The sequence below is a fragment of the Helianthus annuus genome, chromosome 5, assembly GCF_002127325.2.
Source record: "Helianthus annuus cultivar XRQ/B chromosome 5, HanXRQr2.0-SUNRISE, whole genome shotgun sequence".
Taxonomy (NCBI): domain Eukaryota; kingdom Viridiplantae; phylum Streptophyta; class Magnoliopsida; order Asterales; family Asteraceae; genus Helianthus; species Helianthus annuus.
In genome coordinates, this window is record NC_035437.2 from 158179088 (window position 1) to 158238128 (window position 59041).

Genomic DNA, 59041 nt, shown 5'->3' on the forward strand with positions numbered 1-59041 from the left:
CCTGAAACACATGTGAAAATAAAGTACGTTAGCATAAAAATGCCAGTGAGTAACATAGGTTTTGTGAAAATAGGATTCATGACTTAGGTTTTAGAAAAGGGTTGTTTAACAAAGTCAGTCATGATCCTTGTAACATGTTTTGTTTTATAAATCATTTGAAAAGCGATGATAAAGTAGATGATATGTGAAAAAGTAATGTAAGGTTAAATGAATAACTAAGTAAAATGAGTTTGTATATATATATATATATATATCGAACAGTGTTGTAAAACAATGTCTTATGAAAAATGTGTTATTTGTAAGAAAAATGATTAAGTCCAAGTTGAATGACTTAAATAAACTACCCAATGAAAGTTGCCCATGTCTAAACCATTTGCCCAATGTTATTGTGAGAACCATGTCAAAATGTATATATATCAATATCAACATTGTCTATGTCAAATATCAATCATGTAATGTGTAATCAAAATGTCAATGTATGGTTAGTGAAATATGTATCAACTAAACCATAGGAAAAATGCACAAAACAGTGTATTGAAGTAAAACATGGTTTAAATCAACGCTATGTTTTGTGGAAAATGCATGCTATAATGAATACAAACATTTATGCGGTATTGTGAAAATGCATACATTCAAGCCTTGCAACTGTGGTGATAAACCTTTAAACAAATTAAAGGTCTATCTGTCTAAATGTTTTAATCGAATTCGGTCATTCCTTCCAATCCAAACATACCCAGGATTTCAGGAATGGGAGTTGTCAATTCCTATGGTACCATTACCTACTAACGAGCGGCGTGATCAATGTTAATGAATGTATATTGTCCCATTTAACAAACCAAATGTCATACCCAAAATGTAAGCATGTGAAAACAATGTACTAAGTATGATGAACATACATAGCGTGAAAATGTCATGTAAAACAAATGCACTAAGTATGCGCTAAACGAACATACGTAACGTAAAATGTCATGTAAATCGATGTATTAATGAACATAGCAAGTATATGATATAAAAGCATGAAATCATGAAAGTAACAAGTAGGCACATGTGTTTCACCCCAAAATGTTTGGAAAACAGTAAAAGAGGGGACTATGTACTCACTTGAGATTGCTTAGAAGTCGTAGAACAACCACCAAGCAATGTTAGAAGATCACGGAATCAAACAGCACCTATAAAGGCACCTACATTAATAAACGGACCTATCGGAGGATCGGGTAGTACGAGGGTTCGCAAACCAAATAAGTGTGGGAACTTATGTAATATGGTTTGACAAAGCCTACATACTAAAACGAAACTTATCCTAAGTGCTTTTGACCCGTTACGACCCGCTTAGGTAGCTTATGCTACTTTAACGCGTCATTTGCGTAAAACGCGCTTGAAACGCCTAACTAGCCCTATGACAAGCAAGATATGCCTTAACACACTTAATATTGTTGCTAAATCAGTTTAGGTGTCAAAATTTATGTTACATAAGTTTAAAATGAATTTTAGTGTAAAAAGGGCATTTTGGTAATTTACCTAAGGCACATACATTACCTATCATACAACTACTTAAACGGCGTGACCATAAGGTATAACCTTGAAGGTTATTCCCTATACACTATGGTCACCTAATGTGTTTGGTCGGATCCTAATGATCGACCAAATGGGTCGGGTTCGTAAGCATAAGCGATTGTTTAGATCGCTTACCTTTACGACCCTAGACAAGCACAAGAACTAAAAGCGACGAGCTAAACATGCTAGAACATGTTTAGAAAACAGGTTTTGGTATTAAAACAAACGGTTTTAATACCCTAAAGTAGTTTGGTTACAAAATGCGCAAGAAAACGCATTTTGACCGAAACTACGGCTCGTCACTAAGCCTAGATAACGTGGTAATCAGTAGGTATAGTCGCTAGGGACTATAACCAACGTGATTACGCTCACGTTATGAAGTTCAAACGAACTTCGCATTGACCATAAACTGGTCAATGCAGAAAGTCAAACAAAGTTTGACTTTCGGACTCGAAAAGCAATAAAAGAACGAAAGAATACTTACAACGGGTCCCCGCAAGATTGAATTCCGAGTACTCTCAGGTATGAAGTGTCAAAGCACCCCAACTTAGAGAGCAACCTCTGAATTCAAGTGTGAGGGAAATGGGGCAAGACATGGAGGGGTATATATAGGATTTGATGAACCGTTAAGATCGTTCCTCGCAAAGCGTGCTTCGATCTTGGCCATCCATGTGTACCCATAGTTTTTAAAAACCATTTGAGCCCATTATTTCAGTCCCCTGATTCGAAAATACCATTTGCAATGGGTTTTTGAGTGCATAACAGCTGTTAGCAGCTGTTAAAACTGTTTTTGCAGTTCTGGGGACCTCACGCGGCCCGCGTGAGAATTACCAAAATGCTAGGCGGGCCGCCTAGCTATGTCAGATCAGCAAAAACTTTGCAAAATGACAGTTTTGGTCCCTGCATGCGTTTAAGGCCATTTTTGACACGTTTAAGGCCCGTTAACCTCACTTCAAGCCTCTAAAATGAAGTTAAAGTATAGGGAACTCAAACCATGCTCAAAAATATCTCGGATGTCGGTTCGTTTGGTCGTACGATCGCGATGTTTGCTTAATTACGACGGAATGCGCATAAGCGCGAAAAACGATCCAAATTGCGCGACGAATGGATTTTTCTTATGCCAAACATTAAAACATAATATTTTAATGCTTACATAAATTTTTGGATGTCCGGAAGTATTCAGAACGTAAGATATGCGCGAAAGTGCAAACTTATGCTCTTTTTGATGCTTTTAGTCCCTGAATGAGCATAAAGTTTATTTTAGCACACCAAACCTCTTAAAGCCTATTTCTAAGCTATGTAAAGGATATTTAAGGTGTGTTTAACTTATGATCATGTTCCGGAATGTTCGTTACAGTTCAGATTGGCATACTTTCGCAGTTTGTCAATTTTAGTCCCTGTAAGCGAATAAACTAGATTTTGCCATACCAAAGCCTTCGAAACTTATTTCTAAGTTATGTAAAGGTTATTTAAGGTATGTTAAGCATAAATTGATGTTCCGGAGTATTTGTTGCATATAACTGATTACGTTTTCGTACCAGTTTGCGTAAAATTCTCCAGAAAGCGATATAGAGTTTGAAATCGAATAAAGCCAAAACATGAAAAACATCAAACATGAATAAACAAACATTGGGATCAAATAACTTTATTTCATTGATAACCGAACTGTTTAAAATGATTACAAGCACAAATGTCACAGTCTCCCCTACTTGTGGGAATTTCGTCCCGAAATTCGTTTAGAGGAAACTCGTGGGAATAGATGTGGATACTTCGCCTTCATTTGATCTTCACGTTCCCAAGTAAACTCAGGTCCACGTTTAGATTCCCAGCGAACTTTAACCAATGGAATGCGCTTGCGTTTAAGCCATTTGACTTCACGATCCATGATTTCCACAGGTTTCTCAACAAAGTGTAGTGTTTTATCAACACGAATTTCGTCAAGTGGTATGTGGAGGTTCTCATCAGCTAAACACCTTTTGAGGTTGGATACGTGAAAGGTTGGATGAACATTTCCAAGTTCAGGAGGCAATTGAAGTCTGTAGGCTACCTTACCGATTCTTTCGACGATCTGGAATGGTCCAACGTATCTAGGTGCAAGTTTTCCTTTCTTTCCAAATCTGATCACACCTTTCCAAGGTGAGACCTTAAGTAATACTCGATCACCGACTTGAAAATCCAAGGGCTTGCGTTTTAGGTCCGCGTAACTCTTTTGACGGCTTCGAGCTGCCTGTAAGTTATCACGAACTTTCTTAACCTTGTCAGTTGTCTCCAGAATGAGGTCAGGTCCAGTAATCTGAGCCTCACCTATCTCATTCCAGCAGACTGGTGAACGACATTTTCGACCATAGAGAGCCTCGAAAGGAGCCATGTTGATGCTGGAGTGATAACTGTTGTTGTAGGAGAATTCAATCAATGGAAGATGTGAATCCCAACTACCACCGAAGTCGATCACACAAGCTCTAAGCATATCCTCCAAAGTCTGGATTGTTCTTTCAGTTTGGCCATCAGTTTGTGGATGATAGGCTGTGCTCAGATTGAGTTGGGTCCCCATAGCAGATTGCATGGTTCTCCAAAATCGAGAAGAGAAACGAGCATCCCTGTCCGAAATAATGTTCAAAGGAACACCATGTCGAGATACAATTTCATCCACGTAGATTTTAGCCAAATCATCAGCAGAAAAATCCTCACGGATTGGCAAGAAATGCGCTGATTTAGTAAGACGGTCCACAATTACCCAGATGGCATCGTGACCTTTATTAGTGCGCGGAAGTTTAGTAATGAGATCCATAGCGATGTTTTCCCATTTCCAAACTGGAATCTCTGGTTGCTCCAAAAGACCATAAGGATGCTGGTGTTCGGCCTTAACCTTAAGACAAGTAAGGCATTTTGAAACGTATAAGGCAATGTCTTTCTTCATACCAGGCCACCAATACTGAGTACGAAGATCCTTATACATTTTGTCTGAGCCAGGATGGATAGAATAACGAGATTTATGGGCCTCATCCATAAGCAAAGCACGAAGATCATCTTGGCTTGGGACCCACAAACGGTCCATGAAATAATACGACCCATCTTCCTTCAGAACAAGATCAGGCTTAATGTGATAGGGTAATTCCTTACCCATCAAGTCTTGTGAAACACAAACATGCTGAGCCTGAGAAATGCGGGCTTGAATATCGGATCGAGCTTGGATAGCAGTTTGATCACGAATACAATGAAGCATAGTACGTTCCTTACGACTTAATGCGTCAGCCACGACATTCGCTTTACCAGGATGGTAGCGAATTTCGCAATCATAGTCGTTTAGGAGTTCGACCCAACGTCTTTGCCTCATGTTGAGTTCTTTCTGGTGGAAGATGTGCTAGAGACTTTTGTGGTCAGTGAAAACCACGCATTTTGTACCGTACAAATAATGTCTCCAGATTTTGAGAGCGAAAACAACTGCACCTAACTCAAGATCATGAGTGGTGTAGTTTCTCTCATGTACCTTCAATTGTCTAGATGCGTAGGCTATGACTTTGTTCCTTTGCATCAGAACACAGCCAAGACCCAATTTCGATGCATCACAGAAGACGACAAAATCATCGTTGCCCTCAGGCAGAGTTAGAATAGGTGCATCGCAAAGCTTCTGCTTCAAGGTCTGAAACGCTTCTTCTTGCTTAGAACCCCATTCAAAGGGTTTATTTTTCTGAGTTAGAGCAGTTAGAGGAACTGCAATCTTCGAGAAGTTTTTAATGAAGCGGCGGTAATAACCCGCAAGACCAAGGAAAGAACGAACCTCAGTAGGAGTAGTTGGCGTATCCCAATCCTTAATCGCACTGATCTTGGAGGGATCTACATGAATACCTTGTTCGTTGACAATATGTCCCAAAAATTGAACTTCCTTAAGCCAAAACTCGCACTTGGAGAACTTGGCAAAAAGTTGCTCTTTCTTTAGGAGTTCCAGAGTAAGACGAAGATGGTGCTCGTGATCAGCTTGCGTCTTAGAGTAAATCAAGATGTCATCAATGAAAACGATGATGAACTTATCTAAATAAGGCTTGCAGACCCTATTCATCAAGTCCATGAAAACAGCAGGAGCATTGGTCAAACCAAATGGCATGACTGTGAACTCATAATGCCCATATCGAGTGCGGAATACTGTTTTGGGAATATCCTCTTCATGCACACGAAGTTGATGATACCCAGAACGAAGATCAATCTTCGAAAAGCAAGTAGCACCCTGTAATTGGTCAAAGAGATCATCAATGCGAGGTAGGGGATATCGATTCTTGATGGTAAGCTTATTCAGCTCACGATAATCGATACACATTCTGAAGGATCCATCCTTCTTCTTGACAAAGAGAACGGGAGCACCCCAAGGAGAAAAGCTAGGACGGATAAAACCTTTGTCAGAAAGCTCCTGAAGCTGCTTAGATAGCTCTTGCATCTCAGATGGTGCAAGGCGATACGGAGCTTTGGCAATAGGATTTGCACCAGGTACAAGATCGATATGGAACTCGACTTGGCGTGCTGGGGGTAGACCAGGTAATTCTTCAGGAAACAGCTCCGGATAATCCCGAACAACAGGGATATCTTGAATAGACTTACCTTGGTCTTTATCTGCCGTAACATGTGCCAAGAAGGCCACATAGTTCTTTCGCAGATACTTCCGAGCTTGAGAACAAGACATAAGCTTGAGGCTACTAACAGGTTTCTCACCACGAACCTATAGGATCTCACCTGACGGGAGCGGCACACGAACGATCTTCTCGAAACAAACTACCTCTGCGCGATGCTTGGCTAACCAATCCATACCCACAATAATGTCGAAACTTCCAAGACGCATAGGCGTGAGGTCAATAGGGAAAAGATGGTTGCTAAGGTTTAATTGGCAGTTGCGAAGAATGGAATTAAGAACAATGGGTTCACCATTCGCAACTTCAACAGTCAAAGGTTTACCTAGTTTTGTTCTAGACACGCGAAGCAATGGTTCGAAAGATAAAGACACAAAACTTTTATCGGCCCCTGAATCAAAAAGAACAGACGCAGGTTGATTATTAACTAAGAACGTACCGTTCACCACTTCGTTGTCTGCCTGCGCCTCAACAGCATTCATATTGAAAGCTCGTCCACGAGCCTGAGCCTGAACTGGATTTGCATTAACCAGCCTTGGACACTGGTTTCGATAATGAGTCAGGTCTCCGCAATTAAAGCATGAGCCGGGAGGGTAGTGAGGTCGTGCAGCTTGCTGTTGAACAGGTGGTTGAGCTACCTGATTTCGAGCAAAACGACAAACTTCTGCAAGATGACCCGACTTCCCACAGTTGGTACAGAAACGACACGGGAGTTGTTGCTGATGATGACTATTGCACCTATTGCACAAAGGTGCATTCCCTTCATACCGTTTCTTCGCGGGAGGCTGCGCTGGCTGATTGGGTGCTGCCTGGTTCTGTTGGGCAGTGATTGCAAAATTTTGGGAAGCCTTTCGCTTCCTAGAGCCCCTTGATGAGCCAGAATCCTTCCCTTTCTTACCTTTCTTGCTATCCCCTTTGTCAGAATCCTGCTTCTTACCCTTGTCACCCTTCCTATGCAATTTCCCCTTTCTGACCTGCGATTCTGTTAATGTCGCAGCTAACTCAATGGCCTAACGGACAGTGGTAGGTTTACTCCCGGTAACAATGTCTTGCACAGAATCAGGTAGACCATCGATGTATCTTTCGATAGCTTTGTCAAGTGGGGTGACCATTGTTGGGCATAGCAAACTCAACTCTTCATATCTATCAGTGTACGCCCGGTGCTCACCACTAACCTGTTTCAGATTGTCAAACTCCCTTTCCAACTTTCGTAGCTCATGACGAGGACAAAACTCACTCATCATGAGAGTCCTTAGCTCAGCCCATGATTGTGCTAAAGCGACTTCAGCACCTCGATCTCTCATAACCCCGTTCCACCATGTCAACGCCCTCTTCTGAAAGACACTTGAAGCAAACTCGACCTTGCGATTATCAGGACACTGAACATGACGAAAAGTATTCTCAATGCTCTCAAACCATTGAAGAAGCCCAGTTGCTCCTTCGGTACCACTGAACTTGAGTGGTTTAGCCGAATTGAAACTCTTAAAGTTACAAGGAGCGTTCTGATTGACGTTTGCTTGGTTAAACTGAGCAATAAGATTCGGGAACGCCGCAGCCATATGTTGTGCGATGATTTCCGCCAGTTCGGCATTGGGTAGCTGATTTTCGCGTCGAGGAGGCATGCTAAAGAAAAGAGGAAAACACGAGAGGAAACGAGTGAGATGATTAGATGAAAAGAATGAGATGAAACAAAATCAACAAAGCAAGGATGGTGGTCATTTGTCCGTATCACAAAGCAAACAAATGACGCACAGTGACTAATCAAAGTAAATGGATCCATAAACAATGCTTAACGAAGACATGCTCGCCTATAAGTGAACACTCACCCCAAGAGTTCCCAGGTAAGAGTGACTGGTCCGATTATGTGGATTTGTACGAACACTCTAGCCTTAGACAGAAAACTCAGGGTACAGGCATTCACCCTTCCAGTTTGCACGTGTTCACATCATTTAGACCCAAACTTTGACGAGATTTTGAAAACTCGAAAGGCACAAGGCCAAAAGAATCATTAAAGCAAATGATAAATTTCCAAAATCAATTTGAAAAGTCAGAAGGGTTCAAAACAATAAAATAGATCATTTGAAAAAAATAGAGGATTGTTTTTCAGAAATCGTTTTAGAAATCTGGGTTCTTGTTTTGATGATCACCTAAGGATAGGTGAAGTGCATGTTTTAAAATCTAAACACAAGACAACTTGTGTTGGGGTCCTAGAAAGGTTATAGTCTAGGTCAAAGCATTACTAATAACCTAATTCCCTATAACCATTGGCTCTGATACCAACTCTTCTGTCACACCCCGACCACGTAAAACATCAAATCGTGGCGGAAACATCGGGGAGTGTTGTAACAGAATTATTGTTCCACAACCAAGGTAATTAAAATATTATTTTATTCATCATCCGAGGGTGGAATTCTTGTTCTAACAAGAACCAACAAGCCATATTGTCTTAAAACTACAGAAATAAAGAGCACATGACGATATTAAACTATGTCTAGCTTCATTTTATAGTCACTAAGGCCCAAGTCCACCCTAGCGTATCACGATCAAGCTATGCATTAGCTCCTGAAACACATGTGAAAATAAAGTACGTTAGCATAAAAATGCCAGTGAGTAACATAGGTTTTGTGAAAATAGGATTCATGACTTAGGTTTTAGAAAAGGGTTGTTTAACAAAGTCAGTCATGATCCTTGTAACATGTTTTGTTTTATAAATCATTTGAAAAGCGATGATAAAGTAGATGATATGTGAAAAAGTAATGTAAGGTTAAATGAATAACTAAGTAAAATGAGTTTGTATATATATATATATATCGAACAGTGTTGTAAAACAATGTCTTATGAAAAATGTGTTATTTGTAAGAAAAATGATTAAGCCCAAGTTGAATGACTTAAATAAACTACCCAATGAAAGTTGCCCATGTCTAAACCATTTGCCCAATGTTATTGTGAGAACCATGTCAAAATGTATATATATCAATATCAACATTGTCTATGTCAAATATCAATCATGTAATGTGTAATCAAAATGTCAATGTATGGTTAGTGAAATATGTATCAACTAAACCATAGGAAAAATGCACAAAACAGTGTATTGAAGTAAAACATGGTTTAAATCAACGCTATGTTTTGTGGAAAATGCATGCTATAATGAATACAAACATTTATGCGGTATTGTGAAAATGCATACATTCAAGCCTTGCAACTGTGGTGATAAACCTTTAAACAAATTAAAGGTCTATCTGTCTAAATGTTTTAATCGAATTCGGTCATTCCTTCCAATCCAAACATACCCAGGATTTCAGGAATGGGAGTTGTCAATTCCTATGGTACCATTACCTACTAACGAGCGGCGTGATCAATGTTAATGAATGTATATTGTCCCATTTAACAAACCAAATGTCATACCCAAAATGTAAGCATGTGAAAACAATGTACTAAGTATGATGAACATACATAGCGTGAAAATGTCATGTAAAACAAATGCACTAAGTATGCGCTAAACGAACATACGTAACGTAAAATGTCATGTAAATCGATGTATTAATGAACATAGCAAGTATATGATATAAAAGCATGAAATCATGAAAGTAACAAGTAGGCACATGTGTTTCACCCCAAAATGTTTGGAAAACAGTAAAAGAGGGGACTATGTACTCACTTGAGATTGCTTAGAAGTCGTAGAACAACCACCAAGCAATGTTAGAAGATCACGGAATCAAACAGCACCTATAAAGGCACCTACATTAATAAACGGACCTATCGGAGGATCGGGTAGTACGAGGGTTCGCAAACCAAATAAGTGTGGGAACTTATGTAATATGGTTTGACAAAGCCTACATACTAAAACGAAACTTATCCTAAGTGCTTTTGACCCGTTACGACCCGCTTAGGTAGCTTATGCTACTTTAACGCGTCGTTTGCGTAAAACGCGCTTGAAACGCCTAACTAGCCCTATGACAAGCAAGATATGCCTTAACACACTTAATATTGTTGCTAAATCAGTTTAGGTGTCAAAATTTATGTTACATAAGTTTAAAATGAATTTTAGTGTAAAAAGGGCATTTTGGTAATTTACCTAAGGCACATACATTACCTATCATACAACTACTTAAACGGCGTGACCATAAGGTATAACCTTGAAGGTTATTCCCTATACACTATGGTCACCTAATGTGTTTGGTCGGATCCTAATGATCGACCAAATGGGTCGGGTTCGTAAGCATAAGCGATTGTTTAGATCGCTTACCTTTACGACCCTAGACAAGCATAAGAACTAAAAGCGACGAGCTAAACATGCTAGAACATGTTTAGAAAACAGGTTTTGGTATTAAAACAAACGGTTTTAATACCCTAAAGTAGGTTTGGTTACAAAATGCGCAAGAAAACGCATTTTGACCGAAACTACGGCTCGTCACTAAGCCTAGATAACGTGGTAATCAGTAGGTATAGTCGCTAGGGACTATAACCAACGTGATTACGCTCACGTTATGAAGTTCAAACGAACTTCGCATTGACCATAAACTGGTCAATGCAGAAAGTCAAACAAAGTTTGACTTTCGGACTCGAAAAGCAATAAAAGAACGAAAGAATACTTACAACGGGTCCCCGCAAGATTGAATTCCGAGTACTCTCAGGTATGAAGTGTCAAAGCACCCCAACTTAGAGAGCAACCTCTGAATTCAAGTGTGAGGGAAATGGGGCAAGACATGGAGGGGTATATATAGGATTTGATGAACCGTTAAGATCGTTCCTCGCAAAGCGTGCTTCGATCTTGGCCATCCATGTGTACCCATAGTTTTTAAAAACCATTTGAGCCCATTATTTCAGTCCCCTGATTCGAAAATACCATTTGCAATGGGTTTTTGAGTGCATAACAGCTGTTAGCAGCTGTTAAAACTGTTTTTGCAGTTCTGGGGACCTCACGCGGCCCGCGTGAGAATTACCAAAATGCTAGGCGGGCCGCCTAGCTATGTCAGATCAGCAAAAACTTTGCAAAATGACAGTTTTGGTCCCTGCATGCGTTTAAGGCCATTTTTGACACGTTTAAGGCCCGTTAACCTCACTTCAAGCCTCTAAAATGAAGTTAAAGTATAGGGAACTCAAACCATGCTCAAAAATATCTCGGATGTCGGTTCGTTTGGTCGTACGATCGCGATGTTTGCTTAATTACGACGGAATGCGCATAAGCGCGAAAAACGATCCAAATTGCGCGACGAATGGATTTTTCTTATGCCAAACATTAAAACATAATATTTTAATGCTTACATAAATTTTTGGATGTCCGGAAGTATTCAGAACGTAAGATATGCGCGAAAGTGCAAACTTATGCTCTTTTTGACGCTTTTAGTCCCTGAATGAGCATAAAGTTTATTTTAGCACACCAAACCTCTTAAAGCCTATTTCTAAGCTATGTAAAGGATATTTAAGGTGTGTTTAACTTATGATCATGTTCCGGAATGTTCGTTGCAGTTCAGATTGGCATACTTTCGCAGTTTGTCAATTTTAGTCCCTGTAAGCGAATAAACTAGATTTTGCCATACCAAAGCCTTCGAAACTTATTTCTAAGTTATGTAAAGGTTATTTAAGGTATGTTAAGCATAAATTGATGTTCCGGAGTATTTGTTGCATATAACTGATTACGTTTTCGTACCAGTTTGCGTAAAATTCTCCAGAAAGCGATATAGAGTTTGAAATCGAATAAAGCCAAAACATGAAAAACATCAAACATGAATAAACAAACATTGGGATCAAATAACTTTATTTCATTGATAACCGAACTGTTTAAAATGATTACAAGCACAAATGTCACACGATCGAACGGGCCAGCCGATCGGCTGGGCCAGCCGATCGGACAGGACAGCCAACCGGCTGGGCCACCCAATCGAACGGACCAGCCGATCGGTTGGGCCGCCCGATCGGACAGGCCAGCCGATCGGCTGGGTCGGCCGATCGAACAGGCCAACCGATCCGGCCCACCCTTCCTCATTTTCCCTCCTTCCTCGCCTATAAATACCCATCTTTCACCTCAAACACTTGTTGTTGCTGCTGCTACTCGACCAAGACGTTCCAGCCCCCTTAATCTCTCGATTTCTCGCGATTCTTGTAAGTTTTCAACTCAAATCTTGTACTTCCTTGATCTATATGCATTCTTTCATCTTTCTACCTTTCGATTTTCGACTTTTAACCGTGAAATCAACGGATTTGGAGTGTTCTAGGGTGATGTCACCATGGAGTTCTTCAAGAGTGATGTCATCCCATGAAGAACAACTCAGATCCGAATGGTTTCCATGCGATTTTACACAAATCTCGTCTAAATCTATGTTTTCCAATCAAGAAGTTATGGATTTGAGATGTTCTAGAGTGATGTCATCATGAAGTTCTTATGAACTTCAAGTGTTGGCCTCATTCCACCAAGAACAACTCAGATCTATACATAAAAACGGTAGAACCAAAGCTTAGACCGACCTTCTACTCATTCTTAGTGACGTATTGGTCAAAGATCTGATTCCTAGCAATGTAACCACCAAGTACGGGTTAAACAAAGGAAAACCGTCAAGAACGGCAAGTCCTGATGGAACGGGGTGATTCCCGGTCGTTAGAACAGGTCGGAATTGATGGGATTTTAGTTGTTCAACACGTCACAACAACGTCCCGACCAAACCACCGAAAACACGCGAAAATCGTCGAAAAACAGCTTGACAGGCTGGCCGCTAGCCGATCGAGCGGCCCAGTCGACCGAGCGGTCCAGCCGATCGGCCAGGCTAGCCGATCGGACGGGCTGGCCGATCGAGCAGCCCACTCGATCGAGCTGACCATCCGATCGAACAGCCTATCCGATCGGACGGCCCATCCGAATGGGCCAACTTGCGATCTAACTTTCGCCCAATTTCGTGTAATCCGATACCAATTAACGCGTAATTCGATACTCATATGATCAGTCTGAAATCAGGGCATTCTCAGGCAGTATCCCGTCAATCCAACCAAATACTCACTGTGAGTATACTTGACCCCTTTTTGTCGAATTTTGGGTGTAACATACGTTCCTTATAAATCGAACTCATCAAACGAATGATTCAATTGGTCAATTTATCACTTGCGAATAACTGTTTGCATAGATATACGTGATGCTAGTTGCATGTATGCTAGGACTTATACTCGTGACGTCCCACCACGACTAGTATAGTACTATTGCGCCCGACGGGGTCTAGTTATGCCATCGAAGAATCGAGCATCGAGGACTTAGCTAGTAGTATCAGTTTTGTGAGTATATATGTCGTGTTTCACGTTTATGCACATGGGAATTCGCAGCACTTTTAATCTATTATGCTATTACATATCAAACCTGTATACTTGCCAATACTTTTGTATTGACAATGTTTTAACGTATGTTGCAGGTTTAGTCGAAGTCTACATCAAATCAAGCTAGGAAGTCTAGAAACTCGCCTAAAAGCTAGGTTGTCGGATTGAGTTGTTCGAGAGGACAAGAAATCCGTGATAACTTATTTGACTGTATTGTTTGTTAGTATGGGATAACAAATGTAATAAATATTATCGCAATATAGTTGTTATGGATTCTCTTGAGCAACCTGATTCACCTAGTGCCACGCCCCGATGATTCCGCCATCGGTTGGGGTGTGACAATCGTAGTGGTTTTAAAAAATTAAAAGTAAATATAATAATAAATTATTATAATATATTAAATAAATATATAATAAAAAGTTATATATTATGAGTAGGGTTCCTACGGAAAGTGTGTTTTTCCTAGAAAGTCTAGGAAGCGATCTTGTCCATCCGATTGGTGTGTTTAAGGGTTGAGATTAAATCAATGGCAATCTTGTAATAATTAACTATATTTAATAGATTGTTTTAAATGAGTAGGGGCAATTTCGTCCTTATGTGTGTTTTAAACCAATAAAAAATAACCGTCCGAGATATCACATCTCCTTAATACACGCCAATTTCCCTCTCTCTCTAAACCCAAATTCGGAAACCCCCAAAATCATACCAAAAATACCTAAAATCATGGATGAAGATAAGAGATTTTCCTTGTTCCATATACGTAAGATCAAGCTTTCATTGTACTGCGTGTTTTACAAAGCGATTACGGGTGATTCTTATTTGTATTTGACGGTATTTTGCTGGTTGCAGTGAAGAGATTCAAAAAGCAGGAAACTTTGGAAAGGATAGATAGCAGCGGAACAGTTACCGGAAGCCGATCGAAAGCTGGGGCGAAATCTGCTGATGTAAAACACATTTGTATGAATCTGCTTGCTGTTAAAACACAGCTGTATGAATCTGAATTGCTGTTAAAACACAGCTGTATGAATCTGAATGATAAAACACATTTGTATGAATCTGCTTGCTGTTAAAACACAGCTGTATGAATCTGAATGATAAAACACATTTGTATGAATCTGCTTGCTGTTAAAACACAGTTGTATGAATCTGAATGCTAAAACACAACTGTATGAATCTGCTTGCTGTTAAAACACAACTGTATGAATCTGAATGCTAAAACACAACTGTATGCATCTGCTTGCTGTTAAAACACAACTGTTTGAATCTGAATGCTAAAACACAACTGTATGAATCTGCTTGCTGTTAAAACACAGCTGTATGAATCTGAATAATAAAACACAGCTGTATGAATCTGCTTGCTATTAAAACACATCACCAAGAACAAACTGTTAAAACACTGTACCAAGAACATGCTGATAGATTCCAGCAAGAAAACGAAGGAATGATTGATATTACGTGAGATCAGAAATCGAAAACAAAAAATTCCGAAATTTATGTATAGTTAGTTATTGAAGATAATTTCCTAAAATAAAAATAGATTGTGAAAGTACATAAATGCCCTTTTAGATAAAATCCTTCAATGCCACATGTCGCGTTCTTATTGCTTCCTAGACTTTCTAGGAAAAACACACTTTCCACCCAACTCCTACTCATATATTATTATAAAAATAAAGTTAGTATTCATCGTAGTTCGTTAACAATATATATATAATATATATATATAATTAGGTAATGAGTAATGGACTAATGGTAAATTCAAAGTGTGAAGCAGGAAAAGGGAATAAGGTTATACAATACAAAAGAGAGGGTAGAACTGTAATTAGTATCCAATATATTGTCACGACGTGGTTTTTTACCGTTAGTTTCGTGATTTATTTATTTTTATCTAGGTTTCGAACCCCGCAAAGCGCGGGTGATATCCCACTAGTATTGCTGAGGGGCAGAATTTGAAGATTGGAGTATAATACAAGGACTGTTTTTGCAACTCACACTTTCTTCAAGACTTCATAAACAAAAGCTGAGAGCCTGAAAACCCTAAACCCCCATTTTCTCAAGGGGTAAACACTTGAGCTCCAAACAATTATTCATCAATGGCGTTGTATCTTCTCTACGAATCTGCTTCTGGATACGGCCTGTTTCTGGCACACGGCATCGACGAAATCGGTCAAAACACGGAGGCTGTTCGTAACTCAGTAACCGATCTCAATCGCTTCGGAAAAGTTGTAAAACTTGCTGCGTTTAATCCGTTCGAGTCTGCTCTCGATGCTCTTAATCAGTGCAATGCTGTTTCCGAAGGTATATATACATGTTTGAATTGATTTTAGCTGGTTTATGTTGCATGATTGTGTGATATTTGCGGATTTTTTATGTAGGTTTTGGTTATTTGCGTGTTTGTTGATTAGGAGTTATGGATTGAAATGCATCAACTAATAGGAGTTATGTTATGTTATTGTTGATGCTAGTTTTATCACTGTAGTTTTTAGAAGATATTGATTTGAATTTTGTTATATTTGTGGAAGTATTTGATGTTTGCGTGGGTGTTGAGTTTATGAACTTTGTTTAGGACAAATGCTGGATCTGAAGGTAAGTAGATGTATGCTTGTTGTTTGAGTATGATTTTAGCTGGTTTCTACTGCATAATTGTGCGATTTTAGCGGATTTTTTACTTTTTACATAGGTTTTGGTTATCTGCTTGTTACGATTAGTGATTTTTGTTTTATGTTAGTTGATTAGGAGTTGAGGATTGAAATGCATCATTTGTTGATAGATTATTTGCCTAAAAGTTGAACTGATCAACCATTGTCGATGATAGTTGTAGCACAGTAGGTTTTAGAATATATGGATTTGGATTTAGTTAGCATTGTGCAAGCACTTGATGTTTGTGTAGATGTTGATTTCATGAACTTTGTTCAGGACAAATGCTGTGTCTGAAGGTATGTGGATGTATGCTTGTTGTTTGAAATTGATTTTAGCTGGTTTCTACTGCATGATTGTGCGATTTTTGTGTGTTTTTATGTAGGTTTTGATTATCTGCTTGTTAGGATCAATGTGTTTGTTTTGTGTTAGTTGATTACTTGGTTAGGAGTTAAGGATTGAAATGCATCAGTTTGCTGATTGATTATTTGCCGATACTTTGCACTTATGCACAAATGTTGACGATAGTTGTAGCACAGTAGGTTTTAGAAGAGGATTTGGATTCAGTTAGCTTTGTGGAAGTACATGATGTTTGTGTTGAAGTTGATTTTATGAACTGTGTTCAGGACAAATGACTGATGAATTGAGGAACTTTTTGGAGCTTAGCCTTCCTAAAGTCAAGGAAGGTAAGAAGCCTAAGTTCAGCTTAGGAGTAGCTGATCCGAAAATTGGATCTCACATCCATGAGGAAACAAAGATCCCATGCCAAAGCAATGAGTTTGTTCTGGAGCTCATTCGTGGTGTTCGTCTGCATTTCGATAGGTTCATTGAGAATCTCAAGGTATAGTATTATATTTATGTATTCTTATCTATTTATTTATACTGTTTTGCTGAATTGTTTTATCTCTGTATAGCCTGGTGATTTGGAGAAAGCACAACTTGGTCTGGGCCACAGTTACAGTAGGGCAAAGGTCAAGTTCAACGTCAACCGTGTTGATAATATGGTCATTCAAGCAATCTTTCTTCTTGATACTCTTGATAAGGATGTCAATTCTTTTTCCATGAGAGTCAGGTTTGTTTGCTCTATTATAGATTCGTCATTCTTTAGGTTCCATAGTTTACCCAATTCGTTTCTCTTATTAGTTAATGTGGAGTGTAATCGTATTTGTTTTGTGTTTATTTATGAGCAGGGAGTGGTACTCTTGGCATTTTCCAGAGCTTGTAAAGATTGTCAATGACAACTATCTGTACGCTAAACTTGCGAAATACATTGAGGACAAATCAGAGTTGTCTGAAGATAAACTATCTGGCTTAATAGATATACTCGGTGATGAAGATAAAGCAAAGGAAGTAATAGAAGCTGCCAAAGCATCCATGGGTATGTTTACGCTTACCAAGCTGGCCTGTTTCGACCATTACTAAAACATGACCCGTACCCATTACACATTCTGTTTTTTTAGGTCAAGATTTGTCACCAATTGACTTGATCAACGTCAAGATGTTTGCACAAAAGGTGATGGATCTTGCTGAATACAGGAAGAAGCTTTATGATTATCTTGTTTCGAAAATGAGTGACATAGCACCTAATTTGGCCGCATTAATCGGTGAAGTTGTTGGTGCTCGTTTGATATCTCATGCCGGTAGCCTTACAAATCTTGCCAAGTGCCCTTCTTCTACTCTTCAAATCCTTGGTGCTGAAAAGGCTCTTTTTAGGTCTCTTACTTTATCATTTTAGTTTATAATTCTTAGGTTAGAAGGCAGGTTATGTGATTTTTGTTACCTGTTGATTAATCTATTGTGTTTTTAGGGCTTTGAAAACCAAAGGAAACACGCCAAAATATGGTCTTATTTTCCATTCATCGTTTATTGGGCGTGCATCTGCTAAAAATAAAGGTCGGATGGCTCGTTATCTAGCAAACAAGTGCTCTATTGCATCCAGAATTGATTGCTTCTCAGGCAAGTCTATGGTTTTCTACAGATGTTTGTTTGCTTGGTACAGTTCGGTTCGGTTATTAGCCTTAACCGAAACCGTAACCGACGTCATCAGTTAATCTATTTTATTAGCCATTCGGTTTTCAGTTAATTGGTTCAGTTTATTCGGTTAGTTTGTTGGTTTCGGTTCAGTTCTGTTAATTTTGGTTAATAACCAAACCAAACTTGGGCTAGAATTTTTACATAGAAATTCATGGAATGGGGGGTATAAATACATGAAATGGTAGTATAAATACATAAAAATTGTGGTATAAATACATAAAATTGTGGTATAAATACATGAATTGGATGTATAAATGTATGAAATGGGGATAGAAAACATAAACTACATGAAAGGGAGGTATAAAAGCTAGAGATATATGAAAATATGAATGGTTCGGTTCGGTTCGGTTCATCTCGGTTAACCAAGGGTACAAACAAAAACCGATGACCGATCTTCAGTTCCCGGTTGATTTTGGTGCGTCGGTTTTCGGTTCGGTTTCGATTAACGGTTTGGTTATTGCTCACTCCAAGAGGTGGCAATATTAACCCATTTTCTTCAGATGTTTTTTATACCTCCCAACTGATTTTTTGAAAAATTCAGGTTTTGCATTATTATTGTAATAATTTTTTTTCCAAGTATAATTTACAGATTAGTTATAATCTTTTTTACAAATGGACAGAAAAGTGTTTGCGGCCTCACGGGCCAATTTAACATGACCTGGTCTGTTTTAACCGGTTCTAGAAATGGATGGTCTCAAATTGAACCTGATACCGTTACACAACCTTCTTGTGTCTTGACTCATTCGTCTTGCTACATCTATGGCTATATGCTTGGGTTTATGTTTGGCTCAAGGTTCTAACACGTTCCTTTAATGTAATATACTAATATGTATTTACTTTCATAATGACCACAGAGAAAAGTACAACTTCTTTTGGAGATAAACTTCGTGAACAAGTTGAGGAGCGTCTTGACTTTTATGACAAGGGCGTTGCGCCTCGTAAAAACATTGACGTGATGAAATCCGCTATGGAAGACGTTGCAAATCAAGGTTAGTTTGGGCAAAAAAATTTTTTACACTTTCTAATTTATTAGTTTGATATTTGCCCATTTACTTATTAATGGAATATGTTATGATTTATTTCAAACGTGCACATGGTTCAAACGGGTTGAAAGTTCCCCCTATTCCATTTTAATTGCATGCAACCTCTTAAAACGTTTTAGCTCATTTTTTTGTATGATTTGACCCGTATGAGATGAAACGCAACCCAAATCAACCCATTCATAAGTAACTGGACCTAAGTCACTGCTTCTAAATTAGGTTCTCTCGTATTGTTTAAACTTTAACGAATGATGAATCCCCAGATACAGAAATGGACGTGGACAAATCCTCCGAACCCGAGTCAAAGAAAAGCAAGAAAAAGAAATCAAAAAGCAAGTCTGCGGAAGATGAAGTCACTGTTGCAGATGGAGATGCTTCGGAAGTAAAGACCGAGAAAAAGAAGAAAAAGAAGCGGTCACATGAAGAAGAAGAAGAAGCAACACAAACCAACGGCAAAGGAAACGGCGATGATGACACAGAAAAGAAGAAAAAGAAGAAAAAGAGCAAAGATGTTGAAATGGAGGATGCTAGTGAAGGTAAGAAGAAGAAAAAGAAGAAGAAAGCTGCAGATTAAGTGTAAGTTATTATTTTGTATGTCTTGCCAAACCTCTAAACGGTGGTAAATGCGGGCATGTATTTTGGTATCTTGGTGTTGCCTTGGCTTATGAAAATGGTTGAAAACAAGTTTGGTGGTAACAATGTATCTATTATTTGTGTTGGGCAAAGCGGTTTTGGTTTCTTTCTTCTATTTAGACTGGAGCGTCATGCTGCTAGAGGTGACGGTTGAAACTTACTTAATATGGAAACTGGTCGATTTGGGCTGTATTTGAATGATAACGGGTCTAAGGATGTTTGAAAACAGTTTTGAATGATAACGTGTCTTAAGGATGTTTGAAAACAGTCGAAACCAACCGAACTGAGCTAAAGCAGCTGGTTCGGCTAGGTCAGGAGTAATGTTGTTTGGTTGATGGTATATATCTTTTGAAAAACCGGGAGCTACCTTTTTGCTATTTGGAACTGGCTGGGTAAACAGAACCGGCTTGGATATTATAAAATTACTAGTATGATGCCCGTGCGATGCGGCGAGAGCGACACATCGCATTGTGATACTCGTTTTTTGTAGTCTTTATTCATACAATATTTATTGTAGCATAATTGTGATAGATATACATCAAAACTGAAATAATTGGGGAATCCATTTCATTGTGTTGTGTATGGTTCGGATTGTGTTGTGTATGGTTCGGTTATTATCCTCAACTGAAGCTGAAACCAAAGTCATCCGTATCGATTTTCGGTTAATCAATTCGATTTATTCAGTTAGATTGACAGTTTTTCGTTTGGTTAATTTAATTTTAGTCGATAGCAAAAACCAAACTTTGAAATGGAAGCATAAATATATGAAATAAAAGTTTAAATATATGAAATGGAGATGTATAATATGAAATATATGAACCGAAGGTATAAAAGCTAGAAATATATGAAAATATGAATGATTCGGTTTCGCTTTAGCTAATTTTGCTTAAACGAGAGTACTAAAAAATTGATAACTGGTTTTTGGTTAATTTGATTTTTAGTTTTCAGTTAATTCAGTTTTTGGTTAATTTCGGTTTCGTTTCGCCGGTTTTCAGTTTGATTTAGGTTAATGATTTAGTTATTGCTCAACGATAACTAATTTTGGTTAATAACCGATAGGTGCGCGCGTGATGCGGCGAGAAACATAGGCATTGTCACAGTGTGCATTGTTCGGTTGGTTAGATTATTATCCTTAATCGAAATCGAGGTCATTGATTAGTCTATTTTATTAACCAATCCTTTTTCAGTTAATCGGTTTGGTTTATTCAGTTAGATTGACGGTTTTTATTTTTTGTTTGATTCATTTCATTTCAATTGATGGTCAAAACCAAACTTGGGGCTAAAACTTTTGATTAGAAATATATGAAATTTAGGTATAAATACATAAAATGGGGTATAAATATGAATACATGAACTGAAGGTATAAAAATTAGAAATATATGAAAATATGAATGATTCGTTTCAGGTAATTTCGGTTAATCAGTTTTCAGTTAATTCAGTTTTTAGTTGATTTCAGTTCGGTTTCGGTTAACGGTTCAGTTATTACTCACCCTTAGGCATTGTTAATCACGTAACATATCAATTTTTTTTGAATAAAAAACTATTGCAATAGTATACTCAAATTAAAGAGAATAAAATACTCATTTACGTGGTGTAATTTAAAAAAATATTAACGTACCAAAAATTTATAACCGTTTAAAAATCGTGGGGGAATTAGTTTTTTATAAGGGAATAAAATGTAACTACTAACTAATTATCTATAATTTTGTTAAAGATGAGGGATTAAAGTGCAATCTAGATGAGATGATTAAATTGAAGGTATATAATCACTTGACATTTTATAGTTATTAAACATTCTGGAATTATGATTAAGTACGTTGGGCTTTAATCACTTGTACATAAGGCATCATCTACTTGTATTTTTTAATCCAGAAGTCAATACAGACCAAGACAACAATCGAAACGTCTTAAAATGAGTAGGTCATCACAGTGCTTTTGGATTTTTTTTTAAAACATTATAGTTTATAAGATATGGAAAGATTACGTAAAAGAATTATAAGTTTGTTGTGGAGGGAGAAAAGTGTAACTAATTACCCATAATTATGTTAAAACTCAGAGATTTAAATGTAATAAAACGAGGGACTAAAATATAATTATTGTTTAAAAGACCAATTTACCCTTATTTTAGGGGTATATTTATAAATTAAGAGGGAAAAACTTCTTATATTTTGGGTATCTTAAAATGTTACTCTCTCATGCATTATAATATAGTATTAGATAAGAAAATAGTTTTTGGTTTCAGTCAGTAAAATCTAAAAGATAAAATAAAATGTAATTATGTCTATATGAATTTAAAAATTATAACATACAAGTATTTTTAATTATATAAATCTATCGGATTTTTTTGTTCTAAAGGTTATTTTATTATTATTATTTTTTTTTAAATCTCTTTGAAGCTTAGAAGATAAATGATTTGAGTGTATCTTTGACAACGAGTCCTCTTATATTATTAGAGAGAGAAAGAAAGTAAAGGTAAAGTTTTAGATGTGGATATGAAAGACATACGTGGCTTCAAAATAGTAATGTAGAAACAATACTCCTAAACATACAACATATAATAGCACAAAACATGTCATTCATATATTACAACCATCATATGCACAACTATGTTGTAAATTAGAGTTGTATATAATTGTTCAGTCTTAATTTTTCAAAGCCCACCATTTTGTTAGATATTTTAAAACAATGAAAATGGTACGATTTTGTGTAAACATCCAAAACGGGTCAAAAGGGAAATACTTGAACGAAGTAGGCGAGTAGCTAAAGATGATCCAAGTTAAGCTATGTCGAAATTGGCTTGGCTTGAATACATTTTAACATGTTGCACCGTTATGCCACATAAGTGTTGGCCTTTTGTTCTAGTGGCACCAGGTGTTTATCTTGATTTTTTTTATAAATAAGTATATAAGTACATTTTCACGTCTAACATTGAGGGCGTGTTGATTGTTAAATGATTGTGTTTGCAGGTTGGAAGGACAAACCTAAATTTAAAAATTATATCAGACACATATAACCACGAGTTTTAGTGGTTTTACAAGAATACAAGTTATTCATCCCAAATTTTGTTTCATATTACTTTTTTACATGTTAACAGTCTAAAATTACAAATACATACAAATAGTTACACTTAAACCATAACTAGTATTAAACACCCCCCGCGTTGCGGCGGGGGCAAGCACTGATGCCACACTACTATTAGCGACCACCGACACTAAAGTTGCGATGTTAATGCGAAGAAATTAAACCGAAACGCAAAATATAGAATAAAATAACTAAGTTGATTTAGGACTCGCGCGTTACGATGAACCCGCGTCTATTTTTCCCGTTTGACAGGTTCATCGTAATTTATATATAATATATATCATTACCACTGTACAAACCATAATGCATACATTACAACAACCATTGCATCAATATCTTGCAAATTATATTTTTACAAGATTTTGGCTAAATTAATTAGATTATTATAAATAATAGTAATTTACAAATAAAACAACACAAATTTGAATGGATCAAACTGATTGAATATGGTAAGATAATGAAACCATTATTTGATTAGGGTACAACCGCTTAAGCACAATTTACAACCATACATGCATACAAAACATATTGAATTTGGTAAGGTAATGAAACCATTATTATTTGATTAAGGTACAATCATTTAAGCACAACTTACAACCTATATTTGACTAAAGTACAACCACTTAAGCACATGTTACAACCAATGATGTTGTGATTAAGGTGTAAAACTATTAAAGTTTTTGGGTTAAAAGTAAAATAATAATTAATGACAAAATAAAAACTAAAGACAAAAAAAACCCACTTAAGCACATGTTACAACCAATGATGTTGTGATTAAGTTGTAAAATTATTAAAACTAGGATTGCGACCCGCCGCAATGCGGCGGGGATTCTTTAGTTATAACTAAGTCAATCTAGGACCCGCACGTTATGTTAAACCTGTCAAACGGGGAAAAAACAGACGATGTAAAAACGTTCACCCATACACGCACGTTGCGTCGTGTTAACTCGCAAAATTTAGAACGAAACATAAAAACGTTAAACCAAAGACGCACGTTGCGATGTGTTAAGTCACAAAATTTAGAACCAAGCATAAAGCGAAAAATTTGCGGAAAATGAAAAATACAAAGGATCAAAGTTGAAAGTACAAAAAGTTATGAGAATAGATTACAAAAGATAAAAAGTTTTGGGTTGAAAGTAAAAAAAAAACGAATAGTTTTGGGTTAAAAGTAATTTATGAAATACTTTTGGGTGAAAAGTAAAAAAAATCAATTTTTTTTGGAAAACCCCTAAAGCCAACGTTACTACAACCATATGCATAACCATTTTTTCTTTGAAAACCCCCTAAAGCACATCACGCGTTGCGGCGGAGCGTAAAACGGTGTGTCAAATAGTACTAATGTCACACAACCGTCATCGACGACCAACACTGACTCGACCTAGGATATGCGTGTTGCGACGAACCTGTCAACATGAAAAAATAGAGGTAAAAGCATTGAACCACACATGCACGTTGCATCACATTAACTCGAAAATTTTAGAACTATACGTAAAACGAAAATTTGCGAAAGATGAAAAGTATAAGTGACAAAAGTTGCGAAGTTAAATTGCAAATAATTAAAAGTTTTGGGTTAAAGTTAAAAAACAAATTATGTAGGGTTAAAATTGAAAAAGGTAAAAACCTTTTGGTTAAAAGTAAAAAATTCAATTTTTTTTTTGAAAAACTCATAAAGCACAATTTACAAGTTGTTATGCACAAAAAAGTTGCAAAGTTATATATGGAATAATATTTGGGTTAAAAGTAAAATAATAATTAAAGACAAAAAAAAAAAAACTAAAGACAAAAAAAAAAAAAATCAAGTGGGTACAACCACTTTTGCTAAAATTACAACTAATAATGCAACAAAATGTTATAAATTAATATATAGTTAATAATCACTTATTTTATGTGTCTGAAATATTAACATAAACCCCTGATTTATTTAAGTTATAACATAAAAATCATTTAAAAAGAAGTATAAAATTAATCACGTGCCCATTTAGCTAAATATGTTGGTGTGTTCAACCCGAAATTAACTAGTACTAAAATCAAAATACCGTCAATGGCCTTCCAAATTGAAGATCATAGGTTCGAGTCTCGTCTGAAGCAAAATGTGCTGACAATGGCCTTTCGAGCAGTGGATTTTACCACTGGCCACCAAACATTGTTAGTGGTCACGACTCACGAGTATCGTAGCCTTTTGTCATTAGATTTACCTAGGGGCGTGAATTTCTGACACGACCCGAAAACCCGACACAAACCTAACACGAAATTCGCGGGTTTAGGTTTAGTCTAAACGGATTCGGGTCAGTTTCAGGTTGAACCCGCGAACCTTGTACATTGTGTTTAAGTTGTTGTACATGAATCATTTACCCCATTTATATACTATTATTTTGTAACATTTGTATGCATGTATGCTTGTACATTGTGTTTAAGTTGTTGTACATGAATCAAATAATTGTTTATTCTCTAATTTATTTATATATTATTATTTTGTAATATTTTTGTAAATTGTGCTTAAGTTATTCTACCTTAATCAAATAATGGTTTCATTATCTAACCAAATTCAATCTATTTTGTATGCATGTATGGTTGTAAATTGTGCTTAAGTGGTTGTACCTTAATCAAATAATGGTTTCATTATCTTACCAAATTCAATCTGTTTGATCCATTCAAAGTTGTGTTTAGGGCTGTCTTTTTTAACCGAAACCCGAAACCCAAACCGAAACCGAAGTCACTCGAACCCGAAATAGACAAAACCCGAAGAACTAGTAACCGAATAACTGTAAACCCGGACCCGAATATAGTTCTATGGATTGGTTAACGAGTTGAATAAAGGGTAAACGGTTTAACCCGAAAAACCCGAAATAACTTTAAAACAATTAGCATATTTTCTACATATAGTCATATCTTTTAAAAGGAACTAATAATCCTTTCCTATTCCATGATGCAACCAATCATATCTTCTAAAAATTTTAAATTACTAATTCCATCCATATCTCCAATTTTTAAAAGTTTAAAATCATAACATATATCTTCAATTCATTCAATACATAATGTATGGAGTTAAACATGTTACAATTAATAATTTGTTTCTAATTAAAAGACAGGAACATTTTACAATTTATAATCTGTATTAAATTACTATAGAAGAGTTGTTTTATAAAATTGCTTTTGTAGTGTTCGCTAATAACTAATATTGATATTTTAAATTTTAGAAAGTTGTATTTATTTGTTAACCTACTTCATTTTCTAACCCAAAACCCGATCTAACCCAACCCGTTCTAACCCAAACCATTTAACCCGAACACCGAAGAAACCGAACCTAGAAAGGTTTGGTTATCGGGTTAAATATTTAGTTTTGAAAACCCGAAAAACCCGAACCGAAAAACCCGAAACCCGATTAAAAAACCCGAAGAACACCCCTAGTTGTGTTGTTTTATTAGTAAATTATTATTATTTATAATAATCTAATTAGTTTAGCCAAAATCTTTTATAAATATAATTTGCAACATATTGATGCAATGGTTGTTGTAATGTATGCATTATGGTTTGTATAGTGGTAATAATATATATTATATATAGATTACGATGAACCTATCAAACGGGAAAAAATAGACGCGGATTCATCGTAACGCGCGAGTCCTAGATCAACTTAGTTATTTTATTCTATGTTTTACGTTTCGGTTTAATTTTTTCGCATTAACATGCCACAACTTCAGTATCAGTGGTTGCTGGCAGTAGTGTGACATTAGTGTTCGCCCCCGCCGCAACGCGGGGTTGTTAATACTAGTTGGTCATTAAAAAGAACCTTAAACCACTAAATTTAATATTAGGTTTGGTAGGGATTATCAATTGTGGGATATGTCATGCTTGAAACATAAGCAAGCACATCTAAAAAGTCCCAAATCCAAAACCAACAAAATAATCTCCACATCAATCTTCCAAAACCCTAATGGCGACCTCAGCGGCGGCGAATTTGGAGGATGTTCCGTCGGTAGATCTTATGACGGAGCTTCTCCGTCGTATGAAATGCTCTTCAAAACCTGACAAACGCCTCATTCTCGTTGGTAACTTTCATCTTTGTCCCTCCTTCATACACTTTATATATATGAACAATTCAACATTTTTGCATGAATTTTGGTTCAGAAAGTCATCAATTTTGCTCAGATCCGATGTGATTTTGTCAATTAATTGGTTTATTTTGCTAGGGTTTTGTTTCTGTTGAATATATTGGAGATCTGATTTGATAATGCTGCACGTGTTTGAATTCATCAACTTTGAGTTGTTTAGGGCTTGTTTTTTGAATTCTGTTTAGTACTTTAATTGAATGGTGATGATGAGGAAAATATGATTGTCAGATGCATAATGTGTTGCTGACAACTTAACTCTGTTACACCTTTTGCATGTCAAGTTTTTTTTTTTTTTTTTTTTTTACTGCTAAAGTTCCATATAATTATAGAAGCAGGCTAGCAAGAAGCTAAAACACCCATAAAACAAGTGTTACACTCCTAATGTTAAAATCGTACCGTCTCTCTGAATTAAAGTATGAAATTTAGAAATATTCTTTTTCCAAAGGAAAGAAAGATAATAAGCGGTATTCTGTATTAGCTTGTTTCGTGATCTGGGTTGAAGTTTGTATTGATTTGATTTTGTATTGTTTGAGCTAAAACGGTGTTTCGGTTGGCTTGCTTTCTTTGGTAGTTATTTGAATGCAATCTATTTTTTTAACTTTATTTGAATGCAATCTATTTTTTTAACTTTATTTAACAAAATCATGATATGAAAAAGTGATTTAAACCCCACCAATAGCAAAGCTAAGGTAGGGTCTGAGGAGGGTAAGATGTAGACAACCTTACCTCTACCCCCGTAAGAATAGAGAGGCTGCTTTTAATGAGACCCCGGCTTGATAGTAGTTTTGCATAACACTCAACAATTGGGACAATGGCCGATTAGTGCATGTATCCTTTTGTCTTTCGACTATCAACGCTACCACATGATGCATGGTTAACCGTCCGCTGCTTTTCACTTCCCCCCCCCCCCCCCCCCTTCCTTCTGAGGGCCCACACATCATATGAGCACACCGCAAGCGAGGCGTCTATGAAGGGAAAATAAAGAATCACGGTACTTGGCTTTAACTTTTGTAAACAAACCAATATTGGTTTCATAATTGCGGCAACAATCTTCTCTTCTTCCTAGTATCATGTTTTTTCATTGGGATTATTTTAACTGTTTTGGGTTTTATACGAAATCTAAATCCGAGTGCTATAGTTACAGTTGTTATCATGATAATCACTCGTTCTCTAGAGGTAATCAGTGAACACATTTTGGATCTATGGCAAAAGAATTGTTATTGTGAGGCCTGGTAATTTTTTAAAGTTACAGACTCGAAATCTTTTGAATTATCATCTGACTTTTCTTTGGGCTCCTTGAAGCATTGGCGTGAAAATGTTTATGCATCATATTTTTTTGTGAAAACGTTAATGCGTTGTTTTTATGTATATACTTTATTTTGCAGGACCCCCTGGATCGGGAAAAGGCACCCAGTCACCGATTATCAAAGATGAGTACTGTTTGTGCCACTTGGCTACTGGTGATATGCTACGAGCCGCTGTTGCTGCTAAAACTCCTCTCGGAATCAAAGCAAAAGAAGCTATGGACAATGTAAACTTTTTCCGTATGCACTACGCATGCGTATTATATATTTAAAAACACTATTTTTACGTAGTTCCTATTCTGTTTGTGTCGTTCTCTAGGGACAACTTGTTTCTGATGACTTAGTTGTTGGAATAATTGATGAAGCACTGAAGAAGCCTTCATGTCAAAAAGGCTTCATTCTTGACGGATTTCCGAGAACAGTTGTCCAGGCAGAAAAGGTATTTTCTTTTTCGACATCAAGATGATCGTTTAATTTTCTGTATCAAATCTCTTTATGTTGATTTAATATATATATATATATATATATAGAGGAAGGTTAACGTACATTACGGCTTAACGTACATCACGTACGACAGGTAATTACGCACGTTCATTTTAAAATCACGCACGTTGTAACTCAAAAATCCAAAATCACGCATGTTGAAACACAATAATCACGCATATTGAAAACATTAATCACGCATGTTATAGAACAAATAACGCACATTGTTGTACGTGAAGTACGTTAAGCCGTAATGTACGATATACTTTTTCGATATATATATATATATATATATATATAGGGTGGGGTTCTAGAGTGAACACTAGTGTATTTGCGAACTGAGTGAACAAATCCTGGCCATTGATCTACTCGCGTGTATGGCCAGGATCTCATCATCAAATCGTAAAATACACTAGTGTATTGCAACATCAAATCTTGGCCATTGATCTACACACGTGTATGGCCAGGATTAGTTCACTCTTTTCACAAGCTACACTAGTGTTCACTCTTGAACCTAATCCTATATATATATATATATATATATATATATAGAGAAAGTATAATGTACTTCAGGGCTTAACCTACATTAACATACATGACAAAAAATATAACGTGCGTTATTATCATAGAACGTGCGTGATTATAGTCTCATGCGTGATTATGTGGTCCCATGCGTGATTATGTGGTCCCATACGTGATTATGTGGTCCCATGCGTGATTATACCCCTGATCCAACGGTTACCATTGTCTCCTACGTGATGTATGATAAGGCTTTTTGTATGTTAACCTTACTCTATATATATATATATATATATATATATATATATATATATATATATATATATATATATATAATTCTATGTTTATGCAGCTTGATGAGATGCTTGCAAGGAGAGGGGTAAAAGTTGACAAAGTGCTAAACTTTGCAATCGATGATGCGATCTTGGAGGAAAGGATTACTGGCCGTTGGATCCATCCTTCTAGTGGTCGAAGTTACCACTCTAAATTTGCGCCCCCTAAAGTTCCCGGCAAAGATGATGTAAGGACGCTTATCATATTTTTCTTTAATCTATTTACCTTGAAAACTTCTCGTTTTATAATCAAGTGACTGTAGTTGTTAAGTGAGGTCACTAAAGTTGATCTGTACGATCTAATGATTCTTAAAAAAATTGAAGGTTACTGGAGAACCGTTGATTCAACGTAAAGATGACACTGCAGCTGTTCTCAAGTCACGACTGGAAGCATTCCATAAACAAACTGAACCGGTTTGTCTTCTTTTCGAATTTCTAGATGTTTGTTGAAACAACAAATAACTCACAAGATGTTTGGGCTATATGATAGTGGGTCAATTTCGACCCATTTACTTATTAGTGGGTCAAATTGGGTTATGTTATTGAAAAGGGTCAAAATCACTGACTTTAGGTAAAAGGGAACAAATGAAGTGGGTTTAAATTAATCTGAACTCTCAAAATTTTTATTACTTAATTCGTATTTTCTTCTGATTAATGTTTTTTATTATTATTTAATTAGTATTATTTATAAATTTTAAGATGGAGCGGGTTAAAATTCATCGAACTCCAAAATTTATTATTACTAATACATCTGATTTTTTTTTTTTTTGATTTGAAGTTTTAGATTATTATTGTGTTAATATTATTATTTTTAAATAACACAGCTATACTACATTAAAAATGGACAAAAAAGCATATGAGCTCAATCCGGCATGGACTAAATTATAAAAATAACATGTTTCAACGTAGATTTGTTTTGACTTGTTACTTATTTATGTGCACTATGCAGGTTATTGATTACTACAGCAAGAAGAATATTGTTGCAAATCTTCATGCAGAAAAACCACCACAAGAAGTTACAACCGAGGTCCAAAAGGTGCTCGCTTGAGACCCCATTATCAGTTTAGTGTTGGCAGTCGGATCGAAAGTTTGCAGATTTGAGTCTTTTCCTGTTTTGCCCTTGGTTTTTGTTTAAAATTGAACTCATATATGTTGTATCAACGACATCTAGGATTTAGCGTCACCTTCAGTTTTACTCCTGTTTGATTGAGTCCACAAATAAAAGACAATAGATGCAAAATTGCTTGTTGCAGAAACTGCTCTTCTTGTTCATTTTTTCCAGTAATGGTTTAAGAATACATTTTGAGGATATGGTAAATTCCCATATATAATTTATATTTTATATGCAATATCCTAAAGGAACACTGTTTTACATATCATTATACTTGATCAAACTGATTCTTAAGCTGGAATAAAAACTTGAGAGTATCTTCCCTGTGCCTCTTAACTTAGCTGCTGTCGAAAAGATACAACTTCGAACTGAAAACATTGGTTGGAACACTTCAATATAAGAAGAGACTCTCCAAAATAAGCGTATGCCACTTTAAGCAACAAGCACATGGTATTCTTTAGTAAAAGGCGAAAGAATAGTACGCTTTGTGCTCACTACATGGCTGCGTTAGTTTAAACCACTGCACCTGCTTGCGTAAAGTAAGTGTTTCACCCCTTAAGCTTTCTCTAAACAACCGATGTGGGATGAACTCCAGATACTAGTTTTTCCCGCTTTTCAAGCCTCCACACCCCTTTACGTCCTAATTGCTAAATTTTTAAAAATTTTGGTCAGCTGATTTCTTTATATGCTGTCTCAGCAAATTTCCATTTTCATAAACATCATAATTTGGTTCATGCACTCAGTGGCAAAGCTTGCGAGACGGGGGGTCGAAAACGAATATACCCAAAAATTTCTATATGAAAGCTACATACATACACTGAGCGATTGATACATGTATTGCTCATGTAAAGAAATTGGTCATGTGTTTGGTAATACATGGCACCAAGTACCAATTATATAAACTTGTAGAAATTTACCTAGGACAAATCTTGTAGGGTGATGTAACTACAAACCTGATCACTACCATAACTGTTTGGCAACCTCTGAGCTATTAAGTGTTGAACCAGTAAGAGGTCTGATTGTATAAGAGGCTCTGAACCAGTAAGTGTTGTCAGGTTGGACCTTTGAATGAGTGTACAAAATGACTATTTTACCATTGCACATTCTATACAAAATATGAAGACTAGGTAAACAAGATGCAACTGAAAGAATAAAGCCAAAACAATCTTCACAAACAAAACTTGGAGGTCTACTTGTTTGTGCTCCTCCTCTTCTTCGCTTCGTTGTACATAACCAATCCCACCATCCTTGTTACCCATTGGACTCTCAATGCCAGACAAGACCAACAACATAACACAAATGAAAATTTAGATCTTAAAGCAACACATTAAAAAGTAGATAAATCACTGTGAAACTCCAAGCCACTTGGTGAAAACTTCCAACTCGGCATAGTCACTGTCTAAAATCATAGTCTTGTACCATGCCTTGCTAGCAGTCTTGATCTTTGCGGCAATACACAAAGTTACCAAACAGAAAAAAAATAATACTACAACTCACATGGTGCAAATCGGATGACTTGAAACAGAACAACACTTAAGATTCTACTTCAAGCTTAAAAACGACATTACTCAAGATTAGTGCCAGACTGCATGCACAATACTTGGTTTTAACATGGTAACTAAAATATAATATTTGATTTTAAAAATGAAGTCAGAACGATTCAACAAGAACTTCTCATCCAAGGGCAATACACAAAGTTACCAAACAGAAAAAAAAATATTACTATAACTCACAAGATGTCATTCTAGTAAACCATACGAACCTACCTCCAACCGAATCACCTCCTTGATTTTGAGGCTAAACAACACCTTACTCTTAAATCATTATTTGGATTCCAAACTAAAAGATTTTTATAAGCAAAACACTAAAGAGGAAAAACTTAGCCCTTAAAACATTGGTTGGAACCCTTCAATTGTTGAAGTGTCTCTCCAAAAATAAGCGTATGCCACTTTAGTGGCGCGAATACACAGTATTATTTAGTAAAAGGCGAAAGAATAGTTCGCTTTGTATGCACTACGTGGCTGCGTGCCTTTCAAACATCGCACCTGCTTGCCTTAAATAGTGCATTTCATATGTATAACTTCTCTATTGTGCCGATGTGGGACGAACTTTTGATACATATTTTTGCCAGTTTTCAAGCCTCCAGGCCCCTTTACTAGTTTCAGATGATTGCACTCTCCTAATTGTTGTTCCCAAAATCTTTTCTTCTCAATAATTGCCAGTTTTGTTGAAGTTTGGTGGCCTGGCAACTGAGTCCCGACTGCCAAAGTTTTTTCCATTGCTAGGGTATCAATTAAGGTTTGATAGAAACCAAAACATGATAATTGGACGATATGCTGAGATGCAGTCCGTTAGCTAGCAAAATATATGTTTAAGATCCCGAAAACACAAATCTAAAACAATATTGCTTTGTGTTCAATAATAAAGAGTCACCAAACAAAAAACATGTGTTTGATAATACATGGAACCAAGTACATCATCATCATCATCATCATACTCACTAAATCTAACTAATAGCAAAGCTAAGTTAGGGTCTAAGGAGGGTAAGATGTAGACAACCTTACCTCTACCCCCATAAGAAAAGAGAGGTTGCTTCTAGTGCGACCCCCGGCTCGATAGTAGCTTTGCATCAAGTCATGATGTCGGTGACTAAGAAATTAGTAGCATTGATGATATTATGATGCTTAAATATGATAGATCATAAAAAGAATGTGTAACTGGGGCATTTGAATATTTTTTGGGATGATAACTACACAGACGGAGACTGATGGATGTTCGCCTCATGTTTATGACGGCTGCTAATTCAATATACCATTTATCCAAGTAGCTCAATTTGTGCTACTTGTTCTGTGTAATTTTATAAAACAAGCTGCACTACGTACAGATGACGAAATTTGTAACTTTCTTGAAATTTGAGATTAAAGTGATGATGTTATGATAACTGGTTGAATTCCACACTGAACTCCCTAATTCACTTATACTAAAACACCCCAATCACAAACTACGAACTGAAACACATAGATTCTACATAGCTTTACAACTTAGAAGATTGAAGTTCTGATGAAGACCTCCCAAGAATAAGATCATGGCTGCTTCTCTGGTAGTTGGTCATTTTGTTCACCGTAACAAGAAGATTGTCGACCAAAAACCAATAAAATGTGTCCAGTAACAAATGTCGGGTGTTGACCAAAATGTCAAAATTTGGTTCTCATAAAACCCAAAACAATATTACATGTATACGCTCATTTTTCACCCTTGGCACCTATTGCTTTCTCAACACTGGTTAATTCAAGCTTTTATAGTATTTCATATGGTTTCAAAACTATTAAACAAAAGAACGTTAAACTATAAACATTGGTTGGAGCCCTTCAGTTGTTGAAGGGACTCTCCAAAAATAGGCGTATGCCACTTTGAGCAGCGAGCACACGGTATTCTTTAGTAAAAGGCGAAAGAATAGTTCGCTCTGTACTCACTGCATGGCTGCGTAGATTTCAGCATCCTACCTGCTTGTCTTAAATAGTAGGTTTCACTCCTATAACTTCTCTAGCCAACCGATGTGGGACAAGCACTAGATGCTTTTTTTTGCCACTTTTCAAGCCTCTACTGGTTTCACTCTCCTAATTCTCGTTCCCAAATTCTTTTCTACTCAACAACTACCAGTTGCAGAACTTTTGCGAATACCGGGTATCAGAGAAGAGATGCAGTTGGTTGAATTTCAGATAACTCACTCTAGTACTTGGTGTTTCGGTTTTGAAATGTTTGATTTCCAGCCACATGTCGAATTTTTAAAATTGTTGGTCAGTTGTTGATTCCTTTATTTGTGCAGACACAAGCTCATAAAAGATTCAGTTATTGACGAGTCCACATGCCCAGACCAACTGTTTTGTTAATAAAGAAAAGAAATCTTGTAATTACAAAAGTTGACTAATAACAAACTTTTGTATCCCACCTGTTGTTTGGATTCAAAACTATAAAATATACAGAATGATAAATACATAAATAACAAACCAACCTTTGTAATGGTTGTTGCCACAGCCTCGTCTGATTTTCCAGTTGTTGGATCGAACCTTTGCTTTCAAGGATGATGGATACAAGAGAAGATAGGCGGCTGTTTTCGTTGCTTTTATCTCAAAAAGATACTCTCCGGCCATCTATGATCTAGGGCTTGTTTCATCTTCAATCTGTAACTCTGGTTGCAAGTATCTGTTTAAACACTTTCTTACACATGCAGATTGATTAAAAACAGGGTGAATTAAGCTCATCCTGTGGATTCAGTTAGTCCCACATCGGATCAGAGATGAAGTTGTGGCTGGTTTACATGGCTGAGGTGGGTGCTGACTGTTGTCCCTTCGGGGACATCCGATAAAATTGGAACGATACAGAGAAGATTAGCATGGCCCCTGCGCAAGGATGACACGCACAAATCGAGAAATGGTCCAAATTTTTTTTTGAATATTTTCAATTGGAAATTTGATGAACACCCTGTAATCAAAATGTCATGGTTTATTAGTGTAACGCCATTCTGTCAACTATATTGCAAGTAATGGATCTGGCCAAATTATTTTTGCTTATGTAACAGATTATGATGCTTAGAATGATTTATTTATTGTTAAAAGTGATTGCTATGATAACTGCTTGAATTCCAGACTAAACACCCTTAGTTACTTATACTACAAAGCTTTAGAAGATTAAAGTTTTGATGAATACCTCCTTAAAATAAGATTGTGGCTGCTTCACTAGTAGTTGGTCATTTTGTTCACCATAACGAGAAGACAGTCAAATGCGTCCGGTCCAGTAACCAAAATGTCAAAAGTGTTTCATATAATTTGCTTCTTGAGTCTCATAAAACCCAGACCGATAAGTCGTCTCGGTTTGGGCCGTTTGGCTATCAAGATTGAGTATTGTTTCTGCCACTTGGCTGGCGGTGATATGCTAAGAGCCCATAATATCAGATAATAATATCTTGAATGTGCTTATAAGTTTATGTTATGCTGCCTTGTGATAGAGGTGCGCAAAAAAAGACCCCGGTTTTAGAGCTAGTTTGAAACAAAACCAACACACGGAGTTGAATTCGGGATGTATCCCTAAACTTTGACGCTCGGTTTGAACCTTGTCAAACCCAACCCAAACCAATTAATACTCCGTTTCAAACAGGTCAAAACCGATCCTTTCGCTTAGAAAAACCAGTTTCAATCCGACCCAGGTTGGTCAGAACCCGCCTCCAACCCATCCTTTTGTTGACCAAACTCGAACCTGTTTCCACCCGAACCAGTTTTGGCCTAACAAACAGATTTTATAATTTTGATAAACCTACATAAGAGTAGGTTTGACATTGAGATCGAGTGTAGTTTTAGCATCAGAAAAAACTATGTACAGATATAGCTAAAATTGCACTAAAATCATTGTCTGGAGCCCTTCAGTTAAGAAGGGTCTCTCCAAAAATAGGCGTATCCCACTTTAGTGCAGCGAATACACGGTATTCTTTAGTAAAAGGCGAAAGAATAGTTCGCTTTGTATTCACTGCGTGGCTGCGTGCCTTTAAATCATCGCACCTGCTTGCCTTAAATACTGGATTTCATATATATGACTTCTCTATTGTGCCGATGTGGGACAAACACCAAATACTAAACTTTCCCACTTTTCAGGCCTCCATGCCTTTTTATTGGTTTCATATCCTAACTGTTGTTCCCAAAATCTTTTCTGCTCAATAACTGCCACTTTTGATGTGGCCTGGCAACTGAGTCCAATGGCTACATCGAACCAGCCAAGCAAAGCCAGCCAAGTCACACTGCCCCCCGCCTCGCGCTAGGCTCAATCCCCACGCCAGCGGGGCAACGTCATGGCTAATGCTAGCCCGGTGTGGTCTAGACAGCGTTTTTGGCATTCTGCCGCCCCAACGCACGCCCCACACCCCGAATTCTAATATAACTTGTGAAACCACTAGTATATGTGATGTAACAACATTACTTAAAACACTATCCCTACTTTTTGTCTCTGCTTACATGATTTTTCTATTTTTTGTAATTTAATAGAAACAATAACATATAAAACAATAAATATTTACCAAAATAAAGTGGTACTCATCATTAATCATTTTCTATAACCTAATTACAGATTCTTTGTTCCCCTTTATTTCCTCATACTCATGGACCCCACCTCATGGTTTGTTCATCACGTAATCAGTGAGCTTAGTGGGCTTCTTCTTTAGTCTTGAACTGGGCCTTGATCATTTGGGCTAGTCATAACAGATACTCTCCATCTATGAATTATTGCTTGTTTCATCTTCAATCTGTAACTCTAGTTTCAAGTATCTGTTTCAACATTTTCCCATGCATGCAGTTTGATTATGAAAAAAAGTATATTAAGTTCATATGACACATCATGTGGTTTAAGTTAGGTTTATATAGCGGAGGTGGGTGATGGTTATTGTCCCTTCGGGGACATCTGATAAAATTGAAACGATACAGAGAAGATTAGCATGGTCCCCGCACAATGATGACAGAAATGGTCCAAAAAATTCATAAAAAAAGAATTTCTTTTGGAGTTTCGGGTTGTGTATAGAGTTTGTGAAGTTATCCTTATGAATTAGCTAAGTGGTTCAGTGTTTAGCTACATTTATCGCAAATCATGATCCTTTATAGGGTGTGTTTGGGATTGCTTTTTCAACCTGATTTTTTGATTATTGTGTTTTGAAATCGCAAAAAAAAATCTATTTTGAGTGTTTGGTAAAAAAAATTAATAAAAACTGATTTTTTACGTTTTGTAGAGATCAAAACGTGATAATCCAAAAGTGGGTCACCCTTTACTGCAGGAAAACGTAATAATCCAAAAACTGATTTTTTACGTTTTGTAGAGATCAAAACGTTTTGTAGAGATCAAAATATATATATTTGCCAAACACTCAAATAGTTGATTATCTGATTATTGTGATATCAAACAATATAATCAAATCCAAACACTATCTTTCTACAGCACGTTTTGTTACAGCTAATTATCTTATTCTGATTATTCAAAACGCATAATCTATTTTCAAAACTCAACCCCAAACACCCTCTTAACCATCAACGTAGTAAAATTGATGATTTTAGGTCATGATGTTGGTGACCAACTAACCAAGATATTAGTAGCATTGATGATATTATGCTATTTTGATCATTAGACTATTATACTAATTTAGGTTTTGTAATTGTATATAATGCATTCCTTATCTGTAAAAAAAAACCTTAAAATAATCTAACAAAAAAACAGATGTTTAGGTTTTGTAATCGTATATAATGCATTCCTTATCTATCAATACTCATTTTGTCGATCATGATGACCTTGATAGTAAACTAGTAATATTAACAGTCGTTATGGATAGTTAGATTTTGGAACACTAATAGTTTTGAGAGGGAGTTTTTTGCAGAAATGTTGTTGTTTGGGAAAAAAATTACAAATAATGTCATGCCCAAAACAATTTCAAAAGTAATGCTTTCTCCATTTTGAATGGCGATTTTTCTTGAGAAGTAGGCTTTCTCAGGAATGTTGCAGGGAATTTCAGCTTTAATCATTGGAATGTGGTACAAAATCCATTATGAATGGTGTTTTTAGGTACATCTCCATTGTGAATGGCGGTTTATGGTACTTTCTGGTACACACTCCATTCACAATGGAGATTTCTGCTAATTTATGTCGCAGGTCTTTGGGCTTTAGTTTTTTGAATGGGTTATATATACACGTAAATAACCATGTATCAGGAGTTATTTTTTGAAATGGTAAGAAATTTATGTCAATAACTTGTCATTAGTCATTATTCATAAATGGAAGAGAATATGAATAAAATACAAAACCAATTTTTGTGAGTGTATGCAGAAATCGCCATTTTGAATGGCATGTGTAAGAATTTTATGCAGAAATCGCCATTCATAATGGAGATGTACCATATTCCAATGATTAAAGTTGAATATTCCCTGCAACATTCCTGACAAAGGCTACTACTTAAATAAAATCGCCATTCAAAATGGAGAAAACATTACTTGTGAAATTGTTTTGAGCATGGCATTATTTGTGAAAAGTTTTTCCCAAACAGCAGCATTTCTGCAAAAAAAAAAAAAAAACACTCTTTGACAGGCTCAAACCGAGAAATGATATGATGGTTGGCAGTTGGAGGAGGTATCTTTAAAAGTTATGTAAAATCTGTGTGTTTTAGTTACATACTTACATAGTTTATTAGTGTGACTTGGGATCCATATACATGAAAACACCTACATTTGATGCTAATCTACTCATGATTTAAGAGCTACAAACACAATAAAACACCTACATTTGATGATACATATGGTTTGTGATCAAAAGTTCTGCCGACTTGTCATTCATCCCAAGGGTTGTGGTTGTGCACTTATTGGTAGTGGAGCATCTTCAAGTTTCCAATTTTTCCCTTTAATTTGCCTTTTTTCAATATCTTCCTATTATTTATAAGTAAATGCATGTGGTCCATAGAAAAGAGTATGGAAAAATGACTTGTCTTGAAAGAGACCCATTGTTTTTAGTACGATATCGTGAAAAATAAGACAAATTAATGTACAATAAGCAATCACCACGATCATAAAGATGGCCAAGTGTCCTTTAGGTGAACACCATAAATATAATTAGGTGGAGACCATAAGAAGAAAAGAAAAGTTGGTGTAGTGTAAACCTCCCTCTTTACTAATAAGAGGTCATGGGTTCAATCCTTTCATTGCTTGTTTTTTCTGTTTTTTGTAACTAATTGATTTTTATTAGTGTTATAACTTGAAGTTTGTTACTTATCTCTTTGTTAATATGAATATTAAGTTTAGAATGACTTGTCTATTTGTTTAAGCATTTCTTAATATGAATATTAAGTTTAGAAATTAAAATGACATCGTATTTTTATTGTGTGTGTTTCTAATGAGTAATAATTATATGTTTTTGTTATATGTTCCTTGCTCTGACCCGATCCGAACAAGAAACGACCCAAAAAATTTACGTTTTGTCGTGAAAATTTTTAACACCGAAAAGAATGGTCCCCATTGGAAAAAAAATTCTGGGTCCGCCACTAACTAGAATAAATCATATCTTTTTGGTGATTTCCAATCCTGGAAAGATTCATTCGTACCACTAAATAACAAATGCCAAAGATATGTGTGACCCCACCAAAATAAATTATTTCTTTCTTGGCAATAAATCCATATTTTGTTGGCTTATAAAAGAGGTACCGGGCCAATAAGGTTTACCAAGGTTTCAATACCAATGGGATAAGTCATAAGAGGGAACGTTTAAAGAGCTTTTCAAGGCATTGACTGTTCGTTCTCCCTCAAAGGCTTCTGGCAGTAGCTCTATATATATTAGAGTGTAAGAGCATGTAGCCAGAGCCTTAGGCAGAACGGAAATTCAATGTCTTGATGTTACACAATATTTAAGTCAACATCGATATACCAATCTCAACAAGTTGATATGGTGTCATCTCTTTCTTCTCTCGAGGACTTCTAGCAGCTTTTATGTAAGTTGAAAATGTATTTTTTATCGTTTATATAAATTCAAGATGTTTTGTAACATTGTAAAGTGAAATATGCTACAACAAGATGTTTCTAATTGAATTTGGCTACAAACATAATCAAACTAAAGCGTACACAATTGGCACTATTTACTCTAAACGAAATTATAGTTTTTTTATCAGCAATAATCTATGTCCTAGTAATTCACATCATTGGCGGACCTACCTTTATGGGTGGGTGGGCGGGCGCACCCCTTAAAAAAATTTAGTGTATTTTTTAGGCAAAAAACCCGATCGCACCCCTTGAAAATATGGTTGAACCCTTTATCCGCACCCCAGAAAAAAATTCCTGGTATGACATGCTTTTTTACCAAACATATTTGGCATCTTGTCTATTTAACTTTTGTTTCTGTGCATGCCATTTTTATTGTACAGGTTTACATTGAAAATGACATAAGTGCCGTCTTTGTTGTAAGTGTCTTACTGATTGATTTGCAAGCCTTTATATGGGTTCAAAACTTTTAAGCAAAAAGATTTGAAAAACTGATTTTTTTACTGAAAAAAAAAAGAAAAGAAACATAAAAGTTTAAGGTGAAAACATTGGTTGGAGCCGTTCTGTAGAAGAAAGGTCTCTCCAAAAATAGGCGTATGCCACTATTTGCAGCGAGCACACGGTATTCTTTAGTAAAAGGCGAAAGAATAGTTCGCTTTGTGCTCACTGCATGGTTGCGTGCTTTTCAATCACCGCACCTGCTTGTCTTAGATAGTGGATTTCACTTCTATGCTTTCTTCAACTAACCGACGTGGGACGCACTCCCAATGCTATATTTTGGAAAGTTTTCAAAGCCTCTACACTGGTTTCAATCCATGCACTCTCCTAATGGTTGTTCCCAAAATATTCTCTACTTGATAATTATCAGTTCGTTAGAGATTTTAATGCAGAGGCAAAGATTTAGTTAATTTCCGCCTTCATAAACATCATCATATAGTTGATGACATTGGTTATCTGTTTGTTCAGAGCCGAACTCAGTATCAAACCAAGCAATGAGGCGAATACATGTTAATTTACCGAAAACACAAATCAAACAGTGTTTTACAATTAAAGAAATTGGTTTGGTTAAGGTTAAACCGTACTGTTTACTCTCTAATCTCGCTGCGATTGTAACGTTTATATTAAAGTAAAAGATAATTGTAGATTATTAACAAACCGTACTGTTCGGTCACACCTTTGCTTTCAAATTTCAAGGATGAAGACGGAGACTGATGGATGTTCGCCTCATGTTTATTACGGCTGGCTAATTCAATATACAAGAGAAAGACACTCGTAAATTAGCAAACCTTCATAACAATCCGAACGCAATCTACCGTTTATCTAAGTAGCTCAATTTGTGCTACTTGTTCTGTGTAATTTCATAGAACAAACTGCTAGCAGATTACAGATGACAAAATTTGTAACATACCTGAAAGTTAGATCAACAGAAAAACAGTGTTGCAGTAACATTAAATTAAAAACTTGTGTAACAAGCAAAAAAACTGAGCAATAAAAAGATTGGTTGGAGCCCGTCAATAATTGAAGGGACTCTGCAAAAATAGGCGTATGCCACTATTTGCAGCGAATACACAGTATTCTTTAGTAGAAGGGGAAAGAATAGTTCGCTTTGTATTCAATGAATGGGTGCGTTTCTTTTCAAACTTCGTACCTGCTTTCCTTAAATACTGGATTTCACTTACAAGAGTTCTCTATTCTTCCGATGTGGGACAAACACCAAATACTATTTTTCCCACTTTTCAAGCCTCCAGGACTCTCTACTGGTTTTATATCATGCACTCTCCTAATTGTTATTCTTATAATCTTTTCTACTCAATAACTGCCAGTATTGTTCGAGGTCGATGCGACTGACAACTGAGTTCCTATGGCATAAGTGTCTCTAGCATCGGTAAAGGTCTAAATGAACCCGTGACTTGATTATATCGAATTAGCAAACATCTGTAGATTATTAATAACAAACCTTTGCATCCCATCTGTCATCTGAATTCAAAACACCTCAGCAGAATGCGCACATCAACACAAGTTCTTGAATCTTGATCACCCTTAACGTTACTTAAATCTTGACGATATCTTACTGTGTTTAACCATGAGGCATATGGGTGTTCTGTCTTGAACCAACACGTTTGAAAGTACATTTTATCTGGCTATAGTGTTTGTTTATATTCAGTAATAAATAGAATAAGGTGATTTAAATTTAAAAATAAATAAATAAAACTTTTATGCAGAAAGTGACTAGATATGAACTTTAAACATTGTTTGGAGCCCTTAATTTAAAGAGCTCTTCAATAATAGCCCTTGATAAAGAAGAAATGATCAAAACTCAATGAAGGTAAGAACCAATTCTATAAGATTATACCCATTAAAGTAATTTTAAATATAGAACTTTGGGTAAAAATCTGGCATTTTTAATTTTTACCCAAAAAGATACTCTCCATCTATGATCGATCTATTGCTTGTTTCAATCTGTAACTCTAGTTGCAAGTATATGTTTGTACAGTTTCCCATACATGCAGTCTGATTAAAAACAGAGTGAATTAAGCTCACATGACACATCATGTGGGTTCAGTTAGTCCCACATCGGCTCATAGCTGAATATGTGGCTATAGTTGTGGTAGCTCAGTGAGTTTTTTGCAACAGTTTTTATTAAAACGTTTTAATTGTTTTTGTTTATCAGAAAAATCACAGTATGTTGCAATTTCCTCTTTGACAATTCTTGTAGCAAACCTCAGAGAGTGCATTGTAAACTGATTTTTTTCTTTATTCCATCGTTCTTTTGCTTTGTCTCCTACGATGGGAATTTTCATTAAGTAGGCATCAATCCACGAATGGAATTCACCTGTGCCTAATTTATATAAATTGGTTTCATAAAGACAAGTGAAATCGTCTAAAAGACATATATCACAAAGTTGTGCTTTGGCAAGATTTTGTCTTGCTTTTTCAAGCAGCTTTTGATTTTCACGGTCTTTATCTGTCATGAAGTCAAGACCTAAAAACATCATGTAGATTGCATTTATTATTTGATCAAAAAGATCCTCACCATGCATATTTTCATCCCAAGTTGTTCCTTTGATGAGGTTTTGCACAATTCCTGCAGACTTATGTTCAACTAATAATAACAAAGCCTTAGCTAGCTTGAATTCTTCTGGATTAGTCTGAATGATTAGACTGATATCAGTGTTCCATTTATCAATTACCTCTTTTCTTTTGTCGAGGTTAAAGATACAATCAATTTTAATAGTATTAATAGTAGTAGAACTACCATTATCATTACTATTAGAATCAGGTATACCTTTATGATACGGCATGGAAAATTCCGTATTCTTTTTCCTATTGAAACGTCTGTTATTACTGCTAGTAGAGGCCTTATTTAATCTATGTTTTGAAGACATTTCAATATCAGAAGAACTTTCTTCAGTCTCAGGTTCTTCCTTTAGACCAAAGATCCGTGGTTCTTCCTTTTCTAAAACAAAGATTCGTTCTTTATTTTTAGAAAAATATTTTTCATTTAAGATTTTGTTTTCTGAAAACTTTTGTTCACATTCTTTGTCATCTAACGAAATGAGGTGAACAAGTTCATTTATTTGTTCAATTGGAAGGGTTTCCAATTGTTCATCTAAAATTTTCTCCAATTTTTGAATGATGGAACTCATTTTATCCACAAGATAAAATAATCTTGTTATCTTTTAATTTTTGAACGTCTTTTTCCATAAAGGGATTTTTTTCTTTTTAAATTAGTTAATTCAGAAAGTTTATCAGATGGATGAATATTCCAATCTGAATGTAATTCATAAATTCTTTGATTATTTCTTTCTAGATAGAAACAATGTCTAGAAATCTCTAGATTTATTTTTCTAAAAAGATTTTTCATTTGACCTTTATTAGTCATTTGAAGTTGATCCAAAAGGTCATGATAATGCATTTGGACTTTTAGAGCTTCCTAGAGATGGATTTCCAACGTTGAAGTTTGGAAATGAATATTTTCGAGAGCTCCTTTCATTGCTCATTTTTTCTTTTTTCTTTTCGAGCAAAAGAATTTCAAAATTTATTTTTTCGTCAACTTTATCTGAAATATCCTTTATGATTTTTGCAGCAATTGCTTCAAGATTTTCGTTAGTAGATAAAACTTCTACCTTACTAATTAAATTTCTAAGCATTTCTTCTATTTTACCAAGAGAACTCATGCTAATAAGCGTTTTGCTTATTAATAATATGCAAATAACTTAAAATGGGTTTTAAAGACATTACGTCCCAATAACCTCTTTTAAGATTTCTCCATATTTGTCTATTCTTTCAGACATGGATCGTATTAAGTCTTCAGCATTACTAGATTCTCTTATTTGTAAAGAGGGTCCAGCAAAACTGTGTCTAGGTTTTGTTCCTAGAATATGTTTATTTCGTGCAATATCAATTGCCCAATTTTCTTGTAATTGTGAAGGCTCAGAAAATTTACTTCCTTCGACAATTCCAATTTCTGAGAAAATATCTTCAATTGTTATATTTTCTTTTTCCTTATACTCAATTGAATGAGTACTATTAGTTAAAGCATACGAAATTAAATAATTAATCGTAAAAACTTTATTTCCTAGTTCCATAAGGTCAGTTCTTTCACATTGGTGTATAAAACTTAAAGTTTTATCAAAATCTTTTGAATCTCGATGTAAAGCAAATTTAGGATAAATAGTAAACATGAATTTACCATAAGCTAAATTTTCTTGTATCGCTCCCAGAAGAGCGTCTTGCCTATTAATAATTCTATTATCAATAAGGGCCATTTTTATAGGAAAATTTATTCCATCTCTAAACTGTGCTTTTAGGAGAATTTTGACTGCTCCTATATGTACCATATTGAGAGATTTTCTCAACTCTGGTTTAATATGTAAAAGCCTTTTTGCTATTTCCCCTTTTGTAAGAAGTGGCAAATAAACTTCTCCCGATGTATTTTTTATGTCCACCGAAAGTTCTTCAGTGTTAAAACAATAAAATATGTTATTTTTTCTAGAAAAGGCTCTAGACACTAAATTTTGTAAAGTTTTTGTTTGATTAAAAACTTGTTTTGTGTCAAGCTTGATTTTAAGCTTGCTAATTTTTGTTAGTTGATCAGAGTTAATCATGAGTTAATCATATAATCTGATACAAAACCCTTTTCGTTTTCACTAAAGTTTATTACCTCAGTGTTTTGTTTTGATTCTTCCGAATCGTCTTTAAATAATTTTTTGTTTTCCATTTAAAAGGGAAGTATCTTATTTTTTAAAAAAGAGCACTCGGCTCTAATACCACTTGCACTTGCGGAATGGTACTGCGGTAGTTTACCGTGCAGTTATTTACCCCGGTAAATAGAGTAACAAATAAGTTACTATTTGTTATCATTAATTTTTGTGCCCAAAAATTTGTCGTACACAAACTTGTAGTAGACAAGTTGATGGCAAGTAGAAGACAAAGGTCAAGCACATGTACTTGAAATTTGAATTCACCAATTTGATGGCAAAGTTTGTTGCTTCGGTAAATTACTACCGTAAGTAGGATGACAAATAAATTACTATTTGAAACCAGTAAATTTTGTGCACAAAATTTGTCGTCGTACACAAATTTGTGGTAGACAAAACTTGAGTAGTAGACAAAACTTAAGTACCCAATGTGGTACTTAATTGGATTTACCAATTTTAGTGCAAACTTTGTCTATGGCAAAAGATGCCATCCAAATTTGGTAGACCAAAGATGCCTTACGAAGTGTTTTGTAATTATTCAACTTGATTACAAATTTGTTCGTAGATCCATTTTGCAAATGGAAACATGTATAGTTTCTATAAATGACAAAAGATTCTTTTTGATTGTTTATTACTACAATTTTTGATTGACTAAATCATTTAATTTCGATAGTAGTTAATCGATTGTTGTTTGTTTATGTTTATAAAACAGATGTTTAAAAAAAGCTTAAGGAGAGATTATTGTAAATATTTAGAAGTAATTTATTAGTTAGAAAAAATATACCTTTCTTCCTTATCCGGCTAAGTAAATCTTTAATTTAATTTTTCCAAGTGACCAACCCAGCCAATTCTTCCCTACGGCTTTCTGCCTTAACGGTACTCTTGTGGCTCCAGGGCTCCAGGTTTTAGCAAAACATTAAAGATGAACATGTAGGATAAAGGAAACTGATATTTTTATTCATAACTGTTCTTCCCTAAGGAAGAACTTCTTGATATTTACATAACACTCTCCTTTAGTAAAGAGTCTACTCGCTTCTACACATTATGGTTTACAAAAGAAAAATTGAAAGGAAAAGATACGGAAGATGGGATACCTAAACTAAGAGAATTCAACTTCTTTATATAGTAGAAGTGAATTTTAAAAAAGACCATTATAGCCCTTAGTTAATCGTCATGGATGACGTTTATTTAGTCGACAAACCCATGTGTTGGGTCCAGTTCTCGAGTGTCTTCGTCTGAAGAATAGCTGCTTTTTTCAGCAGAGGCTTTGTTTTCTTCTGAAGAAGATGCTTCACAATATTCGCACTGATGTTTTTCGATAGTGCGTTGTAACTTTTTGCAAAGTTGTTTTTTAGTGACGGGGCCTGCTTCTATTTTGTTGAAAATAATGCGTTGCTCCATCCTTTCTAGAACTTCTTTTTCATGTAGAGGTAAAGGAGTTCCACTATAGCTAGTAATTATGCAGTTGGTGCTGCAATAATTTACTTTATTAAAGCTTCCTGCTTTAATTTTTTGCAGATTGTTTAGGATTTGTATAAATCCTTTTGTTCGAATATCAAGCCAATTTTCATAGTCTTTATAATCTTCATTCATAACCCTTGAAGGGTTGACTGTTCTTGTTTTGGCAATACCAATTTCTAAATGATGGTAACTTGGAAAGGAATTTCCTTGATACCAGTGAGGGAGTGTAAAGCTACACTTAATGAAGATATTGGCATCTCTTGCTACGGAAATTTTCTTGCGAAAATGTTTAATAGCTTTCTTCACTCCTTCAGATAAATTACTTATTTCAAGTAAATTAGGAGAAGGGTAAATGAACTTTGCTAATCCAGCAGAAAATGCTAGAGAAACTAGTTCTGGGCTTGCACCTGGACAAAAGATAACAAAACTTTTAGTAGCCCTGTCTTATGTGTAAATATGTTCAGATTCGAAATCGTTTTGGCTTAGGGTTCTAGCCTTTGACCAAACTGTTCTGAACTCGTCTAAAGATACAATTTCTTTTTCTTCTTTCTCTTCTTTTATTGTTGGTTTTGAGAAAGTGTTCCTGAATTCAATAACCCTTTCTTTTTTCTTGGGCTTCAAAGGTTCAAGAAGAATAGTTACCTTTAAAGGTATTTCTTTTTTCCCGAAGTTTGCTGAGTATCGGGTGGCTTCTTGTTGGGCTTGTAATAATGACCCATATTTTTTGAAGGGATAGTCAGTTCTGTCAACATAATTATTGACTACAGACCAATCTTCATATATTCCTCTGTGTTCGCCATCAAAAATAACGTAAAATCTTGAGTTAAGATTTTCTGTTGTTTGAGTGACTTGAGAGTAACTTGGTCTGAGAGAGACCTTTGCAGTTTTTGGCAAACTGTCAGCCATCAACGGATTAGATATGCCTTTACCAGAGCCGTTTGCTTCTGGGCTAGATGAAGATTTTAGTTCTTCATTCACTTTATTTTTGCTTTTTTTCCAAAGCAACAGGAATAAACGGATTTGATTTTTCTTTATCCTTTTCCGTTTGAAAGGGAATAGATTCAGATTGTTTCCTTGCGGATTCCTACTCTGAATTAGCAGTTGTTTCTAGACTTTCGTCATAGAGAGCTATTTGATCTTGAATTGTAACGCATCGTATTTCCGTACTTCCGAGTTTTTAGAAAATACGTGTTCGTTTTTTTCTAGTTTTGGAATCACAGTCGAAACCAGATCGTAAAACGGATTAAAACTACAAATGACGCATTTTTACGCGATTTTACCGTAACAGACGATTAGACGCGCAAACGTCTACCGACATTATTTTACGCCTTTTAAGTCTAAAAGTTTAGTTTACGAAGCTACGTGGAGTTCGGGAGTTAAAAACTGGTTCGTAAGTACGATTGGGCCACTCAAAACACGGGATTGGGCTTGTGGACCTCAGGCCCAAGCCCACTTAAAACAAAGAATTAACCTAAATATAAATAAGTGTGTGCTAAACCCTAAATCCACCTCCTTTATATTTGATGCAGCCGTTCACTACCATTTTCCCCCTCGTAACCCAAAACACAGACAAAAAAAAATATAAACCCTTCTACCTCCATCTTTTTTTCACAAACAACTCAAACCTCTTGTCTCCCTCTCGAATTTCTGCTGTAGACACACAAGACCCCCAAAGTTTCTCCTTCACTCACATCTGCAGTCGGCTGAAGGAGCTCCGGCGACAACTCCAACCATCTCCGACGCCACACAAGACCAGAGCCGGTTAATCGGCCGGCTGCCTGTGGTCTTCTTCGATGAGCGACCCCCTCCCCCTTCTCCTTCGTGTCTCCGACGGACTACAACAGCAACCACACCACCACCAGAGCGGCGGCACTGTGGTGGGTGGTGCCGTGTGACGGTTCGAGCAAGAGCAAGAGGAAGAGATCGGAGACGCGGGAGCGACGGCAACAGTGGCGCCGTCGTCTGCGGCGGCGGCGGTTTCTCGACAGTCCGGTGACGGCTCCGGCAGCCATAGTTTTCCCGGTAAACCTTTTCCATTCTCTCATTTTCTTTTGGTTTTGTTAATCTCCTAATGATATAATTATCCGGTTCCATTCTTTTGTTTTTTTTAGCAACCCAAACTACTGTTTGAATTCCATAACATATGAAATATGGATACTAGTTAATTTTACTTTTCAAAACAATAATAAACAGAGCATGGATGAATAATCCTAATGTATGTTATAATAAATAATTTACTAGTTAATTAATTATACTTTATTATCGAGATGAAATGACAGTAGTTTTTTTTATAATTTTGTTCAATTGTTTTGTTGTTGGGTTGATATCAAATCAAAGATGATGACGATAAGTTTACGGTACCTTATGGTTTCCAATTTATCCATATCCACACACATCCTGTATAAAATATGAGGAAAAAAAATGAAAGTTGTTTTAATGCATTGACCCTAATTTTGAGAATAAGGTGTACGCATGCATCAATGCCTTTTACTATAAATTCACACCATAAAAAAAGGTACTTTACGTTGTTTTAGTAACTTTAAGATTAGATAATTGGAATTATCAATTTGGTTTCTTTTTTTTCTTTTTTATATAGATTTTAGAAAATAAGAGTAAAGTGGTTGGGAGGTTGTAAAACAATTAGGAGGATACGGGTTCGAACCGCATCTCCTATGAATTTACTGTTTATTATTATTATTATTATTATTATTTTTATTATTATTATTATTATTTTAACTTATATACATAACCAAAAAAAAGGTCGAGTCACAATTCCTTTATTAAATATTTGATTAACCTATTCGTAAACTTTAAATATTAAGAGTATTATTTAACTCATAAATATTAATAAGGTCGTTATGTGATATTGAGCATTTAGGATACCCGTTTCGTTCTCTTGGAATTCTCCATCCTTACTCTTGCGTTGATTCGAGGAATTCTTATACGCAATCACCGTGAGTATACTCGCATTTTTCCCCTTTTTTACTTTTACCACTTTTGGGGCGTAACATGTTTACCTATTGAAACTTACACATGAACTTTTGTCTAAACACATGAACATTCCTATAACATGCTTGTATATGTGATGGCTTGATACTTTAAATTTGGGTGATTCTTATGTGTTGAACTTATCATTAACTTCGTACGAGCCAAACCTTGACATATGTAGCGCTATAGGATTAACGACCCGCCTCTACTGAAACTTTGGTTATGTCATGAGCAAGTTGCGTTTTCTTGGTTTGATATGTTATACACATGCCATATTTAATGTTTATCTTGAATCGCATGCTTGCTATGAGGAATTGTTCACACTTTTATCTTATGCTATGTATGTACCAAACTTGTATACTCGCCTTTGCTTTTGCATTGAATTGTATTTTAAACATGTTACAGGTTGATGATGATGAAATGAAAGAGGTAGCACGATGCCTAGATACACACTTTAGACGTTAGGTTTAATATGTTGTATCGAATTTTGGTTATGTTGGTTTGTTATTTTGATTAAACTTGTTGTTATTTGGGATCTTGTATTGATGACTACTTGAAGTTTGGAAATGAAATTTGGATTATTAAATTATTGTCACAAATAGCGTTATGATGTCTCGAGCAATCTTCACACTTCGTCTCATCCCGATGTTTCCGCCATTGGTTGGGGTGTGACAGATTGGTATCAGAGCCATAACTATAGGGAATTAGGAAAAGTAGGAATGCTTTAACCTAGTCTATAGTTTTAGAGCTTTATTCCTATGTTTTGCTTGAAACTACTACATGATACTTTATTTGCTTCTTATTCATGTTCTTTTAAAACATATATGTCACTTATGTGTAATATTTGACATGTTATTCTTAGGTATTAATACTTGTTATTATGTGTTAGTACATGTTTCATTGTCCGATTCTTTATGTGTTATTCTTGACATATTTCTCTATGTGTTAATACTTGTTTTATTGTCTTATTCTTTATGCACTATTTCTGATATGCTCTCCTAGGTGTTTATACTTGTTTGTGTATTCCTTTAACATACGTCCCCCCTAAAGCATTTTACTCGATTTTTCTTAAACTCGAAAACACTCATATTATACAAACGAGACGAGTTTACCAAAATAGGCGTGAAACCCACAATTCGGTAAACGACTCTCATTCCGCTTGATTCTATTTTTCGCACGAAATTCACCATTAAGTTAGGAGTGAAACCCACATCTTAACGGAAATTTCAAATCTCAAATTCTAGTGGACCCTCGTTAAAGTGTTGAAATTAAATTTTGACCCGACGAGTACCAACCACACTTAGGATACGAAATCGCCAAGTTAGGGGTGAAACCCGCACCTTGTCGACTAGTTCCACTCCTTGATATTTTTTTTAAAAATCCCGCCAAGTCTCGAAATTTCGATTGAATTGGGGCATGTAGTAACCGGAAGGGTGAATACCGTTAACCGACTTGTCGGCGAGAGTATTTCACCTATTAGGCCAAAGCATGTTTTCAATTTCAAAGGACCTTTCGACCACTTTGGTTAGTCAACGTTCCATTTTGGAACCATCCAAGTTTCTTTTTATCGAACTTACGCTTTATTATTCTCGGTCTTTTATGATGAAACCCCCTCTTGTCAATTCTGAACCATTTTTGAGATTTCATTTTGCGCACACATCATACTATTACTTTTCATACGATTATGCATTACTAGCATGCATAATTTCTCGTAATTTTATTTACATTTTTCTTTTTGTAACAACAAGTGGAGACATATCGTCGAGATAGGAGTGATTTCCTTACCTTGACGATTAACTCCGCTTCTTTTTCTCATCTTACAACGACCTCACCAATGGGTTAGGGGTGATTCCCTTACCTAGGTGATCGTTACCGATACTTTTTTTTATAGACTATGTTATGTAAACACGATCATTTATACGTCTAAATCGTTTATCATTAGTCAAATCTCTAATTATTTCAAAATGCATTGTTTATATGAATGAACTTCTTATCCTACAATCTATATTTTCATATGGCTTACACACGTGAAATTTTTAACTTTTCCGCAGACACTTGTTTCTCAATATTCAAAATTTCACGAAATACTACTCGTCAACTTAGTCGATCTAACAAATCCATTGCCCACGAATTTTGCATTCAACATAGCTAATAAAACAAGCTCATCACATATCATTAAACTAGAGATTTTCTAGTTTCTTTAATTGAGAATCAAATCAACTTTTCGCACACACCTATAAAATATTACCAGTATTATTTAAGCATTTACTAAAACTCCTTTTCAAAACCAATAAAACATTTTTCAACAATCACTAAGCTTGTATACCAAACTCCTCTTTCTAAGGAACAACTTTTCCTCAAGAATCTATAAACTTCAAAACTTTCTAATATAAAAGTTACTTAAAACGATGCAAGCTTGTTAATCCCAAGAACTTTTCAAAACCTCGCTCAATACGCCAATTAAATTCAAAACACGTGGGCAAGGAAACTTCATAAGAACCGACAAGTTCTCGACTATGTAAATTCTTTTAAAACCATAATAGCATTTCCATTCTTTTACAAAGTATCCTTTCGCATAATCAAAAGATGTTTTCTTTTATATTCTCCTTACATTCCCAAACTAGATTTTACATTCCATGACAACTCAATCTATTTTAACTTCACGTTTTGCGCAAACAACTATATATGTATATCATTTTACACGTTTTAATCAACATCTCACAACAATCTCACGCACGTCACTCGTTTTTTTTTTCCATACTCAAAACTTTTAATCTTTTACGCGCATAAACTTGTGTATTTCGATTTATACTGTAAACAAAATCATTAATTCCTATATCCATATTTATACATTTTATGCTGTCACTTATGTTCACACTTAAACATTTAAGTTATACTCGTGATTCAAAGTTCATACGTGTTACGTTTATACATACACTCGCAATTATACATTTATGTTGTATTCATGTTTATACTACATTCATATTCATGCATTTTATGTTTTCATATACACTTATACAACTTTGTTTACACTTATATTCATGCACATATATTTTGTTCATACTTAAACCTTCATGTTTTACATTTGAAACCACGTTCATATCGATGCTCATGCATCTTATGTTTATACTCATACTTATATATGTATTCATACTCACACAATTCATACTCACATTTATAAGATTTATGTTATACTCGTACTCACATATATACTCTAGTTTATACGATTTATGTTTATGCTCCCGTTTATCCGTTTATGCTCAGAATTTGTACTCACATTTTCCGTACACGTTATGTTTATACTTGTAATCGTACTCGTATTCATACGTTTGTGTTATGCTCACATGCGTATTCATATTAAAGCTTACACTATGCTTATGTTTTTATTCATACTCAAAATATACGTTCGCACCTGTACGCGAGCGAAACTCGAGGGATTCGCTTGCGTTGGTCTTATACTAATTGGAACACAAATGTGCTTATATGCTACCTTTCTATACACTCGCAATCTTATTTTCAAAATTTATGCATACCTTGATTCATACGCAACTAGTACAAGATATGCGGATCATGCGACGATTGTTATAATCGCGGGTGCACACGGGATTATAGTAATAAGCGCATGAGAACCATAGAGTGTACTGTTGCGTATGGTAAGACACGGAACGTAACATGACACGAATAACGAAACGGACGTAACATGGTCAAAACATTGTGGACACGCCGCTGGTACTTCCTGTATATAAGTGTTTTCACCATGTTACCAAACTTTCGTAAGAACGTGTCATGAAAATTCGGTGTTCCCTTCGACCATATCAGATACAAACTCTGATCACCCGCAATATATTCTCGGTTATACACGCACATACTTCGAAATGCTAACCTTTTCTAAAGTCTTTCACTTGAATAAATTTCGGGACGAAATTCCCTAAAGTAGGGGAGATTGTAACGCATCGTATTTCCGTACTTCCGAGTTTTTAGAAAATACGTGTTCGTTTTTTTCTAGTTTTGGAATCACAGTCGAAACCAGATCGTAAAACGGATTAAAACTACAAATGACGCATTTTTACGCGATTTTACCGTAACAGACGATTAGACGCGCAAACGTCTACCGACATTATTTTACGCCTTTTAAGTCTAAAAGTTTAGTTTACGAAGCTACGTGGAGTTCGGGAGTTAAAAACTGGTTCGTAAGTACGATTGGGCCACTCAAAACACGGGATTGGGCTTGTGGACCTCAGGCCCAAGCCCACTTAAAACAAAGAATTAACCTAAATATAAATAAGTGTGTGCTAAACCCTAAATCCACCTCCTTTATATTTGATGCAGCCGTTCACTACCATTTTCCCCCTCGTAACCCAAAACACAGACAAAAAAAAAATATAAACCCTTCTACCTCCATCTTTTTTTCACAAACAACTCAAACCTCTTGTCTCCCTCTCGAATTTCTGCTGTAGACACACAAGACCCCCAAAGTTTCTCCTTCACTCACATCTGCAGTCGGCTGAAGGAGCTTCGGCGACAACTCCAACCATCTCCGACGCCACACAAGACCAGAGCCGGTTAATCGGCCGGCTGCCTGTGGTCTTCTTCGATGAGCGACCCCCTCCCCCTTCTCCTTCGTGTCTCCGACGGACTACAACAGCAACCACACCACCACCAGAGCGGCGACACTGTGGTGGGTGGTGCCGTGTGACGGTTCGAGCAAGAGCAAGAGGAAGAGATCGGAGACGCGGGAGCGACGGCAACAGTGGCGCCGTCGTCTGCGGCGGCGGCGGTTTCTCGACAGTCCGGTGACGGCTCCGGCAGCCATAGTTTTCCCGGTAAACATTTTCCATTCTCTCATTTTCTTTTGGTTTTGTTAATCTCCTAATGATATAATTATCCGGTTCCATTCTTTTGTTTTTTTTAGCAACCCAAACTACTGTTTGAATTCCATAACATATGAAATATGGATACTAGTTAATTTTACTTTTCAAAACAATAATAAACAGAGCATGGATGAATAATCCTAATGTATGTTATAATAAATAATTTACTAGTTAATTAATTATACTTTATTATCGAGATGAAATGACAGTAGTTTTTTTTTATAATTTTGTTCAATTGTTTTGTTGTTGGGTTGATATCAAATCAAAGATGATGACGATAAGTTTACGGTACCTTATGGTTTCCAATTTATCCATATCCACACACATCCTGTATAAAATATGAGGAAAAAAAAATGAAAGTTGTTTTAATGCATTGACCCTAATTTTGAGAATAAGGTGTACGCATGCATCAATGCCTTTTACTATAAATTCACACCATAAAAAAAGGTACTTTACGTTGTTTTAGTAACTTTAAGATTAGATAATTGGAATTATCAATTTGGTTTCTTTTTTTTTCTTTTTTATATAGATTTTAGAAAATAAGAGTAAAGTGGTTGGGAGGTTGTAAAACAATTAGGAGGATACGGGTTCGAACCGCATCTCCTATGAATTTACTGTTTATTATTATTATTATTATTTTTATTATTATTATTATTATTTTAACTTATATACATAACCAAAAAAAAGGTCGAGTCACAATTCCTTTATTAAATATTTGATTAACCTATTCGTAAACTTTAAATATTAAGAGTATTATTTAACTCATAAATATTAATAAGGTCGTTATGTGATATTGAGCATTTAGGATACCCGTTTCGTTCTCTTGGAATTCTCCATCCTTACTCTTGCGTTGATTCGAGGAATTCTTATACGCAATCACCGTGAGTATACTCGCATTTTTCCCCTTTTTACTTTTACCACTTTTGGGGCGTAACATGTTTACCTATTGAAACTTACACATGAACTTTTGTCTAAACACATGAACATTCCTATAACATGCTTGTATATGTGATGGCTTGATACTTTAAATTTGGGTGATTCTTATGTGTTGAACTTATCATTAACTTCGTACGAGCCAAACCTTGACATATGTAGCGCTATAGGATTAACGACCCGCCTCTACTGAAACTTTGGTTATGTCATGAGCAAGTTGCGTTTTCTTGGTTTGATATGTTATACACATGCCATATTTAATGTTTATCTTGAATCGCATGCTTGCTATGAGGAATTGTTCACACTTTTATCTTATGCTATGTATGTACCAAACTTGTATACTCGCCTTTGCTTTTGCATTGAATTGTATTTTAAACATGTTACAGGTTGATGATGATGAAATGAAAGAGGTAGCACGATGCCTAGATACACACTTTAGACGTTAGGTTTAATATGTTGTATCGAATTTTGGTTATGTTGGTTTGTTATTTTGATTAAACTTGTTGTTATTTGGGATCTTGTATTGATGACTACTTGAAGTTTGGAAATGAAATTTGGATTATTAAATTATTGTCACAAATAGCGTTATGATGTCTCGAGCAATCTTCACACTTCGTCTCATCCCGATGTTTCCGCCATTGGTTGGGGTGTGACATGAATAGCTTTTAATTCTATCAAAAGAATTTTTTTCTTTTAGGCGTAAAGCCTTTATATTCTCCATAACTTTCAAAAGTATTCTTGATGTAGTGAAAGTGATGCCGTTTGAAAAATTTGTAAGTCCTAGCTTATATAGGCATGAGAAAGCTTTTGAGGTAGGCATACAAAGCCATTTGAAATACGTAATTGCTTACGGAGTTTGGAATTCGCATGTCAAGCAATCAGCTAGCACATTTTTGGCCCCTCAAGATGCTCAATGTCGAAGGAATATCTTGAAAACCACATTTTCCATCTGACAAGACGGCCTTGTGTAGGTCCCGTTTTTCCGGTGGATCGATAACGTAAACCTATCCTTGTTTATCACAAACACGGTAACGGGTGCGGAATCCCCGTGACGGTGCAAACCAAACAAAGTGTAAAATAAGAACACGCGTAACCAAAAGATTCAATATCTATTGATTAGGGATGAGTACAACCCGAAACATATACAACAATGTTTACAGAGTTTCACTAAGTCTCACAGGTCTCTCATGTCTCGTCCAAGTCTCACACAGAAACTAATGAGAGCTATATATACTAAACTGAGACACAGACTTGACGAAACACAAATAACTCGATGAAACACATTTGGGTCAGACACTGGGCCTGAAGAAGCCCAACACACGACGAAACAGGGGCAAACCACTACAAAATTGACGAAACACAATTGTTTCGTCAATTGTTTTCTTGAATTCACAACTTTCACTATATGACAAAATGTGTGACATCATCATGACATCACTAAGGTGATGTCATGGTGATGTGTCTCCTTGGATAGTGAGTGACTCACCGGACGGAGTTTTAACTACCACTTGCTTTCTGTTGCATAGAATCTGGGCTTGGTTATGTGACAACCAATCCATACCTATCACTACGTCAAAACCGGCTAGCTTAAAGGGAAGTAAGGATAATGGAAAAGAGTGATTCCTAATGGATATAACACATCCATCTAAAACAGTTGAGGCGGTTTCTATGGTCCCATCGGCTAATTCCACCTCATACTTCACACCTAAGGCTTTTACAGGTAATTTTAACAACTCACAGAACTTATTATCTACAAAAGACTTATCTGCTCCAGAATCAAACAATAATCTAGCAAAAATATCGTTTACAAGAAAGGTACCTGTAATCACGTTGTCATCTTGAACAGCTTCCTTAGCGTCCATTTTGAAGACCCTTGCGTTGGTCTTTTTCCCCTCTTCGGTTTTCTTGGTGTTCTTTGGGCAATTAGACTTAATGTGCCCCTTCTCATTGCAACCATAACATGTTGCATCCTTCAGCTTCTTACATTCCAAGGTCTTATGATCTGTGGATTTGCAGATTCCACAGGGTCTCGCGTGAGACTGGGATTTCGACTCAAATCGACACTTCCCAAAATGGTTCTTCTTGCAAGTTTTACATTTGGGCTTATCCCCTGATTGTTGCCTATCCTTTTTAGATCCCGACCCTTTCTTGTGGTCGTCATTTCCTCGGTGTCTCTTCTCTGATCTTCGTGAGGTATCGTCCTCACGCTTTCTCTTACCTTCTTCTGAGTTCCTAAGAGCTCTCAACCTGACTACGTCCTGGGTGAGAGAGAGAGATAGATCAGTTACTGATCTGAAAGTTGTAGGCCTCGATGCCTTAACACTTGCTTTAATCTCAGGGGCCAAACCCCCAATGAAATGGGCAATCCTTCTCGGCTCTGGGGTTACCAAGTATGGAACCAATCGAGATAGAGTATTGAAAGTGGTGAGGTATGCCTTGCAGTCTAGATTTTTCATCACCAAAGATACGAAGTCTGACTCGATCCTTTCAACTTCATGTTGTGGGCAAAAATTCTCTTTAATAAGGGTTACGAACTGATCCCATGACATACTGTAAAGTGTGGCCTTTCCGGCAGCTTGTAAGAGAGATTTCCACCACGCTAGTGCGTCCCCTTTGAATGATTGGGATACGTACTTCACTACATCCCGATCAGCACACCCGCTGATATCTACCACTGTATCCATTTCGTCCAACCAGGTCATGCAGTCAACCGCTCCCTTCTCCCCAGTAAAGTCCCGGGGTTTACATGAGACGAAGTATTTGTATGTACATGACTTACCACGCGGTTCTGACTTATGCTTAACCTCCCTTGATGGAACACTGTTTTGGTTGGATGAATGTCGCTCATCATCCTTCTTTAGCTCATCTTTCTTAGATACATCTTTCTTAGAGGGCGGTTTGCTATGAGCCTCCGAATGAACCTTGGTCTTGGGATGTGGCGCGGACCGGGTCTTACTTCGGGTCCTATTTGACTCACTATATTGCCTTTCAATGGCTTTGGTAACAGCATTCTCCACTAATGCTTGCAGCTCCGCACCAGTTATATGTATTTTAGTGTTATCTGGGCCTTCCTCTGGATGACTGTTTATTTCCTCAGACTTAGCCATGTAGCTTTAGGTGCTACATAAAAGTAAGGACAAGGTCTATTTAGAAGCCTAAACAGTATTATCGTTCTTGGCGATTTATTAACCATGGTAAATAAGGGCCATATTAGTTAATTAGTTTCATTCAGGACTTTTTATTAGCTACTTTACCTGGGAATGAAATATATATTGGCACAATAGGCCTAG

General features: G+C 36.1%; 3 protein-coding genes, 7 non-coding genes and 1 pseudogene across 10 annotated transcripts; 4 read left to right on the forward strand and 7 right to left on the reverse strand.

Moving 5' to 3' along the window:
- The first annotated feature begins 15472 nt into the window (after positions 1-15472).
- On the forward strand, positions 15473-20000 carry LOC110941618 (nucleolar protein 56). Its single transcript, XM_022183281.2, has 8 exons — positions 15473-15764; positions 16730-16944; positions 17018-17175; positions 17294-17481; positions 17564-17816; positions 17911-18059; positions 18992-19126; positions 19441-20000. The coding sequence occupies exons 1-8, from the start codon at positions 15560-15562 to the stop codon at positions 19749-19751; spliced, it is 1614 nt and encodes a 537-aa protein (XP_022038973.1). The 5' UTR covers positions 15473-15559; the 3' UTR covers positions 19752-20000.
- A 6706-nt stretch (positions 20001-26706) lies between these two features.
- Positions 26707-30959, forward strand: LOC110941619 (adenylate kinase 4). The gene is made up of 6 exons (XM_022183282.2): positions 26707-26940; positions 28389-28534; positions 28627-28746; positions 29662-29829; positions 29966-30055; positions 30591-30959. Exons 1-6 carry the CDS (start codon positions 26826-26828, stop codon positions 30687-30689), a joined length of 738 nt encoding a protein of 245 aa, XP_022038974.1. The 5' UTR covers positions 26707-26825; the 3' UTR covers positions 30690-30959.
- Positions 30960-31138: 179 nt separating this feature from the next.
- LOC118479443 lies at positions 31139-31256 on the reverse strand. Its single transcript, XR_004859578.1, has one exon. It is a non-coding gene; the product is annotated as a U5 spliceosomal RNA (small nuclear RNA).
- Positions 31257-32655: 1399 nt separating this feature from the next.
- LOC118479447 lies at positions 32656-32775 on the reverse strand. Its single transcript, XR_004859582.1, has one exon. It is a non-coding gene; the product is annotated as a U5 spliceosomal RNA (small nuclear RNA).
- Positions 32776-34115: 1340 nt separating this feature from the next.
- LOC118492869 lies at positions 34116-34234 on the reverse strand. The gene has a single exon (XR_004894870.1). It is a non-coding gene; the product is annotated as a U5 spliceosomal RNA (small nuclear RNA).
- An 861-nt stretch (positions 34235-35095) lies between these two features.
- On the forward strand, positions 35096-35198 carry LOC118479450. Its single transcript, XR_004859585.1, has one exon. It is a non-coding gene; the product is annotated as a U6 spliceosomal RNA (small nuclear RNA).
- Positions 35199-36163: 965 nt separating this feature from the next.
- Positions 36164-36282, reverse strand: LOC118492802. The gene has a single exon (XR_004894804.1). It is a non-coding gene; the product is annotated as a U5 spliceosomal RNA (small nuclear RNA).
- Positions 36283-37180: 898 nt separating this feature from the next.
- LOC118492594 lies at positions 37181-37290 on the forward strand (annotated as a pseudogene).
- Positions 37291-40854: 3564 nt separating this feature from the next.
- LOC118492847 lies at positions 40855-40973 on the reverse strand. The gene has a single exon (XR_004894848.1). It is a non-coding gene; the product is annotated as a U5 spliceosomal RNA (small nuclear RNA).
- Positions 40974-41803: 830 nt separating this feature from the next.
- On the reverse strand, positions 41804-41922 carry LOC118479448. Its single transcript, XR_004859583.1, has one exon. It is a non-coding gene; the product is annotated as a U5 spliceosomal RNA (small nuclear RNA).
- Positions 41923-44535: 2613 nt separating this feature from the next.
- LOC110943820 lies at positions 44536-45066 on the reverse strand. The gene has a single exon (XM_022185551.1). The coding sequence runs from the start codon at positions 45064-45066 to the stop codon at positions 44536-44538; it is 531 nt and encodes a 176-aa protein (XP_022041243.1).
- Positions 45067-59041: the final 13975 nt, after the last annotated feature.

Coding starts and splice junctions, on each gene's coding strand:
- LOC110941619 (XM_022183282.2), top strand. CDS start 26,826: ATGGCGACCTCAGCGGCGGCGAATTTGGAGGATGTTCCGTCGGTAGAT. Junction 26,941..28,388: donor CAAACGCCTCATTCTCGTTG/GTAACTTTCATC, acceptor TTTATTTTGCAG/GACCCCCTGGATCGGGAAAA. Junction 28,747..29,661: donor CAGTTGTCCAGGCAGAAAAG/GTATTTTCTTTT, acceptor ATGTTTATGCAG/CTTGATGAGATGCTTGCAAG.
- LOC110943820 (XM_022185551.1), bottom strand. CDS start 45,066: ATGGCCCTTATTGATAATAGAATTATTAATAGGCAAGACGCTCTTCTG.
- LOC110941618 (XM_022183281.2), top strand. CDS start 15,560: ATGGCGTTGTATCTTCTCTACGAATCTGCTTCTGGATACGGCCTGTTT. Junction 16,945..17,017: donor GGTTCATTGAGAATCTCAAG/GTATAGTATTAT, acceptor ATCTCTGTATAG/CCTGGTGATTTGGAGAAAGC. Junction 17,176..17,293: donor TCTTTTTCCATGAGAGTCAG/GTTTGTTTGCTC, acceptor ATTTATGAGCAG/GGAGTGGTACTCTTGGCATT.